Source organism: Coenobita brevimanus, chromosome 65 (assembly GCF_032717465.1).
Source record: "Coenobita brevimanus isolate Jiangsu-jjx chromosome 65, ASM3271746v2, whole genome shotgun sequence".
NCBI classification, from domain to species: domain Eukaryota; kingdom Metazoa; phylum Arthropoda; class Malacostraca; order Decapoda; family Coenobitidae; genus Coenobita; species Coenobita brevimanus.
The window spans coordinates 40,574,809-40,646,897 of NC_137018.1; the positions used below are offsets into that span (position 1 = coordinate 40,574,809).

A 72,089-nucleotide genomic window follows, 5' to 3' on the forward strand; every position below is an offset into this window, starting at 1 on the left:
TACCATGCCTCCTCCCATCTTCATGTCACATTTTGTGTGGTTCATTAGTCATATAATTTTATACATGTCAGGTACCGGTACAGTATTTATTATTCTTATTAGTCCCCGCACAGATGAATGGTTAACCTCACTGACTGCACAGCTGTCAGCCCGTTAGCATCAAGGATTCGAATCCTGGTGCCGGCAGCTGAAGTCACTTGACTCAGGTGTCAATCCTCCCTTTGCGAGTTGGTAGGTAAAATGAGTACCTATGGTAGCACCTAGGGGAGGTAACTATGGTGACCTAGATGATGCAGTGGCCTTGTATCCTAGGTTATTGGGTGAATAACCCACTACAGGCTTAAAGGCCTACGTTACGAAGATGAGCAACACCGCTAAGCACCTCATGGCGTATGCCCCCATCTTTAGTTGTTGGTGGGGACGCTCACCATCCACTCACTCTATGTAGTGCTGCTCTCAGGTGCCTGCCCTTTCCTCTCTTCCTTCCTTCTTTCCATCCTTTGTCATCTGCCTTTCCTTCCTTCATTCTTCCCTCTTCCTTCTGTCAACAGGTGACTCTACACTAAATGACCAGCCAAATGGTTCCCTTTAGGCCTACACCACAAAACCATTTACTACACTGGGCAGTAACCATATAATCAAATTATGACACCTAGTGGTTTGGTGGGCACTTAAGGCACTCCAATCAGATTAAGCCTGTGCAAGTTTTTTCCAGAGGACTGGAAATCAGGTATAATTGTTCCTCTGTACAAAGGAAAAGGGGAGAGAGAAGTATGTGGTAACCATAGGGGTATTTGCCTTCTTAGTGTGACTGGTAAAATATATGGTAGAATACTCACTGATAGGGTTAGGCATATGACAGAGGAGCTAGTTGGAGAAGAACAAGGGGATTTAGGAAGGGAAAAGGGTATGTAGATCAGATATTTGTTCTAAGATGTTTAGTGGAGAAGTATCTAGAGAAGGGAAGGAAAGTGTATGCTGCCTTCATGGACTTGGAGAAAGCTTATGACAGAATAGATAGGAAAGGTATGTGGAAGGTATTAAGAATATATGGAGTGGAGGGGAAATTGTTGAGTGCTGTGAAGAGTATGTACGAGGGAGCTAGGGCCACGGTGCGAGTGGATGGTGAGCTGAGTGAGTTCTTTGATCTCAATGTGGGACTGAAACAGGGGTGTGTGATGTCTCCATGGCTGTTTAATATATATATGGATGGGGTTGTAAAGGAGGTGCAAGGTACGGCAGTGGATGTGGGGGTGGCCCTAATGAATGAGGGTGAGATTTGGAAGCTTCCAGTGTTGCTGTTTGCTGATGATACAGTATTGTTGAGTGAAGATGAATGGGAGTTGCAAGGTTTGGTGAATGAATTTGGGACAGTGTGTAGGAGGAGGAAGCTGAAAGTTAATGTAAACAAAAGTAAAGTTATGGTGTTTGAGAGGAATGAAGTCACAGAGTGTGCAGTGAGGTTGGATGGTGAGGATATGGAGAATGTGAGTGCATTCAAGTACTTGGGTAGTGTGATGAGTAAGGATGGAACTTTGGGGGATGAAGTACGTGAAAGGGTACAGCAGGGAAGAAAGGTTGTTGGTACACTGAAAGCAGTGATGAGAAATAGGGAGGTGAGTATGGAAGTTAAGAAGTCACTGCATGACGGTATTGTGATCCCTACCCTGACGTATGGAAGCGAGGCGTGGACCTTGCAAGAGGGGAACAAGTCAAGAGTGAGAGCAGTGGAAATGAGTTACTTGAGAGGAGCATGTGGAGTGACGTGGAGGGACAGGTTGACGAATGAAGAAGTGAAGGAACGTTGTGGGGTAGATGTGGATGTGGTTGAAAAGATTAGGAGAAATACACTGAGGTGGTTTGGACATGTGGAGAGAATGGAGAATGAAAGACTGACTAAGAGGGTGTATGTAGGTGAGGTGGAGGGAGGGAGAGGGAGGGGTAGACCGAGGATGAGGTGGAGGGATGGAGTTGAGAGGTATATGAAGGAGGGGGGGGTGAGTTGGGGGGAGGGGAGTCAAATGGTGGGTGACAGAGTGACTTGGAGGCGTTTTGTCTGCGGCCACCCTTTGCGGGATTAGGGCGTCGGGCTATAGATAGATAGAAGTTTTTATCCAAGGGATGGTTGAGGTTAACTGCTCACATAATGCCACTCAGGGTTGAGTGAGGCTGGTCACTCTTGACCAACTTGCCTAGCCCCGGGCTTCTATGCGCTTCAAGGGACAACAATGGATTAGATGACGAATGAATGAATTTAAAAAAAAAAAAATCCAAACTGCATAGCCAGACATGCAGCATCAAAAACACTGTTGCACCTTGTCAAGATTGCATCTACGAAGGTGTTATTCATCCTGCAGACCATGAATTTTATTCTTCATAAAAAAAAAAAAAAAAATAGTTTTAAGAGTATTATTTGTGCTATTACACTGTATATTTATGATGCTGAGGGTTGATTTCCTAAGCAAAACCCTTATTTTCTCGGCAAAGAAACTAATCTGGTACAGTCGTCCCAAGAAGTGATGGCAAAGTTTCGGATTGCATCAGTCACTCTGCACTGCCATACGTTCAACGAAAACAGTGAATATATGGTAAAAAGGCTGTGCCTTCATCATGTGATATCAAATATAATATATCATGCTTAGATGTATGAAAAATAAATAACATGAGGCAGTGATATAAAAGAAGTTAACACTTAGTTAAGTTTCCCAATTTGAATGGACGTGTACTGTACGAGTATTACTCTGCACACAGTAAAACCCCGTGTTCCTGATGTATTTGCTCCCCAAGATTTCAAATACAGATGCTCAAGTTCTGAAGGCCTATTAAGGAAAATTCTTGTGACTGCAATACACTATCTTACTTTAAAATTCTATGGTGTTGATGGAACAAGAAGAATGTCACAACAATAAAATTATTCTTAGTACGGATACCTGACCTGCAGTAGCTGCAAGACAATTCTGCCTTCTATTCCTTGTCTTCCCCTTGCATATAATAATTATAATTGGCCACTTTATTCCAAGTTAACGCAAAATTATTTTCAGTTGTAAAGAGGTATGACATTTTACTTTTTTCTCTTACATTAGAAATTAATCAGATCCAAAACATGAGGTGATCTTGGAATGCAAAAGCATATACTTTTTGTTCTACCTATTAATGTGTAATATCTTTCTTTTTAAATAAACTGCCATGTCCTGCTTAACTGAAAATGTTGATTCGGAAATTTCGAATTCAGTGACTTGTTTATGAACCTCTGCATTTTGTTGCTCTTGCCCACTGTTTATGCAATGAGGCAGCAGTGAGGACCAGGATCACAAGAGCCTGGAGAAAGTGGAGAGAGTTGGCCAGTCTGTTAACGAACCAGGGGATACCGCTGGCTCACCGTGCAAGGATCTACTGTGCCTACATCAGACCTGTGCTGCTGTATGTTGCAGACATGGGCACTGACAGCAAATTTGGAGAGGTTCCTGTTGACCTGTGATCACAGGATTTTGAGGTATATGGCAAGAGTTATGTGGAGAGACAGAGTGTCAAATGAGAAGGTGAGATGATGTGGAGTGGAGAGCATTGAGGATAGGATTCGGAGAATGAGATTGTGATGGTTCGGTTATGTGCGCAGAAGAGAGCAAGATAACATTTTGAGAAGGGCTATGGAGTTGGAAGTCGAAGGAAGGAGACCAGCAGGAAGACCAAAGGGAGCCTGGAGGCAAGTGGTTACAGAAGATATGAGACGTTTAAATATTAGAGGATGCTGATGACAGAGGTAGATGGAGACAACTCATATCACGTCCAACTCCAGCACTGGGAAGAGAAGGACACTAAACGATGATGATGATGATATTTGACTATAACACAGGTTGGCATTCTCCAAGGAGCTCTGACTCTCGGCAAATTTTCAAGGTTCTTTCTTTATATTTCATTCATTGATAGTCCTCTGGCTTATATTAAATCACCCTGAGATTTTCCTAAAAGGAAAACTGGCTAAATACAGGGTAATAACTGCATGTCTTTGAGTAAGAGTTATCTCCATTTGTGTTTCCTGACTGAACGATTTAAAATAGCCTCCTAACTTACGCTGCTTCCCCGCTTTCTGTTGTCGTCCATGGAGACAACAGAAACGGAAATATATGACTTCAAGTTACAGTATTCTCCAGCATTGTAACATAAATTATTTTATAAATAATGAAGACTGATTTTAACTGTCTACTGAAGCTCTTTTTCTTTGCAGTCTCATGATACTAAAAAAAATATTGCGTATTACCATACTAGAAGTAAACTACACAAATTGTTCCTGACAGTCCCTGAGCGACAGTTCAGAAATATCAGTTACTTCCGTTCAGGATTTCCTATTATCATAACTAACAAAATGCTTCCTACAATTTTGAAATAACCATTACTTTAGCATTTACTTACTGTTTTCTGCAACCATTTTACATATCTGATTTCACCTTGTAAAGATATAAGGAAAAGTATGTGCATTATTACTGACCGAAATCGTCTGGATACTCTGTCATCACTTCTTAGGGTGGTGTACTACTTACAATGATGGGTTGGTCAAGCTGGTACTACAGACTATTATTATCCTCTAATTAAGCACTGACAGCATTCCAAAGAATTACAGGATAATTACAAACCTCAACAATATGACTTTACTTCGAATGCTCCTAGCCACCACTGGGTGCCGACAATAACACACTCATTAACAACCTGTAACTCAGACTTCTTAATTACTCTCTTTTAACCCCATAACCGCGGGGGGTCACTTTTGTGATGCTCGGGAGCAAGGGATCATACCGCGAGGCATCACTTTTGTGATTCTGTGTTATTTTGAATTCATCCGGGCTTTCAAGTGGTGGCTTGTATCATTTATAAGTACTAACAGTCCAGCTATACTCAGTTCTGCAAATGTCATCTGTACTCCCATCCACTGTTGACAATTTAGCCATTTTTCCCCTGTCCTTGACTCCCCTCCTTACCTCCCCTCCATTACCCTCTCCTCCCGCCTACCCAGCTGCGCTGTGCTACACAAATTCTGGATGGATTTTTCCACTCATTTTATCCACTGAAATGTGCCCTATGTCCTATTCTTATACCTAATAATATATAAAAGAGAAAAGGTAATTGATACTGCCATACACCTTGAATGGGCTAATTATCACCTGGCAACACACCACGTGCACTCGTTTGCTAATTTTCCCTGTTTATTTACTCTTGAAATATGCCATCTGACCTGTTCTCATAATAAAAATATATATAAGAAAGGAAGGGAGAAGCCTAAGTGATATTTACATTCACCTGGAACTACCCAATTTATTACATATTGTCTAGATTTCCTGCCAATCATTTCATAGAGTATAAATTAACACCTGTCACCACGCTGATATTGGCAACCCTTCACTGCCCCTAGGCCACGGAATTCAGTTTACTGTCGTCTTTCAAGGTGAAACCACGTCGGATTCGTGCCTGTCCAATTCCGCCGCTTTTTAGCCCCATGAAAAGTGCCCTGTGACCTCTACCCCTACTAAATCTCATGTGGGAAGGGGTAAAGGGCTAAGTAACTCTGCTGTGGAACCTGAACTGGCTAATATCAATGATAATGATGGACAGTGACTATGATCTTTCTGGTGACCCTAAAACAGTGCAAGTGGAAATGTAAATAATGTGTAAACAGCAAGTGAAAGCAATGGATGTAACTTCGATTGAACAGCGGAAAATAGTTTTATAAGTTACTGCAAGTGACAGTGCATAACATAGTGTAAATAAAATAGAAACGTAAATATTGAAAATACATTATGTACTTAAAATGAATGCCTGGAGTGAAAATAAACTACTATTGCTGAAGGAAACTTATGGATAAATACTGTAGATATATATAAGTGTAATAAAGTAATAGGAATATAAAGTGTGAGTGTGTTTATGAACACTAAATGACAGAATACCAGCGGGGAACGATCACGGGTGAGAAGCTCGTACAAACTCGTAATTTACATTGCTTCCATTTTTTTTTTTTTTTTTTTTTTTTTTTGAGTATGGATTCCAAACTACTTGAAAATCATAGAATAGTGTTTCTAGTGATAATATCAGGCTGTGGTAATCACATTACAGGGTGTGGGGAAGTGTAAAGTGGAGACTTCGTTACCCAACTTCAAAAGTCTCCACAAGTCCTACGGTTGTCGACGAAGGCTCAACAAACATCCCAGGAGAAAGCTGAAGTTACCGGTATGTGCCATATGCATATAAAATTATAATATTCTCGGACAAATAACTGATTTTTGGCAAATATTTCTAAAAAGTCAGTTGGAGCGCGAATATCCCCACGGGACACGCAAGGAGCGGCTCCAACATCCCCGCGGTGTAGGGGTTAAACTGCACTCTGAAAGATTGGCCAACTGTCGATACTGGAGTGCGTTAGTGGACATTTGTGCTGGGAGGGGGTTGGTAATAGCCAATACCCTCTTCAGGCATAAAATGATCCACAGGTATACATGGCGAGTGATGAGAAGGGTGAGTGGTGAACTGAATGAAAGGAAGGCAATGATTGATTATGTGTGTGTGGATGAAAGGATGCGAAGATGTGTAATGGATGCTAGAGTTTATAGAGGCTGGGGGAGTGGACTTTCTGACCACTACTTGGTGGTGGCCAGAATTGGAATTCAAGAAAGATGGAGGAACAGAAGAAGGGAAAGACGAGAGGAAGGAGTAGTTGCAAAAAGAGTGAGTGGAAAGGTTACAAGAGGATGAGAAAAAGGCAGAGTTTAAGAGAGAAGTCGAGGAACGATTGGGCAAATATGAACTGGAGCAGATGGGAGACGTGGAAGGTGTGTGTAGGATATTTACAGAAGAAATATGTGCAGCGTGTGATGTGGTGTGTGGAAGGAAGAGAAGACGGAGGGGGGGTGCAAGGAACAGCGTGGTGGACTGAAGAGGTGAAACAGGCTGTGGCACAAAAGAAGAAAGCATACAATGAATGGATGAGAAATAGGGGCGTGGAAGAAGTTGAGAGGCGGAAGAGAGAGTTATATGTAGAAAGAGAGAGGTGAAAAGATATGTAAGAGAGAGTAAGAAGAGAGTGGATGAGGAATTTGGAAGGAATTTGAGTGTAAAGTGGAGGGACTGTAAGAAAATGTTCTGGAAAGAGGTGAAAAGAGTCAGACAGGGTGGAAGTGAAGTTAGCAGGGGAGTGAAAGATAAAAATGGTAGATTACTAGTGGAGAAGGGAGAAAAAGTGTGCAGATGGAGAGAACACTTTAAGGAATTGTTGAACATAGAGGATGAAAGTAATGCGAGTATAAGTGCCTGGGGAATGGCTGGGAGAAGGAGGGAGGTGAGAAGACAGGAAGAAATCAGTAGGATAGAAGTTGTGAAAGCAATGAAGAAAGTTTAATCGGGAAAAGCCCCAGGAATTGATGGAGTGTGTGGTGAAATGCTGAAGCATGGGGGAGAGATAGTAGTAGAATGGATGTGGAAGTCAGGTATAATTATTCCCTTGTACAAAGGAAAAGGGGAAAAAGAAGTGTGTGGTAATCATAGGGGCATTTGTCTTCTTAGTATAATAGGAAAAGTGTATGGTAGGATACTTATTGACAGAGTTAGAGAAAGAACAGAGAAATTAGTTGGAGAAGAACAGGGAGGCTTTAGGAAGGGAAGAGGTTGTGTAGATCAGATATTCATTCTTAGATCTTTAGTGGAAAAGTTTCTAGAGAGGGGAAAGAAGTTGTATGCGGCTTTCATGGATTTGGAGAAAGCATATGACAGGGTGGATAGACAAGGATTGTGGAAAGTGTTAAGAATATATGGAGTAGATGGGAAGTTGTTGAATGCTGGGAAGAGTATGTATGATGGTGCGAAGGCTGCAGTGTGTGTGGATGGTGAACTAAGTGAATTTTTGTCTTTGAAAGTTGGGTTGAAACAGGGATGTGTCAAGTCTCCATGGTTGTTCAATCTGTACATGGATGGGGTAATAAAAGAGGTACAAGGTAGGGTAGTGGATGTTGGAGTGGCCCTGGTGAGAGAGGATAGTGTTTGGAAACTCGCTGTACTGTTGTTTGCAGATGATACTGTGTTGTTGAGTGAAGACGAAGGGGAGCTGCAAGGCTTGGTGGATGAGTTTGGGAGAGTGTGTATGAAACGGAATCTAAAGGTGAATGTGGGGAAGAGTAAAGTGATGGTCTTTGAGAGAGGAGAAGTCAGTGAATGTACAGCGAGGTTGGATGTTGAGGAATTGGAAAATGTGAGTACGTTTAAGTACTTGGGTAGTGCGATGAGTAAGGATGGAGGTTTGGAGGGTGAAGTGCTTGAAAGGGTACAGCAGGGAAGAAAGGTTGCTGGTTCTTTGAAAGCAGTGATAAGAAACAGGGAAGTGAGCATGGAAGTGAAAAAGTTACTACATGACAGTATTGTGATACCAACTCTAACGTACGGAAGTGAAGCTTGGACGTTGTTGGAAGGACACAAGTCAAGAGTGAGAGCAGTGGAAATGAGTTATTTAAGAGGAGCCTGTGGAGTCACGTGGAGAGACAGGCTGACGAATGAGGATATAAAGGAGCGTTGTGATGTGGATGTGGATGTGATAGGAAGCGTTATGAGGAACACACTGAGATGGTTTGGCCATGTGGAGAGGATGGAGGGTGAAAGACTGACGAAGAGAGTGTATGTGAGTGAGGTGGAGGGGGGAAGAGGGAGGGGGAGACCGAGGATGAGATGGAGGGATGGGGTGGAGAGGTATATGAGAGAGGGGGGTGTGAGTTGGAAGCAGGGCAGTGAAATGGCAGGGGACAGGGCGACTTGGAGGCGATCTGTTTGTGGCCACCCCGAACGGGATTGAGGCGTCTGGCAATAGATAGAGAGATAGATATAATTTAAAAAGTAACACAAATAATGCTCAAAATCCAGAAGAACCATGATTTAACAAAACTTAATAACCAGATATCAGACTTAACCCTATCACGTAATGGGGTGCACGTAAATTCTGGCTGTGGTGCGTAACTCTCGCTCAAGAGCTTTCAGAACAGTCGTGTAGAGATATTTTATTTCTAACGCTCATAGGAAAGTTACTATTCATCATAGAAAGGCCACTTTGGTCTCATGTTGAAGATGAAGAGTTTTGCTCTGTCATACATTGTTCAAAAAGCAGTATATACAAAACTGAATGCAAAAAAAGTGAGCAGAAGTTAGCTGACATGCTAAAGTTATACTAACTATCTATCTATCTATCAATCTATCTATCTACTGCCAGATGCCTTAATCCCATAAGGGGTGGCCACAAACAAATCGCCTCCATGTCACTCTGTCCCCCGCCATTTCACTGCCCTGCTCCCAATTCACACCCTCACTCCTCCACTCCATCCCTCCATCTCATCCTTGGCCTCCCCCTCCCTCTCCCCCCCTCCACCTCACTCACATACACTCTCTTCATCAGTCTCTCACCCTCTATCCTCTCCACATGGCCAAACCACCTTAACCCCTAAAACGCGGCTGTGTACGCGCGATCCCCCCCCTGTGGCGGGGTTGTAGCGGGGTCTGAGTACCTGTGGAAAAATATTAGCCAAAAATCATAGATTAACCCTAGAGCATTAAAATTTTTAAGGCATATATTACTTACATTCAGCTATCTCCTGAGCCACATGTTGAGCCTTCGTTGACTACCCAAGGACTTGTGAAGACTTGCAAAGTTGGGTAACAAAGTCTTCACTCTCACACCTCCAGAAACCCGGTTTTCTTTCTACCACAGCCTCAGTCTGTCACAGTACACTTTATACAACAACGTACAGGTTGTTTGGAATCCATGTTGTAAATAAGAACTGAAAATAAGGCTAAAATGGACAGAGCGCACGGCCGACATGCAGCGCGGTGGCGATCTTCCCGTCAATATTGTCACATTTGCCTTTTCTCGGCAAAAAACACGTATACTCCTTTTTTTTCCATCATAGGACTTCGCAAACGTTTGCCTGTCACTATTACGGTAATAAAAATCAATGTCACTGCCAGTATTGTGGACTGGGAATGAGGAAGACCACCGCGGCGCGGTTTATTCAGCCTTACGGCACGCACTTTATTCTCGCTCCTGTCGGCCACTCGCACTTCATTTCTATCGCTCACTTTCACTGTATCTTTTTTTTTTTTTTATTCATCAGTGTCACTGTCCAGTGTTATAAAAATAATATTTTATACACACAAAAACTTTTACTTTCAGAACATAGAATAGGAAAATATGCTTTTATCTTTTTACACTGGAGTGACTGTCACTCGCAATACTTATATGATTACTATGTACAATTATTTACAACAAAAAACACTGTAACTGTCAGTGCTTTTACAAGTACATACACTAATTTACACTCATCAGGCTGTCACTGTCAGCACGTAAAAGAAAACTAAACAATATTATCACTGTCACTCTCAGTATTTTTCCCAATATTTTTACCCTTATTTTCAAAATCTACTTAGGCTGTGGTAGTCGAAAAAACACGGGTAAGCACAGAGGGGAACTTTGCACTCTTTGCACTGCAAGGAGGTGCGCCTAAAAGTTCTTTCCTGCCTGGTAGTGTGGCTGCACACATGACACCTCCTCAGTGCTTTCCCCCTCTTTGCAGTGGCTGGCAGTGGCTCCAGGCGGTGTCGCTGAAGGTAGGCCATACACTGTAGGCGGTCTGGAGGTGTGTGAGGGTGGCGTTTGGGACCTGTTGAAAGCACCTGGCCATAACGCTGAAGCAGCTGGTAGACACAAGTCTTGGAGAATCTTCTGAGAGAGTAGTTGGCTGGCTTCCTGTTCTTGATTTTATACAGGATGAAGGCGTTCAACATGCACATGTCAATCAAGTGCAAGAACACCTTCCTGTACCAACGACGATTTTCCTCAGACAGTCAATCTCTCCAATCATCATATCCGACGTGTCCACCAGCCGCATATTGACGTTATAGTCAATTACAGCATCGAGGCTTCATCACAGGCTCGCCAGTCCTTCTGTCGACCTTCCCTGTTGCCAGCATTTCACCCTTGTGTACTGTGGTGAGCATGTTCACGACTCTCTTATCATGCCACCTGATCGCAAGCATCTTGTCAGATTTCTTCAGGTGCACGTCTCCCCGCTTTGACTTTTCAGCCTCTGGGAAGGCAGGTAAATGTGCCCTGTTACTTCTGACAGTGCCACAGGAGCCGACGCCGTGTTCAGAAAGGTACTTGGCGAGTTTTGGAGCTGTATAATAATTGTCCGTATACAGGACATGATTCTCGCCAAAGTACTTTTCCAAAAGCACTTTCACCACAGAACCAGAGAATCCAAGGGGGTCAGTCTTATCCAAGTCGACATTGCTGGCGGTGTAGATGACGAAGTCAAGGATGAACCCCGTCTTGCAGTCGCACAGCACGAAAAACTTGATTCCAAAGCGGTGGCGTTTGCTTGGAATGTACTGGACGAACCGAAGACGGCCCTGAGACAATACCAAAGACTCGTCAATCCGCGACTTTCTTGAAAGGCGCAAGAACCTCGTAAACTTATCTTTGATCATGTTCAGGATTCCCCTCACTTTCCATAATGGGTCAGTTTGGGAAGGCTCATCATTATTCGCGAAGTGAAGATAAGTCATCAGCTGCCTAAAACGATCGCGGCTCATGTATTTATTGAATATTGGTGTTGGGCACAGCTCGTCGGAACCCCAGTACTCTTCCAACTTATGCTTCCAGTTGTGCGGCATAAGCAACATCAAGGCAATAAATACAAAAGCTCGCGGATCGTCAAAGGCACCCATGATGCCATCCGCGACGTGGATGGCGTCGCAGCCTCACCACCTTCTTCGCGAATTGGCGCACATTGCCCCTCGTACCTGTTGGTCTCGGTACAGATGTGCTCCATAACCTCGTCGTCAAGGAAGGCCAACAGGTAGTCAACACATTCACCATCGTCGTCCACAGGAAGTCAGCCTGAAGTCCACACTCACTTTCGTCAAAGGGCAGATCTTCAGGCACAAAATCTGATCCCTCTGACCACACAAAAGCATCTAAAGTTCCCTGCCTAGGCTGGGAGGTGCTTGGGGCGGCGGGGTGAGGCAGGTCGTGTGGGGAGTGGGTGAGGCAGGCTGGGCAATAGTAGGTAAGGGAGAGGTTATCCCAGGCCGTGTTGGTGTTGTGGTGGTGGTGGTGGTGGTTGGAGGAGATTATCGCTTGGGTCAAGGTCACCCGCGGTGGCGTGACTCCTGAGTTGCCTAGTGGGAGTTAGCCTAGGGGACTTAACTTTACTCACACGAACACTAGGCCCTACGATAACCTCTCATACCTAACATTGCTCGTCTACTTCCCTTTCTCGGTGGTGATGGAGACTCCGATGACTCAGGAGACAGGACAGCAGACGAGGAGGACGAGAGAAGAGGGCTGGGAGAACGTGGCGGGCTTGCAGTGGTGTGGCGTGGCGTAGTGGACAATGCCGGTGCACTGCTGTCTCCGCTCCTCTTCCTTTTCTCTCCCTTTCCATATTCGAGCCCCATTTTCACCGGGGCCTTCCCTGTAGAGGTGCTGGGCACAGTCACAGTTTCCTCGGGCACAGAAATCATCACTTCCGGGGCTGAATCAGCACTCGATTGTGTCTCTGATTCAGCCAGGCTAGACAAAACACCCACGTCACTGCCGTAGTCCATAGAGGCTTTCAACAGTTCAAATGCTATGGCCGAGTCACTTAGCCCCTTGGTAGTCACTTGTAAAGTTTTGAAGGGCGTAGAGGTAACAAAACCCTTTTTTGGAGGGCTAGAAGGCACGGAACTAGAGAGCTAGAGCCTGACATGGTGTCACCGTGGCAGATTTGCGTGGACTGACGCTAATCTGGGGCAAACCGCGCGAAAAAATGACAGTGTGACAACTGGGGAAACAAGCGTTTCCCAATAGCAAAAAGTGCTTGCGAGATGACGGCGCAGATTGACACGTATCAGCCATCCGCGCGTTGCCATATCGCACGACGAGGGAGGGCCGCGCATCGGTGCGTCCGTGGGTAAAAAAAAATGAGACTTGGCAACAACCGAGGTCAGTAGTACAAAGGTCAAGTGTGCTAAAAGTAGCTCACGGGTGGCGGGACTGAGAGACAATACCGGCTTGAGCCTGCTTGCCCGCGGTTATTCAAAATTAACTCAAATCGCAAACGCGACGACCCGCCGTCTTGTCCTTTGAGCCGACCGTCGCAAAAGCGACGATCCGCGTTTTAGGGGTTAATGTGTTTCTCCTAACACTTCCTATCACATCCACATCCACACCACACCGCTTCTTCATTTCCTCATTTGTCAGCCTGTCTCTTCATGTGACTCCACAAGCTCCTCTCAAATAACACATTTCCACTGCTCTCACGCTCAACTTCCGTCCCTCCAATAACGTCCAAGCTTCACTTCCATACGTTAAAGTTGGTATCACAATACTGTACTGTCATGTAGTAACTTTTTCACTTCCATGCTCACTTCCTTGTTTCTTATCACTGCATTCAAGGAACCAGCAACCTTTCTTCCCTGCTGCACCCTTTCAAGCACTTCACCCTCTAAACTTCCATCCTTACTCATCACACTACCCAAGTATTTAAACGTACTCACATTCTCTATTACCTCCCCATCCAATCTCACTGTACAGTACATTCACTAACTTCACTTCTCTCAAAAACCATAACTTTACTCTTCCCTACATTCACCTTTAGATTCCATTTCTTACACACACTCCCAAACTCATCCACCAAGCCTTGCAGCTCCCCTTCGTCTTCACTTAACAATACAGTACCATCTGCAAACAACAGTAGAGGGAGTTTCCGAACACTGCCCTCTCTCACTAGGGCCACTCCAACATCCACTGCCCTACCTTGCAGTGTATCTCTTTTATAACCCCATCCATATACAGATTGAACAACCATGGAGACATGACACATCCTTGTTTCAATCCAACCTAAAGTTGTACTGTGCTCAACAGAAATATGTGGCGCCCGGCGCCCCCCCTGCAAAACAAACCTTTCAACTATGGAAAAAACACAAAAATAATGCATTATAAGTACCGGTACCTTTAATGCTTGGTAGGGTTTCCTTTGCGCCTCTTCACAGACCTAAACGTCGTGGAGGTGAAAGGGCCAGGTTCCTCAGGTGCTGGGGTGATATACTTGCCCAGGACTCACAAATGGCTGCTTCCAGCTTAGGCAGTGAGCTCACGTCCTTCCCTTGGAGATTCTACTTTACGAGATACCAGAGGTTTTCTATCGGGTTGAGGTCTTGGCTATTGCCTGGCCAGTGTATCATGAAGGAGACCTTGCAGTCATGAAGCCAGTTGGTGACAGATTTGGCTTTATGAGCAGGTGCACCGTCCTGCTGAAACACTTGTGCACCTGTGAGCTCGAAGGACTCAGGTAAATGATCACAAAGTAGCTTCACGTAAATGTCCTGATTCACTCTGCAGTTCCTGGGAAGCACAACAAGCTTCCCCAACCCCTTACCAGAGAAACAACCCCATACCATTAGTGAATCAGGGTGTTTAACTGTGCTTTCCATGTAACGGGGGTCAAGCGGGTCACTACCTCTGCATCAGTACATTCGCGCTCCTCGATTACAGGTAATGGTAAACGTTGCCTCATCAGACCACAACTCTGACAACCATTGCTCCTCACCCCAGGTAAGGTACCGGTACTTGTTAGCAATGGCAAGCCTACGAGGTCGCTGGTTACGTGTAAGAAGAGACTTTCTCACAAGCCTGTGATTTGTGTAACCAAGTTCATGGACTCTTCGAGAAACAGTGTGCACTGAAACCTCGCCAAACACTTCTGGGTTGCTCTCCTTAATTCTACTTGCAGTCACACGAGGATTAGACTCCACTGGACGTTTCAGCACATTAACAGACCTCGGGGAAGTTTTCCTGGGCCTACCAGACCGTGGTTTCTTTGTAGGAATGTCACCACTGTTTTCTATTCTGTAACGGGCACACCACCTCCGCACTGTCGACCGAGCCACACCAACCAAATCACTAATTTCCTTCGTGGGGTGGCCTGCCTCCTTCAGAGCAATGATCTGTGATATCATTTCACTAAACAATTCACGGGTAGGGGCCATATTAAAGTAGCGAAAGCCAACACACTGCAGTTCACTAGGTAAAAAATGGCACAACAAGAAAGGGAGGAGCGGCCGGGTTCCCCTCTCTCTTGCAGCCCACAGCCAACTAAGGTGCCAGCCAACCAGCACGCAGTAAGGCCTCAGGCTGCTGTGATGTCATGTTAGCACCCAAAACTTCTGGCTAAATTTTTTATCCCAAAAAAGGGTGATTCTTTTTCGCCAAAAGTATTGCGCGCCTTGACCTAGGCGTGCAATACTTTTGTCGAGCACTGTACACTTTCCTTTAAAAAAATATTCACCAAAAAAAAATATTAAAGAAATAATTATATTTTTTGCTTCAGTTCATAGCAGAATAAATTTCCTTTCCAATAATCCATTATTTGTTTCAGTGTGACAGTAACATAGAGAGTAGACCAGCATACTCTCCCAAACATTTCCTCTAACTATCTATGCACTACACCACATGCACTTTACATTTCACACAACGTATCCCATTACGTTACAGGGGTTGGCGCCAGCAAGGGCATGTGGCCAGAAAACTTTGCCCCCGCTACCTAGTGGCGGATGAGAGCCACCATTAGGTGACCAAGGGCGACACATGCAAGCATGTTGGAGCCTTTAAAAATGAAACGAAACGAATAACGCTGTATATATTCTAGAGAAAAAGGAGCATAAGTGTTCGACAGGAGGTCAAAAGGTGTACGTCCTACCTGTGAGGAACCTCACACCACACTGAGCCAAGGAAAACAAGTGAGCACGCACGCACACACCAGCTGTGGCAGGCTTAGCTCCATCTACTTTTGCCCGACATCCAAGAAAAATGACGACTCCCTATATATTTCTTTAGAGATTACATCGGATGACGGGCAAAGTCATCATATTGATGCCAGAGGTTGACAAACAAATGATGGCCCAGCCTGTCATCGGTATGAGTATGGGTTAACAGATACCATGAAGTCACCGATGTTCCGTCGACTATAATGAACACTGTCCATTAAATTGGGCAAAATGGGTCACAAAACGTGTTTCCTGTCCATTTTACTTCAACAAGGATGTGAAATAAACTGTAAGTGAGCAAAATTATGTGCCAAGCTAAAATAACATGGGTATAGTTTTTCATTTTTAGTACCAAAACATGCTACTGTACTCATTTATTTTCAAACGGGTGCTTGAACTTCCACCTCAGGGGAGGACCAATGGATATAATGGATTTTTGGCTTAAATCAGGCTTCCCCCAAGTTAGGGAGGGCCTATGTTTAAAAGCAAGTGAAACGGGTAATCCATTCATTAAATCTGCCTCCTGATGCTGAACTAGAAATACTGCCAAGGGGTAACATGTACCAGCATTTTTACATCACTGACTGAACTGATTTATAGTTATTCTGAGATTGCTTTAAAAAAAGTCATATCAATACGACATCACTTCATTTAAGATACTATACTGTACAATCCCATTTAACAAATATTAAATACTGTATATCCATGGTGGCAGTCCCCAGACTTACGGAAGAACCAGAGTGGGATGGATTGTTTGACGGCAACATGAAGTCACTTCTATTTTGTTGGAAATTGTATGAAAATTGAATGACTCCGGCAACAGACTTCAAACCACCTTCAAGGAGTGTTCGATTTCACATGGTATTGTATGAAACTGTTTGAAGCTGTTTTTATATTGTACGACCACGATGAGTGTTCGATTTCACACGGAATTGTATGAAACTGTTTGAAGCTGTTTTTATATTGTACGACCACAATGTGACAGTACAAAACACAGCATTGGCCACACATACCCCTTTCACATACCTGTTTATATACATTCTCTCTATATAGCCATACCATCAAAGCTCACACATCCTTCAATCTTACTGTCTAAAGACATTCTTATTTCATACATTTCACAAATTACATTATTTCTTATCTTATCCAAATACAAATTCCACAAATACACACACACACACACACACACACTCCTCTCTAACTCCATTTCTACATCTCTCACTTCCAACTTTTTGTTCTCATGCCAAACCATCTAGACTATTTTCCCAGTTAATGATAATCTAAGCTAAGGTTTGGAAACATGTACAAAAGTGTGAACAATGAATGCTATGTTCAGCAAAACAGGCAAAGTAATGCTAATACTAATAATAATAATAGCCCATCCATCCATCCATCAACCAAGCCTATGTTGCTCCATGAGGAGCACAGGAGCCTGAGGCTAGGCAAGTTGGTCCTGACATTTAAGAGGAGAATAATAATAATAATAAACTGTTTTGTTTTGTTCGTAAAGGCTTCAACATGCTTGCATGCATTGGCCCTGGTCACCAAATAAAAATAATTATAATAATGAGAGGAGGAGGAAGGTGGCTTAAAGGACAGACAGGGAAGATTTCAGAGCACCAAGTACCATAGTTTACAAATTTCTCTTACTTTTTCACTGTTGTACTGTCAGCCAAAAAAGTATCACACACCTGGGGACTGATGGTTGTTAAAATGAGTGAGTTTTGCAAGTGCACAGGAATCTGTTAACATCTATTTATCTATCTACTGCCAGACGCCTAAATCCCGTTTGGGGTGGCCACAAACAAATCGCCTCCACGTGCCCTGTTCCCCGCCATTTCACTGCCCTGCTCCCAACTTACACCCTCCTCTCTCATATACCTCTCCACCCCATCCCTCCATCTCATCCTCAGCCTCCCCCTCCCTCTCCCTCCCTCCATCTCACTCACATACTCTCTCTTCGTAAGTCTTTCACCCTCCATCCTCTCCACATGGCCAAACCACCTCAGTGTATTCCTCCTAACGTTTCCTATCACATCCACACCACAACGCTCCTTCACTTCCCAATTTGTCAGCCTGTCTCTCCATGTGACTCCACAGGCTCCTCTTAAATAACTCATATCCACTGCAATCCAGGACCCACCAACAAATACATAGTATGTCCAACATGCTCAAAACCTATCACGTTGAGCTGACAGACAAAGGGTTCAGTTAAGTGCAATTCCTGCAAGAACTGGACCCATTACACCTGCACAACACTTGCATCCAGGAAACATTACACAAACACCTGGATCTGCTCCTTCCCCCCACCCATCAACCCCCCTTCCAATCCTACTCCTACTTCCTTCACACCTCCACAGCCAAACCCACCGACCCTTCCCACACGATCCAGTCCCCCAACTCCTCCCATTCCAACCCATCCTAATCCACCTCAACCCTTACCTCCATCACAACCTCCTCCTACCCCTTCCCCTCCACCCACACCACCTCCCCCCCGGGCTGCAGCAGCCAACACACATCGCACACACAACATAAACATCCTTCAGTTAAACATAGATGGCATCAACACCAAAATACATGAACTCACACAATTCATCAAACAACAGAACATACACATTGCCATCTTACAAGAAACAAAACTACACAGAGAACAGAAAACAATGACATTTCATAACTTCACCACCATTCGACAAGACCGGGCCGACGGCGGTGGCGGTGGACTCATCTCCCTGGTACACAAATCCATCAACTTTGCAGATACCAGTGCACACACAAAGTCACTTCTCCCCCCACATGACACCACAACAGAAATACAATCAATTAAAATACGCACTGGTAACAAAGCACACATAACAATTGCTAACACATACATTCCCCCCCAATCGTCCCCCACAGTACCACACAATTACTCTCCACAGGTACACCACATCACTAACATACCCAACATCATCCTGGGTGGTGATTTCAACGCCAAGTCGTCGGCCTGGCATGTCAACAACCCTGACACAGACAGAGGGCTGGTACTACAATCCCTGACAGATCATCTTTTCATACTAACAGTCTAGACCAACATACCCATATCCCACACCAAGCCCTCTTCCTCCCATCATCTCCAGACATCACCTTCTGCTCCCCAAACCTCACTCCCACTACATCATGGAAAGTGGTCAAAACCCTAGGTTCTGATCAGCTCCCAGTCATCATTACTACCAAAACAAGAATCACCCCAGCTGGCCACAAACACACATGCACTAATTATAAGACAGCCAACTGGGAGGCCTTTGTAAATGAAACAGAACAACATTTCAAAACACTAAACAGTACACCCATCACAAACATCAACACTGCTGTGCACACTTTCAATACAATCATACAAAACACAGACAAAAGACACATCCCTAAAGGCAACAGAAAGACACACAACCCCAACTTCACACCAAAAATTCAAGGCCTCTTCAGACAACAGGACACACTGCGACACTCCCCAACACCCCGTACACAAGACACCATACAACAAATATTAGAACTCAACACTCAGATAAACAATAAAATATCAGAACAGCAAACACTAAACTGGAAAAATTACCTACAAACACTTGACCACAAAACAAACATCAGCAAACTCTGCAAAACACTAAACAGCATCACACTTTCCAACAGTAACACCACACAATTACATGCTGCCATCACAACAACAGACACCATACCCTCAAACAAACAACAAGCAAACACTCTCATCAATCACTTTTCACAAGTCAGCCATCTAAACCCGCATCCCAAAGACCGACGTATCATCCGACGTAATAAGAGACAGTTCCCCACAGACCCAGACTACGCACCTTTCACTTACAACCAGACGAAGCACATCATTAACAACCTTAAGCACTCATCTGCCTGTGGACCAGACAACATAAGCAACATTCACCTTAAACACCTAGGACCACAAGGCATACAAGCACTCATCAACATATCAAACTACAGCTACTCACACAACACAATACCCAACATCTGGAAGCATGGCAATATCATCACTATCCCTAAACCCAACAAAGACCCCACATTACCCTCCTCACATCGCCCCATCACACTCCTCTGCACCCCCTCCAAAGTCACTGAACGACTGGCACTCCACAAACACCCTTCTTACAGACCTTACACAGAGAGTTTTCGGTGGCATGAATTCAGCTGGGCCACTACACAGAACACTCCTAGTCACACTAGACATTAGCAAAGCTTTTGATGCCATCCCCCGCCACAACCCCACAAACAAAATACTCAACATAAGCATGCAAAATAACATAAAAAGATGGCTGGCAAACTACTTAGCAGGCAGATGTGCACACGTAACATTTGCCGGTCAGTCTTCTAACATCAGAAACTTCACAAACGGCGTCCCCCAAGGATCTGTTTTGTCCCCTACACTCTTTAACCTATACATGCACAATGTACCCACACCCCACACACCACAGATACACATAGCTTCTAATGCAGATGATATAACACTTACATGTACACACCAAAATGCAAACACAGCTGCACACATCATTCAACCTTACCTCAACACACTACATGAATGGTTCACCATAAACAGGCTCAAGATAACCCCAGCCAAATCTACAGTGACTCTTCTCACAAACTGGACAGCAGAACACAGTCACATCCCACACCTCACCATAAACAACACTCCCCTACCACACACACACACACCCAAAATTCTTGGTGTAACATACACTACATCAATGTCATTTAAACAACACATAACAAACATTAAAAATAAAATAACACCAAGACTCAAAGCTTTGAGGTCACTTGCCCATACAACATTCGGACACAACAAAGAAACCACCACCACAGTATACAAACAATACATACGTTCAGTAATGAATTATGCAAGCCCTCCCTGGGCTTCTAACCTGACCAAAACACACTACAACACTCTACAGACCATACAGAACAAGGCCCTAAAAATAATCACAGGCTGCACAGCTACTACACCCACAGACCACCTACATCAAGAAACCAAAGTCCTCAAAGTCGAGGATCACCTAGACATGAGAGGCACCCAGTTTCTTGCTGCAGCCTCCACAAACCAACAACATCCACTACAGTACATGGCAGCACATCCACCCACACCAAGGAGCATCAAAACAACACCCAGCACACGATACCATACACAAATACTGTCATCTATCCCCCCTCCCCCACCTCAGACCAGGTTCCAGAAGCACATCCACACTCTGATCACTCGCCGCTCCATTCAGTCACTTAAAGACAACACACAGCTGCATGCACGGCCTCCTGATATCCACCCTTCTGAATCCTATCTTCCTCGTGAGGACAGGGTCCACCTGGCCAGGCTGAGATGTGGGCACAATCTAGCCCTCTTAAGCTACCAGAAGAGGCTGGATGACTCCATCGCTGATGCCTGTCCAGGATGCAACACAGCACCCCATACTATTAAGCACATTATGGAAGACTGCACTGCACACAATCACCTACGCCAACAACACAACATACACTCTTTGAGAGCTCTGTGGGAAAGCCCGGTCTCGGCCATGGCCTTCCCAAGGGACTCGGGGCTGTTCGGCCAGACTGCCTAGGGAACAACTACTACTAGTACTACTGCTCTCACTCTTGACTTGTGTCCTTCAAACAACGTCCAAGCTTCACTTCCATATGTTAGAGTTGGTATCACAATACTGCCATGTAGTAAATTTTTCACTTCCATGCTCACTTCCCTGTTTCTAATCACTGCTTTCAAGGAACCAGCAACCTTTCTTCCCTGCTGTACCCTTTCAAGCACTTCACCCTCCAAACCTCCATCCTTACTCATCACACTACCCAAGTACTTAAACGCACTCACATTTTCCAATTCCTCAGCATCCAACCTCGCTGTACATTCACTGACTTCACCTCTCTCAAAGACAATCACTTTACTCTTCCCTACATTCACCTTTAGATTCCATTTCTTACACTCTCCCAAACTCATCCACCAAGCCTTGCAGCTCTCCTTCGTTTTCACTCAACAACACAGTATCATCTGCAAACAACAGTAAAGGGAGTTTCCAAACACTGCCCTCTCTCACCAGGGCCACTCCAACATCCACTACCCTACCTTGTACCTCTTTTATTACCCCATCCATGTACAGACTGAACAACCGTGGAGACATGACACATCCCTGTTTCAACCCAACCTTCAAAGAGAAAAATTCACTCAGTTCACTATCCACATGCACTGCAGCCTTAGCATCATCATACATACTATTCACAGCACTCAACAACTTCCCATCTACTCCATATATTCTTAACACTTTCCACAATCCTTGTCTATCCACCCTGTCATATGCTTTCTCCAAATCCATGAGAGCTGCATACAACTTCTTTCCCTTCTCTAGAAACTTTTCCACTAAAGATCTAAGAATGAATATCTGATCTACACAACCTCTTCCCTTCCTAAAGCCTCTCTGTTCTTCTCCAACTAATTTCTCTGTTCTTTCTCCAACTCTGTCAATAAGTACCCTACCATACACTTTTCCTATTATACTAAGAAGACAAATGCCCCTATGATTACCACACACTTCTTTTTCCCCTTTTCCTTTGTACAAGGGAATAATTATACCTGACTTCCAATCCTCCGGGACTCTACCTTCCTTCCAGGCCAATCTGCACATCTTCCACATCCATTCTACTACAGTACTATCTCTCCCCCATTCTTCAGCATTTCACCACACACTCCATCAATTCCTGGGGCTTTCCCCGATTAAACTTTCTTCATTGCTTCCACAACTTCTATCCTACTGATTTCTTCCTGTCTTCTCACCTCCCTCCTTCTCCCAGTCCTTCCCCAGCCACTTATACTCGGATTACTTCCATCCTCTATGTTCAACAATTCCTTAAAGTGTTCTCTCCATCTGCTCACTTTTTCTCCCTTCTCCACTAGTAATCTACCATTTTTATCTTTCACTCCCCTGCTAACTTCAATTCCACCCTGTCTTACTCTTTTCACCTCTTTCCAGAACATTTTCTTACAGTCCCTCCACTTTACACTCAAATTCCTCCCAAATTCCTCATCCACTCTCTTCTTACTCTCTCTTACTAATCTTTTCACCTCTCTTTCTTTCTACATATAACTCTCTCTTCCGCCTCTCAACTTCTTCCACGCCCCTATTTCTCATCCATTCATTATATGCTTTCTTCTTTTGTGCCACAGTCTGTCTCACCTCTTCAGTCCACCACACTGTTCCTTGCACCCCCCTCCGTCTTCTCTTCCTTCCACACACCACATCACATGCTGCACATATTTCTTCTGTAAATATCCTACACACACCTTCCACGTCTCCCATCTGCTCCAATTCACATTTGCCCAATTGTTCCTCCACTTCTCTTTTATACTCTGCCTTTTTCTCATCCTCCTGTAACCTTTCCACTCTCCTTGCAACTACTCCTTCCTCTCGTCTTTCCCTTCTTCTATTCCTTCATCTTACTTGAATCCTAATTCTGGCCACCACCAAGTAGTGGTCAGAAAGTCCACTGCCCCAACGTCTATAAGCTCTTGCATCCATTACACATCTTCGCATCCTTTCATCCACACACACATAATCAATCATTGCCTTCCTTTCATTCAGTTCACCACCCACCCTTCTCATCAATCGCCATGTATATATACCTGTGGATCATTTTATGCCTGAAGAGGGTATTGGCTATCACCAACCCCCTCCCAACACAAATGTCCACTAATGCACTCCCATTCTCATCTATCTCAGCAGGCACACCCCACTCACCAACTATTCCATCCACCTTCACATTCCCAACTTTACCATTCATATCACCGATCAAAAACACTCTCTCATTCCTTCCAAACTTTTCCATGCACACTTCTACATTTGTCCAGAACTCTTCTCTCACTCTTCTAGCACGATCTTGCGTTGGCGCATACACACACACAATCGCCCACATTTGTATTCCAACTTTCAACTTTACCCACACAATCCTTGACCCAACTGATCCATACTGTCTTATGCTCTTCTTCCATCTTTTACTCACAACTATACATACTCCTTCCTTTGCCCTCTCATTCTCACCTACTCCTGCACATATACCCCATCCATACTCTCATTCTCTCACACTTTCTCCTCTCCATTTTGTTTCAGTTATTCCACATACGTCCACTTTCACGTACTGGTCACATACTGTTGTGTATAACTTTGTGTCAGTATATTTGTACTCAGTAGGCCTGGTCACATACTGTTGTGTATAACGTTGTTAACAGTCTTTGTATTTTGTTCTGTGCTTAATACACGTGAGCCTTTGATCAGTTGGTGTTTGGGCTTCCCCTCCTTGTCTGCATACTCTGGCCAGGGTTGCCAGGTCTTGCTGACTGGAAGAGGCCAAACACTTTCTCATTAAGGCCAAATGTAAGGCCAAACCTCAAACACCACAAAATATTATTATATAATACAATATATCGGTCTACTTGTACACCAAATATACCTAACTCTCTCTCTCTCTTTCTCTCGTAAAATAATAAGTAGGCTACCCACCATTTGTGCCTGAATGTGGAGACTAATTTCTGTCTGTAACTTCAGACCAGTTCCTGATTAGAAGTCCACTTGCAGGATTTCTTCAAAATCATCACATTCTTGGTCACTAGGGGTGGTTGCACTGGAGGCAAATCTTGCGCCTGATGTTGATGGTTCTGTAGATGAGGCTTCAAGGAGAGGTCTGGTCGTTACACAGAGTTATTGAACAAACTTTGCATCTTATCAGTTACTCTAAACTTGTTGCAGCATATCTTTTCTCCAGCAAGATGACTCCTAATTCTTAAGACAGCTTCCACGGTTTCGAAAGTGAGTCTGTTTCTGACTTTGGTCTTTATATTTGTTATGGTACATGAGAAAAAATTCTTTCAACAAATGCATTGCTTAATGGTAGTGCATGAGCATTCAGAACCATTTGAGCGAGTTCAGAAAAGCACTTCACTCCAGCAGCATTTTCATACTGCTTTACAACTACCCAAAACTGAACTGAATCATGTGGTATTTCATCACCGTCAAACTCTTTTTTCCATTCCACTAAAAGAAGCTTGTCGTACTGAAGTTCAAGCTGAAAATCTGTCTCTCTACTAACACTTGGGTTATCAGTTAGGTGAGTAAATGATGCAGCGATCCTCTGAAATGGCTTTCGCATCTGATTTAAGCACTCCTTTGGTTGAAAATATTTCAGATTTTCAAGTATGTCAGTGTCCCGACTTGGCCTTTTCTCTAACTGATTTTTGGCCTCAAGGAGGAAACCATGGCACCTGTGCTTGATATTTGATTTTTCTTGGTCAGACAGCTTTGATTTGGAAAGTTCAAGCTCAAATTTAGCTCCATATCTTACTCAGTCCAAAGGGAGTTCAACAGAATCTGAAGGGTCTTCATACAATCTTCTAGCAAAAGAGGTGTGTAGCTGCTTTAACTCAGAAAAAACTTTTGAAGGCTCAGCATCAGTAGCTTGAAATGAAGCATTAACTGATTCAAAATCTTGAATTATGGGTAGTGCAAATGTTAGGTACAAGTAATTTCTTTCATCACAAATTTGATGAATCCGTGCGTGATAATTCTTATCTTTCTCTGCAATTACTGAAAGGTAGGCTTTTAGCTCATACCACTGAGTCAGGATATTGAAGATACACTTTCCTTTTACAAGCCATCTTGTGTTGCTAGGGGTGATCAATCTCGAAGGCTGGATACAGTCATCATTCACCACAGTAAAAATATCCTTGAACTGTTCTCTTCTAAGAGAACTAAGCTTGAACCAACGTGCCACCTCTGATATTAAAATATCCAGATTAGCAAGAAGACACTTAAAGGCATGTTCACAGCACAGAGCGAGGCTATGACATGTACATTTCACAAATATTATCTTGGGATTTCTTTCTCGTAATCTTGACAGTACTGAATTATGTGCACCACATACATTGCTGGCACCATCACTGGAAAATCCCACGCAGTTGTGAATGTCAACACCAATTTTTCTCAAGAAATCCTCTATGGCTTCATATAAAGCAGCTCCAGTAGCTGAAGTTACCGGAATCAATGCCAGAAATGCAGTTTTAATGGAAGAATTTTGTTCACTGAAGAAAGGAACACAAAGGCAAAGGTGCTTAGACCCGAAGTATCAGTGGACTCATCAATTAACAACTCTTCCAGGATTGAAGTACTCACAATGTTCTTCAGAATTGCAGAACACTTTGTTCTGTGCAACTTGACATTTTCTAATGCCTGTCCTTTACTAAATTCACTTATTATTTCAGTATAATTGTCAACTGAACTGATACTACTGTGGCAAGCAATGCCCACTGCATATTTGACTTCAAATATTTTCACTTGATCACGTTGGCCAGTAAGTGTTGTGCAAAATTTTTTCATCTTACTGTCAGACTTAAGCACTGATTCTGAGGCTTTTCTGTGCTTCACAGTACCTTCATGTAAAACTAAGTTAATTTTTTTCATTGTATTAATTGTACATTTACACAGTTTGCAGTAGCATGATCCACCTCGGTTTGTTAACCACTTGTGATCTTTCTCCCACTCCTCTCTGTAGCTCCTTCCATCACTGTATGAACTTTTCCATTTACCCATATTAACTCAAGTATGGTTCAGTCACTAGGGGTAAACAAAGTTACTTGGAAAAGTCTGTGGGTCTATAAGCAGAACCAAGGTGGAACATCAAGCGCAGTAAGCAGTGCACGGCAGGGGAAGACTGACCGGCTCTGACTTCACGGCAGTGTTGTCAAGCAGAAATCTTCAAAAGCGGTAAGCTTAACTTAAAAACGCGCTGACCATAGGTGAACAGTTCAAATTTTCGCGCTAAATTGGACTTCAAAACGCACTAAATATAGAAGAAAATCTAATATTTTTTGCACTAAATTATTATGATGCGTTGTTGGGTCTCACCTGAACAGAACTCGTTCAGACGCATTTCGTACGGCTGGCTATGATTCGCACCATTCGCACCGTTTTATCCGAGGAGTATTTATAATTAAATGTTAGAATGTGCTTCTGTTTTATATGTTTAATTTCAGTATCAACAAGTACGGCTGCAATAACGAAAAAGGCCAAAAAAAAGGTCAAAATCCAGTTCGCTTCAAAAGCAGTAAAGTTGGTGGCCAACCACACCTCAAAAAGGCCAAATTGGCCTTTTAAGGCCAAACCTGGCAACCCTGACTCTGGCCCGGTCAGGAACAAACCAAGCCCCGCACCGAATCTGAATTCTGAACTCGAAGAGTCGGGGTCAGAATACGGTGCATAACAGAAAGGTTACACGAGGATGACCAAAAGGCAGAGAATATAAGAGAGAAGTCGAGGAGCACTTGGGTAAATATGGTTTGGAGCAGATGGGGGATGTGGAAGCTGTGTGCAAGATATTCACAGAAGAGATTTGTGCGCATGGGAGGTGATGTGTGAGGTGAAGAGAAGACGAAAGGGTGCAAGGAACAGCATGGTGGAGTGAAGAGGTGAGACAGGCTTTGGCACAAAAGAAGAAAGCATATAGTGAGTGGATGAGAAACAGGAGTGGAAGAAGCTGAAAGACGGAAGAGAGAGTTATATGTACAGAGAAAGAGAGAGGTGAAAAGATTAGTAAGAGAGAGTAAGAAGAGAGTGGCTGAGGAATTTGGAAGGAATTTGAGTGTAAAGTGAGGGAATGTAAGGAAATTTTCTGGAAAGAGACAGAGAGAGTTAGACAGGGTGGCAAAGAAGTTAGTTGGGGGGTGAAGGATATAAATTGTAGATTACTAGTGGAGAGGGAAGAAAAAGTAAGCAGATTGAGAGAACGCTTTAAGAAATTGTTGAAAATTGAGAATGAAAGTAATGCGAGCATAAGTGGCTGGGGAATGAATGGGAGACAGAGGGATGTGAGAAGAGAGAAGAAATCAGTAGGATGGAAGTTGTGGAAGCAATGAAGAAAGTCAAAATGGGGAAAGTGTGGTGAAATGCTGAAGCATGGGGGAGAGAGAGTAGTAGAATGGATATGGAAGATGTGCAGATTGGCCTGGGAGAAAGGTAGAGTCCCGGAGGATTGGAAGTCAGGGATAATTATTCCCCTGTACAACGGAAAAGGGGAAAAAGAAGTGTGTGGTAGTCATAGGGGCATTTGTCTTCTTAGTGTAGTAGGAAAAGTATATGGTAAGATACTTATTGACAGAGTTAGGGAAATAACAGAGGAATTAGTTAGGGAAAAACAGGTGTGTAGATCAGATATTCTTTGAGCTTTAGTGGAAAAATTTCTAGAGAAGGGAAGGAAGTTGTATGTGGCCTTCATGGATTTGGAGAAAGCATATGACAGGGTGGATAGACAAGGATTGTGGAAAGTATTAAGAATATATGGAGTAGATGGGAAGTTGTTGAATGCCATCAAGAGTATGTATGAGGGTTCTAAGGCTGCAGTGTGTGTGGATAGTGAACTGAGTGATTTTTTCTATTTGAAGGTTGCATTGAAACAGGGATGTGTCATGTATCCATGGTTGTTCAATCTGTATTTGCATGGGGTTATAAAAGAGATACAAGGTAGGGCAGTGGATGTTGGAGTAACCCTAATGAAAGAGGGCAGTGTTTGGAAACTCCTTGTACTGTTGTTTGCAGATGATACAGTGTTGTTAAGTGAAGATGAAGGGGAGCTGCAAGACTTGGTGGATGAGTTTGGGAGAGTGTGTAAGAAACAGAATCTAAAGGTGAATGTAGGGAAGAGTAAAGTTATGGTCTCCAAGAGAAATTAAGTGAGTGTACAGTGAGGTTGGATGAAGAGAAAATGTGAGTGTGTTTAAGTACTTGGGTAGTGTGATGAATAAGGATGGAAGTTTAGAGGGTGAAGTGCTTGAAAGGGTGCACAAAGGAAGAAGCGTTGCTGGTTCCTTGAAAGCAGCGATAAGAAACAGGGAAGTGCGCATGGAAGTGAAAAAGTTACTACATGAAAGTGAAGCTTGGAAATGTTGGTGGGACAGAAGTCAAGTGTGAGAGCAGTGGAAATGAGTTATTTGAAAGGAGCCTGTGGAGTCACATGAGGAAGTGAAGGAGCATTGTGGTGTGGATGTGGATGTGATAGGAAGCGTTAGGAGAAACACATTGAGGTGGTTTCTGCCATGTGGAGAGGATGGAGAGTGAGAGACTGATGAGGAGAGTGTATGTAAATGAGGTGGAGGGGGAGGCCAAGGATGAGATGGAGGATGGAGTGGAGAGGTACAGGTATATGAGAAAGGAGGGTGTGAGCTGGGAGCAGGGCAGTGAAATTGCGTGGAACAGGGCGACATGGAGGCAATTTGTTTGTGGCCACTCCTTGGCATCTGGCAATAGATAGACAGACAGATTATTGGACATTGTAGCCGATGTCTTAGATACATTAAGGTCTGCCTATTATGTATTATTAACATCAACTTTTGTATTATCTGCAATTTAATATTTTGTAAATTTAAGCATTTAGCATATCGCCGAGAGACTCGCACATGCATATGAAAGGGACAATCCTGATTCCTGAATAGAACAGCCCATGATTGTTTAAGTTGTTTACCAAAGAGCAGTGCCTGTTTCATTCGATTGGGTGGTGGAAGCTCAAGGAGCAAGACCAGTAGTAAATTTAAGGAGGAGGTGAATCAGGCTTTCAGAGGCAGGGGAGACGAGGATGAATGGGCAGTTATCTCAGAAGCAGTGAGGGAAAAAGCCAAGAAAATACTTGGGATGACATCAGGACAGAGGAGGGAAGACAAGGAGACTTGGTGGTGGAGTGAGGAAGTACACGATAGCATAAATTGGAAGAAGCAGGCAAAGAAGAATATGGACGTACAGACACAGGGACAAAGAAAGCATTCGGGAGTATAGGAAGACGAGGAACATAGCCAAGAAAGAGGTTGCTAAGGCAAAAGAAAAGTACAGTATACAAGAATAACCATGCAGCTGAAATTCCCAGCTATGTCAGTGACATTGTGCAAAGGCGACTCTCTCCACACACCAGCCACTGGGAAAATCTGCAAAGCACACCCTTAACTATGGACAAACACCAATAAGCAATGCACAAAAGGCACAGACAGAACAGAAGAAGGGAAGAAAAGAACCCTGAGAGACCAGAGAATAGGAAGGCAAAGAAAGGAGAAAACAGGTGATTCAAGGGTCATGCATACATTACAAACAGAGTGGGGGAGACCACTCAGAGAATAAAAACACAGAGAACAGAGAAGACTTACAGATGATCCACACTGGCTTCAGTAATCCAGGAATGAGTGTATATAATCAGTATGGAACAAACTTGTCAAAAAGCTGAAAAAAGACAAAAAGCTATCTAGCAAAGGATGGGCTACCTACCATGGGCTCAGATGATGATGATGATGATAACAGTGTATGATCCACATCCACAAGAGTTGGGATACTAATCAGTCCCCAGGACTGTCTGATCATGGCTGGTAACCCAGAGAAGGTTCAAACGGTGACATCAGTCATAGATTATTCCTCTTCCGATTGAAATAAAATACCTGAAGCCATGGGAATGCCTCATCAAGAATGGCAGTTATTAAGGCACATTATTCCACCAGGTGTCATAAATAAAAATGATACAGCATTCTGTCAGCACTGATGGTAGGTATGGGAGCAGTGGTGAAACAACAAATATTTGGGTGTAGGTTATTTATTGATGACGGATTACATAAGCCAGGGGTTTTGTGCAGACTGCCTACACCCAGCGGCCAGCGCCATCCCAACCCTGCGTGTGAGTGGCCTGGTCTTGCCATAATCCCTCCAACAGCTGATTTCTTGAGTATTAATGAATTTTTTATTCCTAATTGTTCTCGCTTGGCAAATGAAGTCTTTACAATCACAAAATCCATGGAAGTAAAATGTGACTATGAAAATTACTTCTTGGCATGGTATAAATATTTTTTTGGTTACAGTAACATCACAACAATTTATCCATCTAATTATTTTTAATCTTCATTACTTTACCACTATGTAATCTGACAATATATACTGTACTGTACACTGAGTACTTATTTCTTACAATATTATTTAAATTTTAAGCAACAGCTATCAGGAGTGGACTGCTGACAGAGCCAGAAACCAGTGTTAGGATCCACCAGTGACGCCAAAACTGGTGTTTTACAATTTTGCAGTGAAATTGCTCATGAACTGTCTTCCTTATGGCACATATTTAGGGTTATTGCTGTCTGACAGGTGTCACATCCTATTAACAGCAAAATACTGACATAGAAATAACATGACAAAATCTACAGAATACTGTAATCACTAGTAGGGAATTTTATCTGCATGATGCAAAGCTTTTATTTCACACCATCTTACAGGTAACTTCATAGTAACGTCACAGTTTGCATATAGTTCCAGTTTAATTTAGTGATCATCTGAAATTCAATGTAAATGTCAAATACACTTTCATTTCCATATGGCATCATTGGTGGGTTGCTTCACCTTTATAAATGGCTGCATTACAAAAAGTCCTGGCGAGTCTTGCTTTGTGAGGTATCAAAATAAAACTATCAAGATTCATTACTTCTCAGTGTTCAGTCCTAACTAAAAAATAAAATTGATATATATATATATATTCATAGGCTAATGGCTAAACTAATAAAAAAAAAGGCAGTTTTCTTTTTTTTTTTCATGATTTAGAACAAGCAAAAACAACAAAGCAAGTACACTGCTACCAAATTAACTTATAAAACAAAAGTTAAATTCCTGTCCAACAACTATATGCTTCTCCCACTATTTATATATATATATACTGGACTATGGGAAAAAAAAGCATGTACAGGAACCCAAGCATCTGCTCTCTGGGAAGGGATGCGTGCCGCCTTCAAACAAGTAAACAAAATAATATGGTATCCTGGTCCATTATTATTATTATTACTTCATCTCCTTATCTAAAGTTTATATATTATCATCCAAATAACAGAAACATCTCAAACTCTACACAACGGAATGTTTTACAAAGAGTGAATGCAGAACATCTCTCTGGTCACCGTACAATTAAAACTGGCGTGGGGAGTGACTTTTATATATTTATATATATATATATATATGTTACAGCAAATTACACTATCATAGATAGGACTTTTCTGCAGAGGTGGAATCAGTGCTGTGCACAGGAAGTGACTGAGTAACTGGTTGGAATAACATCTACTATACAGTTTCTTCCTTGACTGTCATCACTTTCAAGTTAGTATTAAAAGCATTACATTATCCAAGTTGCTTCACTGTCCGTCTCAACAAAGAGGTCTCCAACAAGCAACCACATTGCCATACATCATGCATCTTCTTTAAGAGAACAGCTCAGTCAAGTACATTTCTTACACGCTGCCTTTGCTCTAACAAGGTGTATAAAACATACCACTTAATACGGTATTGTATAAAAACTCTATCACTTTGAATAACCACCATGCATGAGACTACAATAATGCTAACCCAAACAAGTTCTTCTGCCACTACTCTGGTCACTGCCATCTGAAAGATGATAAGAAATCCAAACCTCACTTAGTCCTGGGACGCATCTGTGTAGTGTCTGATATGAAAAACAGTGGTGTACAGAACCTCTACTCTACATTTCGTCTTATCCATTGACCTCTCCACGCTTACACCAAATGGTGACCACTTTTGTTTTGATTGTTGATACCTAACAGCTTGTGAATAACCCAGTAAATATATATATATATGTATACGTTGCCGTAGGTACGTGTTGGGATAATTACGTTACAACTGAGAAGCCACATGGGTAAAGGTTGACGATGAGGGCTCATTGTACAGAGTGAATTTACAAAAGTTAGCAAAACCTCTCTGGGTGCTTCATAGCCAACCAAACTCTCTCTCTCTCTCTCTCTCTCTTGTTAATTTACTAAATGTAACATTTACATATGGCAATTCATGTTATTCACTCTTTAAAGTTAAAACTGCTATGACTATCAACTGCATCCACATATCATTTCAACACATAACATGAAGACTGAGAGAGAATCAGGCATGACAGCAGCCCACAGCAGGAGAGCTAAGTCATCATGTTTGTCAAACACGCCATCCACAAAAGAACCCAGCTGGTCAACTCACATTGTCAGACAAGAAGCTAGTCAAAAATTTACAGCTAAAGCATCACCTCCGGCTTTATACAGATATGTAATCAACATAATGAGGAACAAAACCTTGCCTTCCACTGTGAGTTGGAATCAGACATCAAACCCAGATCAAGATGGAAAAAGATATTCAGTTAATTACAAAAAGTTTTGACACAAACTGTCCTTTCTTGTGGGTGCAAATGCAAGGTTTGTCAAGGAAACATTTGGAGTTGGTGGAATTGCTTTACATCATTTAAATCTATAGCAGAAGGCTAAAAATGTAAACACAAAGTATCAGAAAATGAGGAAATGAAAATGCAACATAAAAGGTTTGATATGTGTGTTTGCTCTTCTGAGGATGACAGAGCAATGAAGCAGCTGGCAGACAACAGATGGACACATGGGTGCATAACTGATGATGTATTTCAGGTCATCTTGGGAAATTTGTAATATCTTACTGATTACAAATTTTGAATGGTTTGAAATCACACTGAATGGCCTAATAAAAATAAATAAATAAATAAATAGTGGCCCTACTTCATTCTTACAAAAAAGCACAATGATCTTGGATATTTTGTAAGCCTTGAAACCATTCTAGTATGAATGAGAAATACATTACCTGGACCTAAAGCTGCCACACTCCACCCATGGTGGGTGGTAAAACTAAACAACACTGTTTCATGTCAGATGATAATGGTGAAGAACATCATCCTTTAAGTACTTTAGGGTACATTATTTGTCTTACAACAGCGTCCCTAAGAACAACAAGTAAGAAGTGCACGTGATCAAACTGCACATGCACAACATCTGAATATTGAATGAAATGTCTTACCCATACATAAACAATCATAGCACTTTTCAGGTGCTCTGCTCAAAATATCTTTACACCTTCATACCTATCACAGCAATTTAAGACAATGGTGATCTTGTCTGTATATAAAGTGGTCTGTGAGGTGAAGCAGTTCTGGCTAACTGTGAATTAATCTAGCATTAATGTCTGGCTGTGAGTGAAGTATAAGATCATAATGCTTGTGTCTGCCAGCTGAAGTGGCTCTGGTATCAGGAGGGCAATAAAAATTCTGCTCAACGGAATCATGTGTCACCCACAATTCTGGCACCTTAAAAAGATTAATATTAGCAAAATTATTGTATATTATTATTATTATTTGTTTTTACATAGCTTGTGACTAAACACTTCATGTTGAACTACAGTGAACTACTAAATACATACACCTTTCCTATCCTTATTTACTCTACAAAGTAATGATACCAAATAAGAGGCAGGTTTAGATATGTCAACATTTCAGGCCATCCATTCCACGCATGTGGCAAATGGCTATACGCACATCATCCTTGCAATACACACACAAAAAAAAATATGGATGCATGATGGATACTGGAGTTCTCTCTCCCCCATCTGCAATACATATCTTTGCATCCATTATTACACACACTCCACCTCTGCAGCCTTTCAGTGATGTAAAGATCAGCTGTTTGTCTCATCTAAAATACATAAAAAATAACTGCTTTGGCTGTGCTAAAATCACCTGCAAATACCAACATCCAAAGTTGGTTTGTGTTTTAATAAGACCCTGCCTGGGCTGGTATATGGAAATAAAACAGTTATCTGTGTGAATGTCATACATATCTACATACCAGTGTTAGTAAGCAAAGACAAATTAGTCATTAAGTACATCAGGCTCTTGTATGTCTTTGTATTAGGCAAAGTTTATTCCCATCACCAGTCAGGCAGTTTAAAATATAAAACAGTGATACAGCCACCTCCATTAAAAAAAAAAAAAAAAAAAAAAAAATCTATGATGTGAATTTCTGGATGTGGCAATATCCATCACTTGCAGACATACAACAAATGAGCCATATAACACTAGCCATTATCCCCCTTTTCCCAGAGACTGACCAAATATCATCTTCAGACCACATGGATGGACTGACTGAGAGGATCTGAGATGATGGGAGGACAATGATTAAGGGAGGCAAACGATACAGCTCTAGATCTGGAGCCAATGACAGGATTTCATCTCTTGACCTTGAATGAAGATAATGGGCTGGAAAATGAGGAGAGAGAAACAGAGAAAGAGAAGACAACAAGACTTTTAAATCTTGAGATTTGAGTCATCCCATTCCAGCTCTTTTGGCTTGCCCTCTTCCTCGTCTGACGAGTCTAGGTCATCATTGAAGTTGCTGGCATCGTCATCTTCAGAGGAATCATCATCATCATCATCATCATCCCTCAGTCTCTGTGTTTCAGCTAACTCCAGTTGTTGCTATGGGAAGAAGAAATGGAGAGGGAGGATGAATTTATGTGCAGCGAGAAATAAAAAAACACTACTAGTGTACATGAAGATCAGAGGTTATGGAAGAATGGTAGAGAGATTCGGGTAAAACAAGATGAATGATAAGTAAAAGTGAAAGGAGGGCAGGTGAATACATGTACTTTCAGAGAGGTTAGTAGGCTAGGGTACGGTGCACAAGATGTGCTCCTACAGCCTGGTCTCGTTAAATGACTACTCGTTATGTGATAAACTGTTAATGCAATAATTCAAGAGTTATACCCTTTTTGGAATAATGTAAAAAAAAAAAAAATTGGTTGTAATTTTGCTAGAAAGATATTTTCAATGACCATCTCTGACAATCTCGTACATATGCGGTGACGCATGCCAGCCAACAGTCAAATGTCAGTCAAAACTGATGCCCAGTGTTTACATTCAGTGTGACTGTCTGCCTTCCCTTCCATTCTGTGCATGAAACGCCACTGAAGCACCACTGCTATCACCAAATAACAGTGCAAGTGCTTAAATAATGCAGTGTGTGTTATTAAGTGATGTGATACATTTTTGTAGGTGAAATACTGAAATTTGTGAGCTGGAAATCGCATCAACCTTATGTACCTAGCTCCCCCATAACGGGGTTTTCAGTCAGCTGCTTGAGGCAAGATGGCCGCCCAGTGTCTACATTTGCTGTGATCGTCTGCCTTTCCTTCCATTTTGTGCATAGAAGGCTACTGAAACACCACTGCTATCACCAATAACAGTGCAAGTGTGTAACAAATAGTGCAGTGTGTGATACTATGTGAAATGACATCGTTTTGTGTGGAATGATTGTCCAGGCCCGCCAACTGTCCCCCAGCCTCGTACTGGCATAGGGCAAACTTCAGGTGGGTAGCAATTTTTTTTTTTTTTTTTTTTTTTTTTTTTTTTTTTTTTAAAGGCATTTTGGGTTTCATGCTTGAGGTCACCCTCCTTAACCCCACTGAACCCATGCTATACTGACCTCACTATGTGATAAATTGTTATTCAGTAGGTATTAGCTTGATGTAACCCTATTGTATAATGAGACCGGACTGTACAACATAATGACTTGTGTCTCTGGCTCTCTGGGGCCCAAAAGGAGTACCGGGTAATATGGATTGGCTGTTTCCATTTCAAAAGGCACAGCAAAATATAAATACAGTGGAATCTCCTAAATTGCAGTCTTACAAGACTGGGCACATGCCACAGTTTGAGAATTTTGTGATTTGGAAATAACTAATCTTATAGGAAAAATTACTTGTGAGTCAGTCATTCTGGAAAAGTTGCTACCCTACCCCCAAACTGACATCAAACTGGTCACCAGCAAACTCTAACAACCTGAAAATTATATTAGTAAAGGATTTCATGAAAATGAACAATATTGTAAGATTGTTACCAGACTATGACTGCTGATATTGCTTGAATGGACGGGGGAGGAGGGAGTGGTTCCTCGTTATTACATCTAACTTCTGGGTATAAGAAGAAGTTGTAGGCTTAGGGGGTTACGATTGGCCATGGTAAAACTGGGCAGGTGAAGGAAACATGAAAAAAGAAAAAGTCCTCGTACACCACACCAGAACCTCACGCCATCAACAGAGGGGAGACAATGCAAAGCATGAGCCAGGCGGCAGGGCTCTTGTGCATGCACCCCTCATGCAGTGTTCTTTCTTTTACTGGTGCTTTTTGCCCTTCTTAATGGTTTGATTGTGCTGCATTTGGGTGCAGTAACATTCATGGGCCTTCTATGCAACTTTTCTGACTCCTTTGTGTTCCACTAAGTAGGAAATTATGGGATATTAAGGTGACAAGAGCAAGCTGGTCTGCAAGTGAGTTTCATTGGCTTTGCTAGGCATGTTTTATTTGGCCAACATCCACATACGGAGGTAAGCCTAGACAATATCCCGATGGAAACCACTTTTCCACAATTATGGATATCAAGAACAACAATCTCTACATTCAACCAAAACTCCATGAAAGTTAAAAACTGTGGGCAAAATAAGTAAATAATATTGGTGTTAATCGATCTGGCATCGTCAGGCAACTCATCCCTGATTTTTATACATATGCTTCAAAATTAGTCTATCTGATACAAAGAGCAAACTCTCATTTTCATACAGCTTTACTTATTAAGAAACCACCACCTGTGCAAACATTGCATAACAGATGTTCACAAATGCATCATAAAGCCTTCACTTTCGTGGCTGCAATCGCAAATTACGTATAATTTCCGCAAATTACAGATACTGCAAACTGTTGCATGATGTTGCCGTGTATTATGAATTCCCTATTTGGAAATGTGTGATTTAGGAGATTCCACTGTTGTTTAAATGCTGATTTGGTTTAACTGATGATTACTGTTTTAATAAATAAAAATGCAACAAAATATTAATAATACGGTAAATTCTGTCACTGCTCAAAGCAACCTAATCAAGTCAAACCTATGAAAATGTAATAGAAAATTGGATGAGACAAACCAGGAAGCTAAAAGTTACTGCAGACTATTAAAAGTAGTGAATGTCTCAGTATTTGGGGAGGCGGTGGCTCAATCGGTAGAGAGGTGGCCTGCAGTCCTTACGGACCCAGGTTTGAATCCCGGCTGGGGCAGGGAACATTTTAAGGATTTGAATTTCATTAAATCAGGCTTTACCGATCTACCAGAAGACCCGCCGACATGTTGTAAAAATACCCCCGCTAATACCAATACACCAGTCCTGTATGAGACAACCCTAGCATGTATTCAATATGGACGGTGGGTGTTAGTGCTGAAGTGGTGACATGTAGAGGTGTATGGTATGTAGGAGGACTGCTGGGCCTTGACAGCAGGCTGTGAAGCCTATGCCCAGAGTTGGACACACATACACACACACACATACAAATTATACAGTACAGTACTTGCTAAATGTGAATTCAGCAAAACTGCCAAATCAGCATAACATTTTTCAATGAAACTTTATTACACAATTTTTACTTACTTTATAGAGGGCTTACTAGCATTAAAGAGCATCAAGAAAGGGGACAAAATAAGATCTTTGCTTAAGGGAAGGGGACGCCAGCAGGGACTGATTTTTGACTGACAAAGGCATTTTGCGAAAGTTACCTCATAAAATAGCTCCAAGTATCACTCGTTCTCTGTAAAAATTTGGCAACCATACGACAATTCTTTCCCTTTCAAAAATATTATTTTTGTAATTCCAATTTTGTGGTCACTTCTCTGCAGTAATCTCCATTTTCTATGCAATGTATAATATGACCACTTTTTTCCCTATTTTTTTCGTTTTTTTTTTCACCCCCCCCCCCTCAACAAAAATTGTCATACATCTGGCAATGGGAGTGTGATTGTGTGGAGGGTGGCAGCGAGGTAGGAAATGCCAGAGATGCTATGACACTGGGAGGGGTGAGATGTGCCAGCCTTGGTCTCAACCTGTTCTCAGTCTGCACTAATCTTGGCCATTTTTCACTTTTTTGCACACTTTCTGAAGATGGGGTGACCGTCTAAGAAGCTACTGCAACGTCAGAAAGTGGCAGAGAATAATTTGATGCCATTCTGAGGGGAAGAAAAACGTTTTGGAAGTAGCAATTCTTTCTCCATCATCGCCACCTCCCCCCCCCCCCTGCCACCAATCACCTGACGACCCCTAACCTTCTACATCTTTTTCTCCAACTTTGTCTTCTCCAACACCCTCTTCCTCTTCATAACCATCCCTAATCCTAACTCAAAAAAAAAAAAAAAAAAAAAAAAAAAAAAAAAAAACTAAGTTGTTTCTAATCGTACAGACACTGCAAGTCAACAGAAAACGAGTGATATCTTGAAACTAAACTTACTGTTCTATGGAGTGATATAACTCCATTAGTTTTGAACATAAGAAAAAAAAGCAAAATACCTACCAAAAGAGGAATGAAAGGGGAACATTTTGTCCATATATTTTTTGTCAGAGACTGACAAACATGACTGTAATGATTTTTTGAACATGGCAAAAAGGAGGTAAAATTTGGGATAAATATAGGCATTTTGGGAATTTTTTTTGTCCAGCAATGGTGAAGAATATTAAAAAACTATTAGGGCAATTTATTAATGAGAGTTGTATTAGTAAAACTACCAAATATCATAGAGATCAGATGAACAAACTTCCCCTGGTTTCCCATTTCTCGCATCTCTTTTTTTTTTTAATGTTTTATCAATATATTATTTTTTTCTGTAAAAACTAATCAATCAAATTTACTCAAACTTTGGGATGTTATTGCTCATATAAAGTAACAAAACATATAAAAAAATCAGACACATATAAGAAAAACCAATGTACCTTCATAAGTTGCAACAATCTGCTCTCAAAGTAACATTTCAGAACTGTAATGCACTCACAGCCACCTCTTCCTGGTTTTTTTTCACACACTGCCCTTCTTTTACCCTACTCTATCTATCTATCTACCTATTGCCAGACGCCTTAATCCCGTAAGAAGTGGAAATCGCCTTCATGTCGCCCTGTCCCCTGCCATTTCATTGCCCTGCTCCCAGCTCACAGCCCCTCTCTCATGTACCTCTCCGCTCCATCCCTCCATCTCATTCTCACCCTTCCCTCCCTCTCCCCCCCCCCTCCACCTCACTCACATACACTCTCCTCGTCAGTCTCTCGCTCTCCATCCTCTCCACATGTCCAAACCACCTCAGTGTGTTTCTCCTAACGCTTCCTATCACATCCACATCCACACCACAATGCTCCTTTACTTCCTCATGTGACTCCAAAGGCTTCTCTCAACAAACTCATTTCCACTGCCCTCACTCTTGACTTTGGTCCCTCCGGCAAGGTCCAAGCTTCACTTCCATACGTTAGAGTTGGAATCACAGTACTGTCATGTAGTAGCTTTTTCATTTCCATGCTCATTTTCCTGTTTCTTATCACTGCTTTCAAGGAACCAGCAACCTTTCTTCCCTGTTGCATCCTTTCAAGCATTTCACCCTCTAAACTTCCATCCTTACTCATCACACTACCCAAGTACTTAAATGCACTCACATTTTCCATTTCCTTCTCATCAGCCTCACTGTACTGTACATTCACTGACTTGACTTCTCTCGAAGACCATAACTTTACTCTTCCCTACGTTCATCTTTATATTCCATTTCTTACACACTCTCCCAAACACATCCACCAGGCCTTGCAGCTCCCCTTCGTCTTCACTTAACAACACAGTATCATCTGCAAACAACAGTACACGTAGTTTCCAAACACTGCTCTCTCTCATTAGGGATGCTCCAACATCCACAGCCCAACCTTGTATCTCATTTATAATCCCATCCATATACAGACTGAACAACCACGGTGACATGACACATCCTTGTTTCAATCCAGCCTTCAAACAGAAAATTCACTCAGTTCACTATCCACATGCACTGCAGCCTTAGCACCCTCCTACATACTCTTCATGGCCTTCAACAACTTCCCATCTACTCCATATAATCTTAATACCTTCCAAAATCCTTGTCTATCCACCCTGTCATATGTTTTCTCCAAATCTATGAAGGTTGCATACAACTTCTTTCCCTTCTCTAGAAACTTTTCCACTAAAGATCTAAGAATGAATATCTGATCTACACAACCTCTTCCCTTCCTAAAACCTCATGTTTTTCTCCAACTAATTCCTCTGTTATTTCCCTAACTCTGTCAATAAGTATCCTACCATATACTTTTCCTGTTACACTAAGAAGACAAATGCCCCTGTGATTACCACACACCTCTTTTTCCCCTTTTCTTTTGTACAGGTGAATAATTAAACCTGACTTCCAATCCTCCAGGACTCTAACTTCCTCCCGGGCCAATCTACACATCTTCCATATCCATTCTACTACTATCTCTCCCCCATGCTTCAGCATTTCACCTCACACTCCATCAATTCCAGGGGCTTTCCCCATTTTGACTTTCTGCATTGCTTCCACTACTTCAGTCTTACTGATTTCTTCCTCTCTTCTCACCTCCCTCCTTCTCCCAGCCATTCCCCAGCCACTTATACTTGCATTACTTTCATTCTCTATGTTCAACAATTCCTTAAAGTGTTCTCTCCATCTGGTCACTTTTTCTCCCTTCTTCACTAGTAATCTACCATTTTTATCTTTCACTCCTCAGCTAACTTCTTTGGCACCCTGTCTAACTTTCTTTATCTCTTTCCAGAACATTTTCTTACATTCCCTTCACTTTACACTCAAGTTCCTTCCAAATTCCTCAGCCAATCTCTTATTAACCTCTCTTACTAATCTTTTCACCTCTCCCTTCCTCTCTACATATAACTCTCTCTCCCTACTCAATCTACCTTATTCCCCTGTTACACTTGGGTCCTCTCCCCTTTATGGGACAGATCTTTGATTCACAAAGGGAGATCTAGAGTGGGTGCTGCATACTGATGTAATGCATTGGCCATGTTGCCCTTATGCAATTTTTAGATGCCTGATGGTCTAGTGAATTATAGTGCTCCTTCTGAATGTGGCCTATTATGGTTTAATTCTGATGGGTTACTGGGATTTCTGACTCAAGTGATGCCACTGAGAGAAGATCAACACGTCACTCTTGCCTTAAATGGCTGGACTGCATAACCTAGCCCCCATACTCCTTCAGCTAACTGACAATACTGGATTGAATGATGAAACACTGTCTTATAATTTAAGATCTCTTTTTCCTGGTCTAAATCTTCCTTCATCTAGCTTTTCCCTGTACAAGCTTTCCCTTACCAAACCTGATACTGCTATATCTTTGCTTTATCTTTTCCTTGTCTCAAAACCTTCCCTTTCCAAGCCTTGTCCTACTCTAGCTTTCCTCATAGTCTTCCACATGCTGGATCTGACTCAGCCTTTTACTTCTTTTCTTTTATGTGACCGACTCTGGGCATAGGCTTCACAGCCTGCTTTCAAGGCCCAGTAGTCCTCCTACGTACCGCACACCTCTACATGTCACCACTTCGGCGCTAACACCCACCGTCCATACTGAATACATGCTAGGGCTGTCTCATACAGGACTGGTGTATTGGTATTAGCGGGGGTATTTTTACAACATGTCGGCAGGCCTTCTGGTAGATCAGTAAAGTCTGATTTTTCTGAAATTCAAATCCTTAAACTGTTCCCTGCCTCAGCGGGATTTGAACCCGGGTCCATCAGGACTGCAGGCCAACTCTCTACCGATTAAGCCACCGCCTCCCCCATATTATACAGTGTTTCCTTGATTATGGCACATTTTTCAGCTCAGAAACATTGTTTTTGCGCACCTGAGTTGGTTTCTGCTGACAATGATGATGCAGAGACTGTGGTCTCTAACAGCTCTGTGGGTATCAAAATTGAGGCTCTACTCGAGGAGTTAATCCCAGGTGGTGACCATAAACTCTCCATCCCCTAGCCTGAGAACCCCTTACCTGAAGTTCATCTCAGGCCTCTCAGTGGTACATGTTTCTTCCTTATTGTGCCCTGTTCATCGCTTTCTATTCACCCATCCTTGTCTATGTGAGTTGCAGGTACCTACCATAATAGTGTTATGTATATTTATTTAATGGGTCTAAATTGTCACACGAGGGAAAATTTAGGCTTGCACTTGGGGTGCCTGACACCAATTGGGATAAATCTTATGGGTTCTGTGTGTTTGTTATAATGCAGTGCCATTATCACGTTCCATGTTTAGTACCAATTATGTGTGATAACCAAGGGATCATTGTACAAGTCTTTCCATGATTAAGGTTGTATTATTCTACCCACTCTTTTCCAAGTGATGCTACAGTACAAATGGCTTATTTTGATCTGATTTCCCTAACTTCCCACCTTTCATCATTTGGTGTTATACTGACCTCCATGGGGTTCACAGTTATGTTGAGAGATGTATCATCCCAGGCCATCTCCGTATCCGCTAGGCTGTGTGCAGCAGCACGCGTATGGGCAGCACGTACACGAATGACACCCAGCACTACCATGAACACTAGGAATCCCACACACACTACAATGATGATGGTGACTGCATGCCCTAGGGTTGGAGTGGAGAAAAAAAAGTTACAGAATGAAAGGTAAGGTGGGAATTTTTGTTATTCACAATATACATAGTTATATATACTGTATATATAAATACCCCTTTTTTGTTTTAGTTTTATGCTGTGTTCCCTTTTTTTGATAAGGGCTAAGGGGCGATTCCACAGTAGTTTTCATTTGTTTGCTTTCTCCCCAACCACACTTATAACTACATTTTTTTCCAAAAAGTTCAGTATCCACTTTCACTACCCCTGTCAAATGGTTAGACAATTAAGATTGCTACATAGTTTAGTCACCAAAATCATCATATAATTCAGTCATAAGTCATTTACACAGTTCGGTTTCTTTTGTTTGGGTGCTTGCAAACCACTACAAACAACTGTGGAATCGGCCCTAAGGCATTGCCCATATATATACAGTCGGCGCAGTGGAAGTCTGGACCCTCTAATTCGCACCATATATTTGGTAGGGTCCAAGAAATATTGTAGGAAAATTTCTGTAGTTGGTGGATTTTTTTCTGGTGGCTTCTAGCAACTTTACAGGCTTACCACCACATGCTGTGAGATTATTAGCTCAGTGCCTGCCTGACTTTGGATGGGAGAGCACGTCAGATTTTCTTGTCCTGCCTGGCCCTTGATAATTTCAAAGCTCTCGTTTTCACACCCTCCTCTGCCATAGTGAATCATTAGAGATGGGTCCGAAGCCACTAACTGATGTAGGAAAATCCCGAATTATAACTATGAGAGAGGAAAATGTAAAAATTAAGGAGAGGCTTCAGTGCAGCAGTACGGCTGGGGATCCTTAAGTCTTTCTGAAGTCGATGCTGTATGGTTCTTTCAGACACATCTTTCAGCAATTCTGGGTACATATCTTTCAGCTGTCTAGCAGTCAAACGTGGGTCTTTTATCACAGCTTGCTTCAGTAACCTGTCTGTAGTTGGTGATGTCTTCCTTTTAGGTCCTAGCCTGTCTTTGTGTTGGGGAACTGTGTTTTTTGGCAGGTGGCAGGCAGCAACGAGGAGTGCCATAATGGTAGATTTTCCTCACCCAGTTCAAATACAAATATCCTTAATTTTTACATTTTCCTCTCTCATAGTTAAAATTTGGGCTTTTTCTACATCAGTTAATGGCTTGGGACCCATCTCCAATGATTCACTAAGGCAGAGGAGGGTGTGAAAACGAGAGCTTTGAAATTAACAAGTGCCAGGCAGGACAAGAAAATCTGATGTGCTTTCCCATCCAAAGTCAGGCAGGCACTGAGCTCATAATCTCACAGCATTTGGTGGTAAGCCTATAAAGTTGCTAGAAGCCACCAGAAAAAAATCCACCGACTATAGCAATTTTCCTACAATATTTCTTGGACCCTACCAAATATATGGTGCAAATTAGAGGGTCCAGACTTCCATTGCGCCGACTGTATATATATATATATATATATATATATATATATATATATATATGTATATATAGTAAACCCTCGATATAACAAACTAACTGGGGGGAGGGGTGGGTCATTATATCCGAAAGTTTGCTATATCTGATGGTCATTATTAACCGAGGGATTACCGACCCAAGGTCACTATATCCATGGAGTCGTTCGGTCTTACGTGTGCAACCATTACTTAATCTATGAAGTTTCACATGGAGAAATCAATGGTTTATGTAGTTATACAGTACATGTACAGTAAATACCATACTGTATGAAGTTGTACATACAAATACAATGCCCATAATGTAATGCAGTACTGTTATAGTACACTTACCATGCCAGGGAGCAAACTTCCACCGCATATAGCGACCCAAAAGTTCGCTCTGGAAATGGTGGGTCGTTATATCCAAAGTTCGCTATAAAAGGTTCGTTATATCGAGGGTTTACTGTATCCACCTTAATCCTGCATCATCCTTGAACATGCTTGGGGTTTCATTCACTCAGGATTTATCTTGGAAAGATCATATTACATCTCTTGTAAAATCTGCTTCCAAGAGATTAGGCGTGCTATGCCGACTCTGTACCTTCTTTACCCCAGCATAGTTGTTGACTTTATACATGGATTTTATTCGCCCCTGTGTAGAGTACAACTCTTATGTGGGGAAGCTTCCCACACAGCTCTTCTCAATAAGGTGGAGTCAAAAGCTTTTTGTCTCATTAACTCTCTTCCTCTTACTGACTCCCTTCAACCTTTGTCTCTTCGCTGCACTGCTGCATCTTTATCTCTCTTCTATCGATACTTCCATGGTCACTGCTCCTCTGAACTGTTTGCTTGCATCCCTCCACCTCTATGACGGGTGCATAGCACCCATCTAGCAACAAACTCTCATCCCTTCTCGTACAGCTCTCTAATGCAAGAGTTAACCGTTACTCCCAGTCCTTCATTTATGCAACAGGTTAAACACCGGAACTGTCTCCCTCCGTCTGTATCTCCTACTTCCTATGACCTCCAATCTTTCAAACTCAGTGTGTCCAGGCATCTTGAAATGAACAGATCTTGAATTTGGCTCTCTTTTGTATTGTTTTAGTATTTTTGCTTGGAAGGAACTGTTATGCAGGCTCCTAGCCTTTGGTTCCTTCTTCCACGCATAAAAAAAAAATGTATATATATATACATATTTATATATACATATTTATATATATATATATATATATATATATATATATATATATATATATATATTTATATATATATATATATATATATATATATATATTTATATATATATATATATATATATATATATATATATATATATATATATATATATATATATATATATATATATATATATATATATATATATATATATATATATATATATATATATATATATATATATATATATATATATATATATATATATATATATATATATATATATATATATATATATATATATATATATATATATATATATATATATATATATATATATATATATATATATATATATATATATATATATATATATATAGTAATCACTCTAATATCCGGACGCCCAATAACCGAACATCCCCACTAACCGAACCTTATCGTCCTGGGATCAAACATTCCCAAAATGGTCCGAAAATCCAAAAAAATAAAAAATAAAAATCGATTTTTTGCCGTCCGTAATTTGAACTTGCCGCGCGCGCCGCGAGAGCATTGTTTTGGTTCGTCATTCCTCCGACATCCGATAGAGCGCCGCTGCATCCTCCCCACTTCCCGCCTGTCTCTCACCGCGACAAGACCTACGCTGTTCGCCATGGCTGCCCACGTGCTCGCTTTTGTGGTGGTGCCGTACTTGCTGCAAGGCCTCCTGCTGCTCTCTGCCCTACTCTTAGTGTGTGTGATGATGGCCCCGCCTCCTGAGAAAAGGAAGAGAGTGGTGTTGACTCTGGAGAAGAAACGGGAGATATTGGAGAAGGTTGATGCGGGTTGGTCGTCCTCACGCATTCTCCCCGAGTTCAACCTGGCCCGGTCGACTTTGTTCGATATCAAGCGTTCCCGAGACAAGCTCATGCAGTACACGGCTGACTTCTCGTCGAGAAGCAAACGCAACGTGGAGAGGAAGGTTATGTTTACCCCCAAGTATGCAGAGATCGACCGCTCCACGTTGATTTGGTATCGACAGCAACGTGCAGCTGGTGTGATGGTACGTGGAACGGAGCTGAAGGCTGCTGCTGAGAAGTTTGCAAGGCTTCACGACGCCCTTGACTTCAAGGCATCCGAGGGTTGGCTCTTCGCGTTCAAGTTACGACATGGCCTTACTAACCGTAAAGCACATGGCGAAGCATTGGACGCTAACGAGGATGGAGTGGACGAAGTTTCGGCACAAGGTGAAAGGCTTGATCGACAGGGAGGGCCTCACTCTCGGTCAAGTCTATAACGCTGACGAAACTGGCCTATTCTATCGCTCGGTGCCAACGAACACTCTAGCTGATGAGACGGAGAAGCGTGTACCTGGCCGCAAGCTTTCTAAGGAACGGATATCTGCTTTGTGTTGTGCCAATGCTAACGGCATGCACCGGCTTAAGCCCGTTATTGTTGGCCGTGCAAAGCAGCCTCGGTGCCTTCGTGGGGTGATGGATGTCCTTCCTGTCGTATGGTACCATTCTTTGAAAGCATGGTTCACAGCTGTGATTTTCAAAGACTGGTTTCACCATCACTTCGTCAAGGAGGTCATCCATTACCAGACGAAGACACTGGGAATTCCTCGCGACCAGGTAAAGGCTCTCCTTCTCCTCGACAATGCACCTGCCCACCCGTGCGACAAGGACTTGGTTGCTGAAAATGGCCGTATTAGGTGCATGTTTCTGCCACCTAATACGACTGCTCTCATTCAACCAATGGACCAAGCAGTGATCGTGGCAACAAAGCGCCTGTACCGTCGGAAGTTCCTGGACGAGGTGATGGTTGTCCTCGAGGACGAGGACGAGCGCAGGGAAGGACGTGACACTCGAGGCAAGCGGACTTTAGAAAACCTTCGCCGCTACAACATCAAGTCTGCGCTGTACAACTGGGCTAGTGCATGGAAGGAAGTCCCTGTGAAAACTCTTGAAAATGGTTGGTCTCGTCTGCTTCTCGGAACAGATGTGGAGTACGATTTCCTAGGGTTTGACGTGGATGACTTCCATGCACGGCTACGTACGCACGGCGACGATGTTGATGTGGACGATGTTCGTGAGTGGTTGGACGACGACAAGGGCGATCCTGGGTATCAGACGTTGTCTGATATCGAGATCGTGTCTTCGGTTGCTGGTGTCAGTCCCGAACTTGAAGATTCCGACGACGAAGGCGATGATGATGCGGACTCCGCTCAGCAGGACACTACTCCAGCCATCCCCAAGCTGAGCGCACTCCGGGAACATCTAGCGTTCGTCCTAGACTACCTGGAACACCCGGACTGCGACAGGGAGATGGGGACCTTGGGACTCGTGGAGGAAGTGCGTGCTTTCCGGCAGCGCATCATCAATCGCCAGAATCGTCGGTCCTTGCGTCAGTCAACGATTGACAGTTTTTTCAGGCCCGTGACCCCCGCTGTGCCAAGCCCTGGTTCCACTCCGTTGCCTCCCCAAGACAGGCCCTCATGCTCCGAGCCACAGCCCAGCACATCAGCTACAGTGGAGTCACCGCTCGACGTGAGTTTGCGGCTATCTTCAGAGTCTTCTGTAGTCGGTACGCCATCACCACGACCCACCGATGCACCCCTTGGTCGCCTGCCAGTGATACTCTCGGACTCTGACAGTGAATAAACAGCAAGAACTTCTCCACTAGACCACACGCGAATTTTGAGTGTTGTGCAGTGAAAAAAACGGTGTGTTGTGTTAAGGTTTTCAAGTTGGGAGAAAAGACTCAGTAGAAAAGAAATTTAACGTAACTAACCTTCTTTGTTTTGGCTTTGGAAAATTTAAAAAACTGGGGAAAAGTTAATGTGCAACACTTAAAGTAAAATGGAACATTATTTGGACTAAAGTGAACACTGAGAAAAGAACGGACTTCTGTGTGTTAGTGACTAAGTTCAGTGCAAGACTTCAGGAAGAGTGTAGTGCAAGTGCTTCAGGAAATCGTTCTTACTGTCAGAGTCCGAGAGGAGGCGGTTATTCATCGAGGTGGCCAGGGACTTGCTGTAAGTAGCCAGAATGTTTCATGTTGTACTATTTTCCATACTATATTTACCAGAATGTTTCATATTGTACTTTTTTCCATACTATACTTACCAGAAAGTTTCATACTGTACTTCTTTCCATACTATACTTACCTCATGCATGTGCAGTAGGAATGTGTTTTTCAGAGTTAGGTTCGGTTCGGTTAGGTTAGGTTCGGTTAGAGTCCATAAGTACCAGAATGTTTATTAATGTATGAACATACTTCTAAACCCACATTTTATGTTTCTTTTGCATTTATTTCAGTCATTTATGTGCCTTATTGGTGTGATTTGGGTGTTAAATAGGTGCTATGCATGTCCGGAGGGAGTTGTATAGGTGTTTCTCTGAGTTAGGGTCCATAAGTACAAGTCCATAAGCTGGGGCCCAATATCCGGACGAAACCAATATCCGAACCTACCGATGGCTCTATTGATCCGGATATTGGAGGGGTTACTGTATATATATATATATATATATATATATATATATATATATATATATATACAGGTATACACACACACACACACACACACACACACACACACACACACAGTCAAGTCGCCTAAGGTGCAGGTAATTGGTTCTGGAACAATCCTGTGCCACAGAAAACCGTGCCATAGAAATAACTAAACTTAGGGGAAAAATGGAATTTGGTTCTGGAGGTTCGCCCAGAGTCCCCCTTCTCACCCCACTTTTCCCCATTTGCCCTCAATTTACACAGGCATACAATCAAGCAATCAGTCAATTCATGTATTACGTGTAACAACAGGCACAAAAAACGGGAGGGTGATCAGCCTTGCGTCTACTTGGGCATAATAACAGTCGTTTGTAAAACCAGTATGAACTGGTTAGTGACGAGGCACCTATCTCTGAGCTAAGACGAAGTATAATGCCTCCCATCATCATCATCACGGACTGTATACTGTAAAAGAATGATTATTAATGTGTTGAATATGAGTTTTGTTGACACTTGAGCATACAAACTTCATCAGCTAAACTTCAGTCAGTGCTGGACCAGGCAGCCTCCACCATCTTTAATGTTTTGGTCAGTCAACTGATCAGCTGACTGACCAAAACATTAACGATGATGGAGGCTGCCTGGTCCAGCACTGATTAAAGAAGTTTATTTGATGAAGTTTGTATGCTCAAGTGTCAACAAAACTCACGTTTAACATAATAATAATTGTTCTTATATGAGTGATGATGATGATGATGGGAGGTATCATACTTCATCTTAGCTCAGAGATAGGTGCTTCACCACCAACCCGTTCATAGCTGTTTTACGAACAAACCTATAAACTAGTCACACTACCCAAAGAATCCTTAATGCTTCATTTCTTAACACAATGAATTTGAAGTTTAACCACCTTATAAGAGAGAAAAAAGTCCAAAGTTGGAGCACTTGTAGTATGGAGCTGAAGTTTTCTTTGTTTACAAACAAGGGAGTGGGCCAACTGCCTATGGAATTCGCCCAGGCATTTCAAACCTTGTCATGCCACCGAGCCTTAGGTATTTTAAGCGTGTGGTTAGTTTTTTTTTGGTTCTGGCACCATGCTGTGTCACTGAAAACCACAGCATGGAAATCCGTGCCATAGGCGACTTGACTGTATACTATGTGTGTGTGTGTGTGTGTATATATATATATATACAGTAATCCCTCCACTATCTGATGTAACAGAGCCAAAGGCATGTCCAGAAAGTGGTCCCATCCGGAAAGTGGGCCACTGGCTCCTGGACTGGTACTTAAGAACCCTAACCCAACCTAACTTTGAAAGCCACCTAAATAACTCCCTACCGGACATGCATAGCACATATTTAAACCTATTTAAGACCCTCTTCACACCATTAATGGACATAAAGCATGAAATAAATGAAAAGGAACCAAAGAATGAGGAATAAGAAGTGGCTGTACCTCAGCCAGGGTACTTACAGCACATCTGTGGCCGCCTTCTCTGGCTTTGGCAGTGGTGAAAATGCACTTGAAGCAAGTACAGTAATCCAGTGTTGTGCTGCACTTACAGTAATTCTTTGCACTGTGAGTTATACTGTAATTGCTTAACACTGCACATTGTTAACTGCACCACACCAGTTTCAACTGCCAGTTTGCACTCCACAGTTAATCCTTTCCACTCTAAATTCTAATTTCTTAACACTGCACAACACTGTAAATTCCTGTGTGGTCTAATGGCGAGGTATTGCAGTTTATTCACTGTTTATTCACAAAAAAAGGGCACATGTGGCTTCCATTACGATAAGCATCTGCTCTCGATCAGAGTTATGCTGTGACTCTTCATGATGGGGTAACAGAGTTGCCAGATCGCAACGGCCACATTACCAATCTCCTCGACTTTCATTACCAAATTTAACTTTTCATTACCAAATTCGTAAAGCTAGCATTTATTCTTCACTAATTATATATACAAGTGGAAATACATGTAATCACTCTCCTTATAATTAACACCATGTTGATTATTTTCATGCTATGTAGGGTAGCAGATTCATCAGAGAGAGCAAACAATCCACCATCTCCATCCTGTGTATCCTCATACATGTGAAAAATCCATTTGGTAATGCATTATTCTGATTCATTACCAAACGAATTTTTCATTACCAAATTGGCCCATACTTGGTAATGAAAAATACCAAATGGCAACCCTGACAGGGGAGAGGGGAGGGGGAGGAAGGAAGGGGTGAAGGGACCATGGTGTAACAGCTGTTCGGCGCCACGCGGCAATTTCAAATTCTATCTATCTATCTATTGCCAGACGCCTCAATCCCGTTTGGGGTGGCCACAAACAAATCGCCTCCAAGTCGCCCTGTCCCCCGCCATTTCTCTGCCCTGCTCCCAACTCACACACCCCTCTCTCATATACCTCTCCACCCCATCCCTCCACCTCATCCTCGGCCTCCCCCTCCCTCTTCCCCCCTCCACCTCACTCACATACACTCTCTTCGTCAGTCTTTCACCCTCCATCCTCTCCACATGGCCAAACCACCTCAGTGTGTTCCTCATAACGCTTCCTATCACATCCACATCCACACCACAACGCTCCTTTATATCTTCATTCGTCAGCCTGTCTCTCCACGTGACTCCACAGGCTCCTCTTAAATAACTCATTTCCACTGCTCTCACTCTTGACTTGTGTCCTTCCAACAATGTCCAAGCTTCACTTCCGTACGTTAGAGTTGGTATCTCAATACTGTCATGTAGTAAATTTTTCACTTCCATGCTCACTTCCCTGTTTCTTATCACTGCTTTCAAAGAACCAGCAACTTTTCTTCCCTGCTGTACCCTTTCAAGCACTTCACCCTCCAAACCTCCATCCTTACTCATCACACTACCCAAGTACTTAAACGTACTCACATTTTCCAATTCCTCACCATCCAACCTTGCTGTACATTCACTAACTTCACCTCTCTCAAAGACCATCACTTTACTCTTCCCTACATTCACCTTTAGATTCCGTTTCTTACACACTCTCTCAAACTCATCCACCAAGCCTTGCAGCTCCCCTTCGTCTTCACTCAACAACACAGTATCATCTGCAAAAAACAGTAGAGGGAGTTTCCAAACATTATCCTCTCTCACCAGGGCCACTCCAACATCCACTACCCTACCTTGTACCTCTTTTATTACCCCATCCATGTACAGACTGAACAACCATGGAGACATGACACATCCCTGTTTCAAGCCAACTTTCAAAGAGAAAAATTCACTTAGTTCACCATCCACACACACTGCAGCCTTCGCACCATCGTACATACTCTTCACAGCATTCAACAACTTCCCATCTACTCCATATATTCTTAACACTTTCCACAATCCTTGTCTATCCACCCTGTCATATGCTTTCTCCAAATCCATGAAAGCCGCATACAACTTCTTTCCCTTCTCTAGAAACTTTTCCACTAAAGATCCAAGAATGAATATCTGATCTACACAACCTCTTCCCTTCCTAAAGCCTCCCTGTTCTTCTCCAACTAATTTCTCTGTTCTTTCTCTAACTCTGTCTATAAGTATCCTACCATACACTTTTCCTATTATACTAAGAAGACAAATGCCCCTATGATTACCACACACTTCTTTTTCCCCTTTTCCTTTGTACAAGGGAATAATTATACCTGACTTCCAATCCTCCGGGACTCTACATTCCTCCCAGGCCAATCTGCACATCTTCCACATCCATTCTACTACTATCTCTCCACCATGCTTCAGCATTTCACCACACACTCCATCTTATTCCTTGGGCTTTCCCCGATTTAACTTTCTTCATTGCTTCCACAACTTCTATCCTACTGATTTCTTCCTGTTTTCTCACCTCCCTCCTTCTCCCAGCCATTCCCCAGGCACTTATACTCGCATTACTTCCATCCTCAACGTTCAACAATCCCTTAAAGTGTTCTCTCCATCTGTTCACTTTTTCTCTCTTCTCCACTAGTAATCTACCATTTTTATCTTTCACTCCCCTGTTAACCCTGTCTTACTCTTTTCACTTCTCTCCAGAACATTTTCTTACAGTCCCTCCACTTTACACTCAAATTCCTTCCAAATTCCTCATCCACTCTCTTCTTACTCTCTCTTACTAATCTTTTCAACTCTCTCTTTCTTTCCACATATAACTCTCTCTTCCGCCTCTCAACTTCTTCCACGCCCCTCTTTCTCATCCATTCATTGTATGCTTTCTTCTTTTGTGCCACAGCCTGTTTCACCTCTTCAGTCCACCACGCTGTTCCTTGCACCCCCCTTCCGTCTTCTCTTCCTTCCACACATCACATCACATGCTGCACATATTTCTTTTGTAAATATCTTACACACACCTTCCACGTCTCCCATCTGCTCCAATTTATATTTGCCCAATCGTTCCTTGACTTCTCTCTTATACTCTGCCTTTTTCTCATCCTCTTGTAACCTTTCCACGCTCCTTGCAACTACTCCTTCCTCTCGTCTTTCCCTTCTTCTATTCTTCCATCTTACTTGCATTCTAATTCTGGCCACCACCAAGTAGTGGTCAGAAAGTCCACTCCCCCAACCTCTATACACTCTTGCATCCTTTACACATCTTCGCATCCTTTCATCCACACACACATAATCAATCATTGCCTTCCTTTCATTCAGTTCACCACCCACCCTTCTCATCACTCGCCATGTATACCTGTGGATCATTTTATGCCTGAAGAGGGTATTGGCTATCACCAACCCCCTCCCAGCACAAATGTCCACTAACGCACTCCCATTCTCATCTATCTCAGCAGGCACACTCCACTTACCAACTATTCCATCCACCTTCACATTCCCAACTTTACCATTCATATCACCAATCAAAAACACTCTCTCATTCCTTCCAAATTTTTCCATGCACACTTCCACATTTGTCCAGAACTCTTCTCTCACTCTTCTAGCACGATCTTGCGTTGGCGCATACACACACACAATCGCCCACATTTGTATTCCAACTTTCAACTTTACCCACACAATCCTTGACCCAACTGATCCATACTGTCTTATGCTCCTCTTCCATCTTTTACTTACAACTCATTACCAAGTCCTTTGTCCGGTAATTATCAAGAATTTCAAATTATGGGAGGGAAAAAAGTCAGATTTTTTTCAAATTTTTTGCGTTTTTTTGCCCATTTTGGGAATATTGGATTCCGGGACGATTACGTCTGGTTAGTGGGGATGTTAGGATATTGGGCATTCGGATATTAGAGGGATTACTGTAATATAGGGAATACGGAACCTTTGTTTAAATGAGGGAGCAGGGGGCTTTATCAAACAGTGGGAGTAGTGGGTTTTATTTAAAACAGGGAGCAACAAGCTTCGGTTATAAAAAGGAATAGGTGGCTCTGTTTAAAAAAGAGAATAGGCGACTCTGTTTAAAAAAGGGAATAGGGGGCTCTGTTTTAAACAGGGAATAGAGGGCTCTGTTTACAAAAGTAATAAGGGGCTCTATTTAAAATGGGGAAGTGGGGCCTTTGTTTGAATATGGGAATCGGGGGAGTTTTTAATAAAGGAAGTAGAGGCCTCACCTTGAACAGGGAACAGGGACCTCTGCTTTAAACAGGGGATTAGGCAGTTTACTTTAAAACAGAAAGAATGATTTGTAGTGGGAAGATATGCTGGAAGATTTGTATATTAATACACATATTTAGGGTGATCACATGAGAGCTAAAAGTCTGCAGAAGTGATGTTAGCTAAAGAGAGGAAGTGACAGACCTTAGAAGCCCTGGGAAGACTAGTTAGTGATGGGTAAAAAGCACTGAACAGTCACAGCTGATCACTGTCTTGATGGAGAAAGATATCATAAAAAAATTTAAAAAATTAAATAATTCACTGCTGTGGCTGAAAAATATTATAATTAAAAATATAAGGATAAACTTCTAATAAAAGATGCTTACACCCTGAGGCAGAAGCCTTGGAGTATATTTACCAAAACTAAAAGCAGGCAGAAAGAAGCAAATAAAAGGTTGAAAGAAGTATGACAATAATAACCATATACTATGCTGATATTGAATGATGAGATCAAATTTCAGTATGTTACAAAATTTGCAAAATAATTTATACTGCTGATTTATCCATTCACTGATGAAACTTGCACAATACTGTATCCACTTCCCTTAGGCCTATGTACATCAAGGAGTGGGCAAACTCTTTCATTTTCTTTCACTATTATGCTTCGTGTGTGGCTGGAGGAATTTCACGTGGTGCAACTTGTACATAAGGCATTGTAGCAATGACCTCTACAAAAAAGGGTACTTGTATTGGACACTACTGTGTAGCTCAATTTTAAGTACTTAGTTACACAGGCATTGTGCAGTGTCTTACTTTGTGGCACTTAAGATATGCTGTTTCATTTACAATCTTATTGTGATGTCTGAGTGATGGTTATGAAGTATGTACAGTATAGTACAGTAATGATGCAGCATACAACTTATTATGAAATGGAACGTTAACAGTATTTCATCAAAAGGCTGAGTATTTATTGTTTAACAGTAAGACTCACCATCATCTTTATTGAAGAACATGTATAAAATTGAAGAAGTGCAATGATTACAACTGTAACTAGGCCTATGTGCTAAAGTTATGGATGGTGTTTCTATAGATCACTTTTTGTAAGTGTAATAGCATCCTATGGCAATCTTGGCACTTACAACTACAGAACCTGCAAGAAGAAATAAGTCTAATTTAGCCCCATACGGTGCTATATGTGCAGCAACTGTTGTATTATCTGATGCTGCATGGTGCAGTGAACTATCTTTGCATGGTGCAAGTGAGTCTGGTCTAGGGCTGGCTGGTGCAATGAAGGAGGGTGAGAGATATAAGTCAGCTCACCAGCAGCCATCAGAGCCACCTGTGACTTGCTCCCGCCAAACAGATCTGCCCATCCAGTGTAAGAGGGTCACAGGAGTTAAAGAATAATAACATCTGGAAGACAGGGAACTCAAGCTTCCCTGCATATTTGTATGTTATATGATAATGTGGATTCTTTATATAATCAGATATCTGTAATACATAATTTGTGGTAACACGCAGCCATTAACTTCATTCTCTCAAGATGAAATTAAGATAATCATCCAGTATTCATCCTGTAATGAGAATTTCAAATACAAGTAACTGTAATCTGTTTTAAAGTGATTAAGGTGAAGGGGGTAAAAAATGCAATTTAAACAATAAAAAGAAAAAAAAATGAGAAACTTCATTCAGTATCAGCCTACATGGAACTTAATTCTAAGCTGCGGTGCTTAATCCTTTACTATAGACAGGACAACACCATCTTCACTGCGAAAAAAATGTAATAAAAGAATTGTGAAGCTCTGAGTTCTATTTTCAAACAATGAGCTATATCTAGTGTCGTGGTAAGATACTGCTTTCCAAGTGCTATCTCTTTAAACATGGTAGGCAGTTCATCTAGAAGGAAACTCTGACTCCAACTCAGAACACGTGAGGCTCATTAGCCATGGTAGGCAATTCATCTAAAAGAAGAACCACTCTGATTCCAAGCTGAAGCAGGTGAAACTCATTTTTGATAAGGGCCAAGTCCATTACAGAAGCTGTGGTGTTAGGAAGAGCATTCTGTCATTAAAATCCGCCACAAATCATGTTCCTTACCAATGGCAAACATCATCAGGTGACCAAGGTTTACATATCCTAACAGGGCTGAAGCCTTCAACAATGCACACATGTATGCATGTATGTATGTCAACTTCTTCCAATTTCCCACTACATTAATTCTATGGGGTTGGTAGGAACAGTACTGCTTTAGAAGTTTATATGTGGATCAGATACCTGCATTAAATCAGATAATGAAGAAAGCATCTGAAAAGAAATGTAATGTATTTATTACATTAACAGATCTGAAAATTATACAACAGAAGGCACATACGAGAGGATTAAGGAAAGCTTCGTGGATTTATGATGTCAATGGAAAACAGCTAAATACTGCAAACAGTTTTCATACTGGTGGTAAAGCATGTGTAAGAGTAGGCAATTTCTAAGTGAGCAGTTCAATATCACTGTTGAGGTGTGTGTGTGTGTGTGTGTGTATCACACACACACACATACACAGATAGATAAATGGATAGACAGAGATAGAGATAAAATGACAGATGGGTAGATAGATACACAGACTGGTTAGTGTGGTTATGGGTATGTATGTGGGTGCTCACACCCAGGTGAGAATGAATGAAGATATGGGTGATGAGTTTTCCATGAATGTTGATGTGCATCAGGGGTCAGTCTTTAGCCCCTTACTGTTTTTCACGGTGCTTGAAGCTCTCTCATGTGACTTCAGAAATGGACTCCCATGGGCAATGTAAGTCAATCTGGTGTTGATTGCAGTGAATGAAAGGGGAATGGAAGAAAGATTTAGGAAGTGGAGAGATGGTACAGGGCACAAGGGTCTGAGAGTAAATGCAGATAAAACAAAGGTTATGGTATCTTGGGTTGGTGGAAGTACTGTCAAAAAAGAGGGAGAGTGGCCATGTGCAGTTTACCACAAGGGAATGGGAAGTAATTCCATTTTGTGCAGTGTTTAGGTAGGTGGTATTAGAGGCAGACCATTAGATAGTGCTGATTTCTGGCGTGTGGTGTGTCAGAGAGAGCAGGTGGAGATTGTCAGACAGGAAAGGACTGACCCTGCTGGCAAGTCCCTTGAGTGTGTGAAGAGTTTTGTCACTTGGGAGACAAGTTTTGTGCTGGAGGTGGGGCTCTGTGACTTGACTGAGAAGTGGTTGAAAGAAGTTCTGGGAGTTGTTGCCTCTCCTGACACTGAAAGGACTCTCCCTCTGTGCTAAGGGATCTCTGTACATGGCATGTGATAGAAATGTAATGCTAGATGGAAGTGAAACCTGGGCAGTAAGGCAAGAGGATATTCGTAGGCTCAAATGTGCAGAAATGACAATGATTAGGTGGATGTGCAGTGCATACAGTGAACTCTCACATTTGGCGAGTAATAGGTGCTAAAAAAAACCCTCGACAAACTTGAATTCGCCAAATCTGAACTGAATAACTAATGGGAAAAAAATAAATTGGTTCTGAGCATCCATGACTGGACTGATTTTCTACCTATATTACAACATTAATGGGTGTAAATCATGTGATAAACACACATAACATGATTCAATTTAAATTATTTTAGCCAAGAAACAATACAAAACAGAAAAACTCACATAAGAAAATAAAATAATGGGCTTCATATACATGTGGTGTATGGTGCGTGGATGCCTTAGTTGGTGGTCGCCAAGATCACCCATTTCACATTTCTGCGTTTCATCAGACATTGTGTGTTCTCAAGTCCTCAGCACAGTGGTGACATGTGGAGAGGTGTATGGTATGTAAGAGGACTACTGGGCCTTGAGAGCAGGCTGTGAAGCCTATGCTCAGAGTCGGACACATTAAAAAAAAAAAAAAAAAAGTAGGAATCACAATAAAACACAGACAAAATGTTGCACACACGATGGTGGTTGGCTGAGAAATGTACTGCACGTGATGGTGGCAGGCAGAGAAGTGTAAACAAAGATGTCTTTGAACTAGGGTTGCCAGAGTATTGTGACCAAAAGTAGTGGAAACAGGCCTCAAAAGTAGCAAATTTCGGTATAAAGTAGCCCAACATAATAATGTACAGTGTATATATATATATATATATATATATATATATATATATATATATATATATATATATATATATATATTAATTGGTATATATATACAGCATATACTGTATATATATATCTATATCTATCTATCTATCTATATATATATATACTGTATATATATAGAAAACGAAATTCAAAATTTAATAGCACAGGACTTCCAAAAGTAGCCCAGTTCGCTACTTGTAGCACAATCTGGCTACTTCAAGAGGTATGAGAAGACGAGACTTGAAATTCACAATACAAACTAAATTTTGTTGAAATTAATTCAGATTAACCCTTTGAGATTCCGAAGACACGATTTTGAGTCATCGTAAATCCAACCTTTGAGATTCTGATGACTCGAATTTGAGTCATATGAAACAACATTTGTTTTTCGCATGTTTTCCATATCCTATCTGGGCTTGTTCTACATACACTATCCTGATTATCCTTTTCCAACTATTTGGTTTTACACTGACAAGCACATCAGTCAGATGTGCATAATAAATTCACTTTTACCATGAATATTATCAGTATTACAAGCATGGATATTTGCCTGAGTGACAGCGAGAGATTTCGCTTTTCTCTGTGAAAACCAAAGTAAATTGCCATAATCTATATATCAATGGAAAGGTAATTTACTGTAGATTGGCATGGTGCAATCAAATTTCATGTAATTCTAATACTTTTCTTTTTACAAATATTTTTCTATGGAAGGGTGTGTGATTTTTCCTTTTCGGCTAAATTCTACTCATCCTATTGGCCTTTTAGCTACAGCATTTACCTTTTTCAACCATACTACGATAAAGAGCAACTATTCAGCTTTAAAATGGTACCACATTCATTAGTCTACTATAAAAAGTTAGTACAAATATCGCTGCACGACGGTGCAATCTTTGTGTGCCAGGCTGAGTCTGGCACAGACACAATCGGCGGAGGGCCGAAAATCTCAAAGGGTTAATAAAAAAAACTGTTGAAATTAATTGGCATAAAATATATTTTTCTTATATTTTCATTATAAACAACTCGCCAAATGTGAGATTTCTGTCGCCAAATTAAAGTGTTGTGTACAATCCCATCCCATCACCAAAAGTGAATTCGCCAAATAAAAACTCGCCAAATGTGAGAGTTCACTGTACTTGAATGCGAGGCCTGTGGGGGGGGGGGGAGGTTGACAATGGAAGAGTTGAGAGGAAGGATGCGATGGGAGTGTATTGGGGTTGCGATGAGGAGGGGTAGATTGAGATGGTTTGGGCATGCGGAGAGGATGGGGATGGCAACTGGGTGCAGAAAGTGGGTGGGGATGTGAGAGGCAGACCAAAAAAGACCTGTGACGAGGTCACATCAGAGATAAAGGACTGAGTAGGGCAGCTGCCAGAGGTCAAGCAGCATGGACAGCCACTATTAAGTGATCAAGGCCAACATATGCATGCATGTTCGAGCCTTTATAATCTAAACAAAATGAGATATAGTGGGTACCCATGTTTAGCGTCTGCTTTATTCTGGCCATACCATGATGAACTCGATTATCACCAATCTCGCAATATATGTTTACGTGTAAATAACGTTGCTCCTTCTGACTCGCGGCAGTATCCATTCATATTTACTTGTTACTCGAAGTTTTTCTCTCACATAAAACTATAAGCAGTCAGCTGCACAACACAGTACAGTATAGTCTTAGCAAAGTTTAGACTCAATAAAGGCCATAATATGTAACACACACACGATGACATTTGCATACATCAAGAGCGTCTTGGCTACCATCCTGCTTCACCCCACTAGTTCCTTCTAACTCACGGCAATATACCCATCGGCCTCTTAACTTTCTCAAATAATACTATGAGTAATTTTTTACACAACACAGTAAAATTTAAGCAAGGTTTGGCCACACTAAAACTAAAAATTAATTTTAAAAAATAGTTCTTACGGAAAAAAATCACTGGTAACCATTTCAACTAACTTGGCTCACCCAACTCTTCCCCCACCTTGCCGAGTGTTTATCATCACTCAGCACCTGGCGATGAATCCCTCAGAGCAAATCCTTAAAAATCATTACCCATATCTTCAGGGTCATTGTCAAGGAAGTGTGAATGATCCTTCTGATTGTCTTCTCTGATAGGAGCTTTATCCTAGACGGAGACTGGAGGTGTAACTTTGCATGCCATGTGCCGTGTGATTAATGCTTTGTGTCTTGAATTTATTCTTTTTCTGCGCAATTCTTCATGTGCAGCAGCGCTTTTCTTGATAAATTCAAAACAGGCCTCAAGCTGTCCAAGACTGAGATCACATTCGGTTGTAATGGGGTCTATAAAATCCCTTGTCGCTTAAAGGCAAAGTGGGGATCCTCTCTTTGGCTCAATGGTAACAAGCGCGCATATGAAGCACAAGGGCCTGAGATCAAATCTTGGTCAGACCAGTGTGATTAATTTGTTAAGTTTCATTTCGGTTATTACATTGGCTGGCAGTGGTGTGGGATGTGAAGTGAGGCTTGGAGGGCAATGATGTTGTTGGTTAGCTGACAGCATCCCAGCCCTTACATCCCAGGGATGAGCTGTTCAGTGTGATTCGCAGCATCCCCAGTGGTGGCCTCCTATGCTACGTTACCAAGTGTGTTCGGAACTCACCAAATTAATCACCAAAGGGAGAAAAGTGTGATGTAATGGGGTCTATAAAATCCTGCATTGGTTAGAGGCAAAGCGGGGATTCTCTCTTTGGCTCAGTGGTAATGTGCACAGGTATGAAGCACGAGGACCTGAGATCGAGTCTTGGTCTGACCAGTGTGAGTAATTTGTTAAGTTTCATTTCGGTTACTACATGGTGACTGCATGTTAGTACTGCTCAGAAATTGCCAAGATACTGATCAGCTGATGAGTGGTTGGCTCACATTGTGGTGCTTCCAATCCTTGTTCATTCTCCTCTTTTGCCCAAATCAAGTTTATCAGAAATTTCATCTTTTTCTTTCATACTCAGCATTTTCTTCTTCCATCCCTACTCTTTCTGGCCTACTTCCCTTGCCTGAGGTAGGTTTCCGACCACTACTGAACATAGCATAATTAGTTGCTCTTCCTGACATCGTCACACACTTCGATACAGTGAACAGCGCTGCTGTTTGCTGTTGGCCCTTGATAGCTATCTTTGCATTTATTGAGATGGATGGAGGTGAAGGCCATCAAGCATCCCTGATGCTGGTTACAGGGTTGCCAAATACGCACTTATTTTTTTTCCAGGTGATGCCCTGGAAAGAGTAAATTATTGAGGTATAAAGTTTTTAGATCAGATAATGAAGGTAATGGAGAGAGTTCTAGAAGGTATGATTAGAAAAACAGTGAATATTAATGAGATGCAGTTTAGGTTTATGCCAGGCAGGGGGACCGATGCCATATTCATTGCTTGACAGCTTCAGGAAAAATATATTGGGAAAAGAAGGGATCTGTATTTTCTTTTTGCTGATTTGGAAAAGGCCTCTGACAGAGTCCCTAGAGAGGTGGTGAAGTGGGCAATGAAAAAGCTTGGCTTGGAGGAGTGGCTGGTTAGGGTGGTATGGCCATGTATGTGGGTGCTCGCACCCATGTAAGAGTGAATGGAGATTTGAGTGATGAGTTTTCCGTGAATGCTGGTGTGCATCACGGGTCAGTATTGAGCCCCATGTTGTTTATCATGGTACTTGAAGCCCTCTCACATGACTTCAGAAAAGAACTCCCGTGGGAGATGTTGTATGCTGATGATTTGGTGTTGACTGCAGAGAACGAAAGGGAGGTGGAGGAATAATTTAGGAAGTGGAGAGATGGTATGGGGCAAAAGGGCTTAAGGGTAAATGCAGATAAAACAAAAGTGATGATATCTAGGGTTGGTGGCAGTACTGTCAAAGACGATGGAGAGTGGCCTTGTGCAGTTTGCCACAAGGGTGTGGGAAGTAATTCCATCTTCTGTAGTGTTTGTGATAAATGGGTGCACAAGAGATGTGGTGGTATCAGGGGTAGATTGCGAGATAATGCTGATTTTATGTGTGCGGCATGTCGGGGAGAGCAGGTGGAGACTGTCAGGCGTGAAGTGTTTGCTGTCAAAGGTATGCTTCTTTGCCTTCGTTTTGTAATGTTTGATGGGAATGATAGTTACGGAGACTGATCTTATATTTAGGACTTCCAATGTCATTCTGTCTAGGCTAAATGAAAACAAAAAGTCTGTTAATCACTCATACAGACTGCTTTTCTTATTCTCATTCTTATTACAAACTACCCTAGACTTTAAGTTCAAGATGAATAATTACCAGAATGACACTGGATATGTTTGCAGGCAGATGTTTATAGTGGGATGACAAAGGCTAAAAAATTAAATGTATTCATAAGAATTTACATAAACAGTACAGCTACTGCAAGTTGACTTAGGACCTCCCCCACAAGGTATTAAAAAACATAGAAATCATAGTATATCACAATGTTTGTTCATGAAATGCCATTCATTAATATGAAATAATGTTTGCCTTGTTTTTCAGGACCAGCTGGATGCATTTTGGCATGGAATCACTTAGATCTCTAAAGTAATCTAAGGACATTTCTTTGCACCAGACATCTGTCACTTCAATCTTGAGGTGTTCCAGATTGGGTGTCTTCTTCTCTGCCATGATTTTCTCCATCTTTGCCCAGCAGTTTTCTATCAGATTTAGATCCGGACTGTTGCCAGGCCAGTCATGGACCCCAATCTAATTATCCTGAAGCCATTTTTGTCACCTTTCTTGACTTGTGATATGGAGCTGAATCATGCATGAAAAAGTTGCACCCATGAATAGCAAAAAAGTTTAACAAATGATCTTTCAGAACTTGAATGTACCGGCCACCATTCATCATCAAGTTCTAAGAAACACCCCCATACTATTACTGATTATGGGTGCTAAACAGTCGGCACCGTGTAAGCAGGGTCATATCGACTACGGGAGGCAGGACAACGAACCTTGGCAGAATGCACCTGGAACACTTGAAATGTGCTTTCATTGGAAAACATAACGTTTCTTCGCTCATCCTATGTCCAGTGTGCATATTTCTTGGCAAACTGAATGCGCTGCTTCTTCATGCAGTCAGTGAGAAGCGGTTTCTTGGCTGCGGTGAGGCTTGGCAAACCCAGCTTCTCCTGCAAGCGGTGTTGGATAGTTCGAATTGAGACGTCTTGTAACAGCTGGGGATCCATTCTCTTCAATTCTGCTGCTGTCAGCCAAGGAGTCTTGATTACTTCCCTCTTCACAAGCATATCTGTACCTCTGGAAGTCGTCGTCTTCTTTCCACTGTCATGCTTGAGCTCTAGTACGAGATCAGGTGGCAGGCCACGCGCTGCAGCAAGAATCTTCATGACGGTCGAATTTGCGCATCCAGTATGTTCACAAATAGTGTTGATAGAGACATTATCCTGCCTCCATACAATGATACAGACCCTCTCATCCCCTGAGCAGCACTTCCAGGCATGACAACTCAACTCTAAGAAAATGACAGGGTAAACAGTAATGCATGAGAAAAAGAGGGAGGTGCAAGCTCGGAGCGATGGGAACATATACTCCCACTCTTGCTTCTGGGCAAGCACTGATGTGCTGAGTGTTTCATCACCTCCCACCAACACCAGAGGAGTTGTCAATTACTTCTTGCCCCCAGAGTTCACTTGGTAGAGGTGGAAACACAAAGCTAAGACAGACAGTAGAGGTGGAAACACAAAGCAAAGACAGACAACTCTCCCATAGCAATTCTGTGTGTAGGTCCTAAGTCAATTTGTGGTGGGTGTATATATTGTGGTCGGTGGGGGCGCTCACCATTCACTCACACGATGTAGTGCTGCTCTTAGGTATCTGCCCTTTCCTCTTCTCCATCCTTCTTTCCTTCCATCCTCTTCTGTCTTTCTTTCCTTCATTCTTTCCTCATTCTTCTGTCTACGGGTGACTTTACACGCCCTCTTCCATCTTTCTTTCCTTCATTCTTTCCTCTTTCTTCTGCCTATGGGTGTCTCTACACTGAGTGACAAGCCAAATGGTTTTCTGTACACCAGGAAACCATTTACTATGCTGGGTGGTAACCATATAACCTAATTTTGGCACCTGGTGGTTTAGTGGATAATTATTGCACTCTAATCGGATTGAGCTGGTGAAGGTTTATAGCCAAGGGATGGTTGGGGTTTATTGCTCACATAATGCCACTCAGGGATGATTGAAGCTGGTCACTCTCATCTTAAATGCCAGGACCAACTGCCTAGCTCCGGGCTCCTACGCTTCTCATGGGAAACATAGGATTGGATGGATGGATTGGGGGGGGGTGGATGTATGTATGTACAGTAATCCCTCCAATATCCGACGTCATAGAGCCATAGGCAGGTCCGGATACTGGTCCTGTCCGGATATTGGGTCCCAGCTTATGGACTTGTACTTATGGACCCTAACTCAGAGAAACACCTATACAACTCCCTCTGGACATGCATAGCACCTATTTAAGACCCAAATCACACCAATAAAGCACATAAATGACTGAAATAAATGCAAAAGAAGCATAAAATGAGGGTTTAGAAGTAGGTTCATACAATATTAAACATTCTGGTTACTGGCTCCTGGACTGGTACTTATGGACCCTAACCTAGCCTAACTCAGCAAAACACCTTCCTACTGCACATGCATAGCTCCTAACACCCTATTCACACCAATAAAGGACATTAAAGAGTGAAATGAGGTGTTTGAGGTAAGTATAGTATGGAAAAAGTACAGTATGAAACATTCTGCCTACTTACAGCAAGTCCATGTCCACCTCGATGAATAACGGCCTCCTCTCGGACTCTGACAGTAAGAAGGATTTCTGGAGCACTTCCAGAACACTGTTCATGAAGTCTTGCACTGAACCTAGTCAATCGCACTCAGAAGTCGTTCTCTTCACAGTGCGCACTCTTGTCTAACTAATGCTCCATTGTAACTTACTAAGTGTTGCACTCTGCACTTTAACTTTTCCCATTCTTTTAATAATTTTCTAAAGCAAAAACAAACAAGTCTATTTACGTTAGATTTTGTTCCAAATTAGTCTTTTCACTCACAACTGTAAATCCTTAACAGAACACACTGTTTCTTTTCACTGCACAACAGTGTAAATTCCCGTGTGGTCTAGTGGAGAAGTTCTTGCTGTTTATTCACTGTCAGAGTCCGAGAGTAACACTGGCAGGTGACCTAGGGGTGCGTCGCTGGGTTGTGGTGATGGTGTACCCACTGCAGACGACTGTGAAGACAGAAGCAAACTCACGTCGAGCGGTGACTCCACCGTGGCTGATGTGCTGGGCTGTGGCTCGGAGCATGAGGGCCTGTCTTGGGAAGGCAATGGAGTGGAGCCAGGGCTGGGCACAGCGGGGGTCACGGGCCTGAAAAAACTGTCAATGGTTGATTGGTGCAATAACTGACAATTCTGACAATTGATGATGCTCTGCCTGAAAGCACGCACTTCCTCCCCAAGTCCCAAGGGCCCCATCTCCCTGTCGCAGTACGGGTGTTCCAGGTAGTCAAGGACGAACTCTAGGTGTTCCCGGAGTGAGCTCAGCTTGGGGATGGCTGGAGTAGTGTCCTGCTGAGAGGAGTCCGCATCATCGTCGCCTTCCTCGTCGGAATCTTCAAGCTCGGTACTGACACCTGCAACTGAAGACGCGATCTCGATATCAGACAATGTCTGATACCCAGGATCGCCCTCGTTATCATCCAACCACTCACGAACATCGTCCACACCAACATCGTCGCCGTGCATACGTAGCCGTGCATGGAAGTCATCCACGTCAAACCCCAGAAAATCGTCCTCCACATCCGTTCCGAGAAGCAGACAAGACCAACCATTTTCCAGAGTCTTCACAGAGACTTCCTTCCATGCACTAGCCCAATTCTACAGTGCAGACTTGATGTTGTAGCGGTGAAGGTTTTCCAAAGTCGGCTGGCCTCGTGTGTCCCGTCCCTCCCTGCACTCGTCCTCGTCCTTGAGAACAACCATCACCTCGTCCAGGAACTTCCGTCAGTATAGGCGCTTTGTTGCCACGATCACTCCTTGGTCCATTGGTTGGATGAGAGCAGTCGTATTAGGTGGCAGAAACATGCACCTAATCCGGCCATTCTCAGCCACCAAGTCCTTGTCGCATGGGTGGGCAGGTGCACTGTCGAGGAGAAGGAGGGCCTTTACCTGGTCGCGTGGGGATTCCCAGTGTCTCCGTTTGGTAATTGATGGCCTCCTTGACGAAGTGGCGGTGGAACCAGTCTTTGAAGATCACGGCTATAAACCATGCCTTCAAAGAATGGTACCAGACGACAGGAAGAACATCCATCATCCCACGTAGACACCGAGGCTGCTTTGCACAGCCAACAACAGCGGGCTTAAGCTGGTGCATGCCGTTAGCATTGGCACAACACAAAGCAGATATCTGTTCCTTGGAGAGCCTGCGGCCAGGTACACACTTCTCTGTCTCCTCGGCTAGAGTGTTTGTTGGCAAAGAGCGATAGAATAGACCAGTTTCGTCAGCGTTGTAGACTTGACCGAGAGTGAGGCCCTTCCTGACGATCAAGCCCTTCACCTTGTGCCGAAACTCGTCAACTCCATCCTCGTTAGCGTCCAAAGCTTCGCCATGAGCTTTACGGTTGGTAAGGTCATGCCGTAACTTGAACGCAAAGAGCCAACCCTCGGATGCCTTGAAGCCTAGGGTGTCGTGAAGCCTGGCGAACTTCTCAGCAGCAGCCTTCAGCTCCGTTCCACGTACCAACACACCAGCAGCACGTTGCTGTCGATACCAAATCAACGTGGAGCGGTCGATTTCAGCAAACTTGGGAGTAAACATCACCTTCCTCTCCACGTTGCGTTTGCTTCTCGACGAGAAGTCAGCCGTGCACTGCATGAGTTTGTCTCGGGATCTCTTAATATCGAACAAAGTAGATCGGGCCAGGTTGAACTCGCGGAGGATGCGGGAAGAAGACCACCCCGCATCTACTTTTTCCAATATCTCCCGTTTCTTCTCCAGAGTCAACACCATTCTCTTCCTTTTCTCAGGTGGCGAGGCCATCATCACACACACTAAGAGGAGGCCCAAGAGCAGCAGGAGTGCCTGTAGCAGGTAAGGCACCACCACAAAAGAGAGTACGTGGGCAGCCATAACGACAAGCGTGCACTCGCGGCGAGAGACAGGCAGAAAGTGGGGAGGATGCAGCGGCGCTCTATCGGACGTCAGAGGAATGACGCGCCACAACAATGCTCTCCCGCGCCGCATGCGGCAAGTTCAAATTACGGGTGGGTTTTTTTTTTTTTTTTTTTTTTTTTCCGGACCATTTTGGGAATGTTGGATCCCGGGACGATTATGTCCGGTTAGTGGGGATGTTCGGATATTGGGCGTTCGGATATTGGAGGGATTACTGTATATATATATATATATAATATAGTGGCTTCGTTTTTGAGTCAACACAAAATATAAATATACGTTATATCACTAGCAATCTCTCCTGTGGAAACGTCTCATGTTACAAATGAGAGGAAATGAAAGCATTCAAACCTCTGTCCGAATTCAGCAAACTTCCATAACTTTCCTGACAACACTAACTCGACAGACAACTACATATTTTTTTAAAATAAAATGCTAGCATCATATTGTCATCTATCCTTACTAAATTACACTTGCTAGTTATGACTCTATTCAGCAGCCATATTTATGACATCACTGAGCGGGAATAGGTAAAGTTTCCAAGTGTTCCCAGTTTTGACATGTTTTGCAATAAATTACATTACAGATTTTGGTATGTACTGTACTTAAAAAGAGTCACTTTTTTTTTTTATCTTCCATACAGTGAAAATCATAAATACTGTACCAATACTGATTGTGTATCCATCCATCCATCATCCAATCCTACGTTGCCCCATGACTTAGGAGTCCAAGGCTAGGCAAGTTGGTGCTGACATTTAAGATGAGAGTGACCAGCCTCACTCATCCCTGAGTGGCAGTACGTGAACACTAAACCCCAACCTCACCTTCCCTGGCTCAATCCGATTGGAGCGCTGTAATTACCCATAAAACCACCAGCTGCCAAAATTTGGTTATCTGGTTACCACCCAGCATAGTAAATGGTTTCCTGGTGTACAGGAAACCATTTGGCTTGTCATTCAGTGTACAGTCACCCGTAGGCAGAAGAACGAGGAAAGAATGAAGGAAAGAAAGACAGAAGAGGATGGAAGGAAAGAAGGATGGAGAAGAGGAAAGGGCAGACACCCGAGGGCAGCACTACATTGAGTGAGTGGATGGTGAGTGCCCCCAGCCAGCGTAGTAAATGGTTTCCTGGTGTATAGGAAACCATTTGGTTTGTCACTCAGTGTAGAGTCACCCATAGGCAGAAGGAAGAGGGAAGAATGAAGGAAAGATAGAAGAGGGAGTGTAAAGTCACCTGTAGGCAGAAGGACTAGGAAAGGATATAGGAAAGAAAGACAGAAGAGGATGGAAGGAAAGATGGATGGAAGAGAGGAAAGAGCAGACACCCGAGGGCAGCACTACATCGAGTGAGTGGATGGTGAGTGCCCCCACCTACCACATTCAGTAAATGCAAAAAAAAAATTGTATCTTCATTCGTTCGTTCATTTGTGAAGGCCCCAACTTGCTTGCATGCATCGGCCTTGGTCACCTAATGGCGGATCTCCATGCTACATGATCTATTGCAGCCTCCCTGTTCAGTCCCATGTCTTTCTCGGTCTATCCCTCACATCCCCACCCCCAATATTAACACTTCTCACCTTCTGTGCCCAGTTGTTATCCCCCATTCTCTCCATATGCCCAAACCATCTCAATCTACCTTTCCTCATCTCAACACCAATACACTCCAGTCCCATCCTACCTCTCAACACTTCCATCGTAAACCCAGCCCCCCAGGCCTTGCACGCAGGGATGCACTGCACATCCACCTAATCATTGTCATTTCTGTACATCAGAGCCTGCGAATACCCTTTACTGCCAAGGTCTCACTACCACACAGCATTACACTCCTAAAACATGCTGCATACAAAGACCCCTCAGCACGTAGGGAGTGTCCTCTCAATGTCAGGAGAGGCAACAGCTCCCTGAACTTCTTCCAGCCACTTCTCACCCTAGCCACAGAGCTAGCTCCAGCCCCACCTCCAGCACACAAATTGTCGCCTAAATAACAAAACTCTTCCACACACTCAAGAGTCTCACCAGCAAGGACTGAATGATGGACGGATGGATAAACTGTAAAACCTCGATATAACAGGCTTCAATAGACCGGAATTCACTTTTATCGGACTCGAGGAGCTACCGGACTAAATTCCTATCTATCGGAAAAAGTCTGATAAACCCAGAAGCAGTCCGGACTGCCTGACCACTTCAGCTATGTTCACCACAATAAGGTAAGTACAAGAAATGTTTATCAGTGTACAGTACAGTATTATTATATATATTACACCATTTGATTAATGTAGTGAAGTTATAACACAGTGCAGTACCGCAATGGTAGTCAATGCAGTTTGAAAACCATTCATGCAATCAGGACTAATGTCTGATATATAGGAAAAAGTCCGAATTAGCAGGGGGAAGTCCGGATGTCGCTTTTATTGGAATTTCGCATTTTTCGGAATGGTTTGGGCCCCAATTAGTCCATTATAGTGAGGTCTTACTATATATATATATACCGGTATATATATATATACAGTATACACTGTATATGTATAAAGTAAAAGTCCAATTAGTCGGCATTAACGGGACCGGGCCAATGCCGAGAAACTGGATTAGCCGAATAATCACAAACCTACCCACTCAGTACCTAATATGTATTGGTGAACACTGTCATCACCATTCTTGGTATTACAAATGTGTTAGGTGAGAGTACTGTATACTGTATGATACTGTACTGTACATTACTGTATAGGACTACATAATAGATAGATAGATAAATAGATAGATAGAGAGACAGATAGAAGCAGGAAGTCAAATGATGAGAAGGTGTTGTGTTTGCGAGAGGCGAGCAGCGCTAAACGCTTACACGGGGGAAAGCTGACGACAGCGGCCAGTAAGGAGATGATTCATAGCTGTCAGCAGTCCTCTCGTGAGAAGGTTCTGTTGCCATGAGGAAGGTGCGGGACACACACACCCTACTACACGAGATTTCAGGAAAGAGAGTTTAGAAGGAGACAAGCGACCCTATAGAGAGGTCGAGACGGAGATTAGCTTGAGAACAGAGAGAGAGAGAGATAGCGAGACAGGGAGGTAGCTACCCAGGACTTATACTATTATACCTGTTTAATATTTCCAAGACAAATAAAGATAGTCCCATACTATTCTTTACCTCTCCCGTCACTACATGACATCTGGTGGGGAAACTACTACAAGATATAAAAGCCGCTTCGACCACAAGTCTAACATATACTTCTCTACAATTAACTACAAAGTCTTTATGACATTTGGTAGCAGCGAACGTATACGAACCTCGTCTACGAATCAACATTAAATTCCTACAAAATATCAAGATTGACAACAACCAACAATATCAGCTCCTGCCCCCTCCGTCTCCCAGATCATTACGCTGATGCAGAGGTCAAGAGATCACTCGACGCCTTGCAAGTAGCTTAACGACAAACCAAGAAATCTGCGGACATCGTCTCCGAATTAAAAGCAATTTTCTACAAAAGCAACCGAGACTACAAGGTTAGCTTCAGTTCTACAAAGTCTACAGCCGTCTACAATCAACTACAGCCATCTACAATCAACTACAATTAACAACTCTACGAATAAATCACTAGAGAAAAGGACAGAGAAAACTTCCACATAGAATAAAGGGAACAAACAAACGAAGAGTGAGACACGATTTACAACTCATCTTACTCACTCGTCTTCACTCAAGTTACTCATCGCTACTCATTCACTCACCACAGCTACCAGTGTGGGAAGCCGACGTCACCATGTGCTGAGATGACATCACAACGCGAGTCTGCCATGCCAAGCAACGTGTGACGGACACCAGGCACTTCTCACCCACTACTCATTACTCATTATTCACATAGCTCCTACTCATATTCACTTATTTTCACAGTTAAGTTGGAAATTCGACGTTCTATGTTGAGGTTTGCCTGGGACAGCCGTTAACCACTACAAATACCAGGCCATGGAG

General features: G+C 42.5%; 1 protein-coding gene across 1 annotated transcript; it reads right to left on the reverse strand.

Annotated features, from left to right (window-relative positions):
• Positions 1 to 34,718: 34,718 nt before the first annotated feature.
• LOC145405076 (calsyntenin-1-like) lies at positions 34,719 to 56,196 on the reverse strand. Its single transcript, XM_080276584.1, has 3 exons — positions 56,154 to 56,196; positions 43,030 to 43,202; positions 34,719 to 35,190 (listed from the first exon to the last, which is right to left on the reverse strand). Exons 1-3 carry the CDS (start codon positions 56,161 to 56,163, stop codon positions 35,020 to 35,022), a joined length of 354 nt encoding a protein of 117 aa, XP_080132710.1. The 5' UTR covers positions 56,164 to 56,196; the 3' UTR covers positions 34,719 to 35,019.
• Between the last annotated feature and the right edge of the window lie 15,893 nt (positions 56,197 to 72,089).

Excerpts from the sequence above, each read along its gene's own strand:
- LOC145405076 (XM_080276584.1), bottom strand. Across the intron at positions 35,191-43,029 it reads TAACTGTGAACCCCATGGAG|CAACAACTGGAGTTAGCTGA; the intron begins GTCAGTATAACA and ends TTCTTCCCATAG.